The 72,089-nt window shown below is 35.5% G+C and overlaps 1 protein-coding gene across 1 annotated transcript; it reads right to left on the reverse strand.

Moving 5' to 3' along the window:
• Positions 1-34,855: 34,855 nt before the first annotated feature.
• On the reverse strand, positions 34,856-37,978 carry KCNA5 (potassium voltage-gated channel subfamily A member 5). The gene has a single exon (XM_003771209.2). The coding sequence runs from the start codon at positions 37,521-37,523 to the stop codon at positions 35,694-35,696; it is 1,830 nt and encodes a 609-aa protein (XP_003771257.1). The 5' UTR covers positions 37,524-37,978; the 3' UTR covers positions 34,856-35,693.
• Between the last annotated feature and the right edge of the window lie 34,111 nt (positions 37,979-72,089).

Below are 72,089 nucleotides of genomic sequence, written 5' to 3' on the forward strand. Positions count from 1 at the left end.
TTGAAGAATATTATTTTAATTTTTTTCTTTTTTTCCTTTTCTTCTGTTTCTTCTTTTACATCATAATTAATATGAAATGTGTTTTACTTGGTTATACATAATTAACTGTACATAATTGCTTACCATCTTAGAGAGAAAAGAAAGAAGAGAGAGAAAAATTTGGAATTCAAAATTTTGTATAAAAATGAATGTTAGAAATAGTCTTTACATGTAATTGGAAGAAATATTATCTAACAGAAGGAGGAGAAGAAGAAAAAGGAGGAGGAGAAGGAGGAAGAAGAGGGAAAAGAGACAGAGCAGGAGGAGGAGGAGGAGGAGAAGGAGGAGAAAAATTGAAGAAAAAGAAGGAAGAAGAATGAATGAAAAAAGAATGGAAGAAGAAGAAGAAGAAAATTGGACAGGCTAGCTTATGGATCAAATTTGAGCCTCATCACTAAGTAGCAGAACAATGGGGTTTTGTGTCATTTTGGTAACTCCCTAATCTAGAATTATCATTATCATTTTCTCCCCTGAGGCGTTCTCTGTTTTACTTAAATCTCTCATACTTTCTATGAGGCCTGACATAACCACTGATTGTCTAGAAGTAGATAACTATTCATTTTTAACATTTGCTGATGGTCATTAAGAAATACTATTTGAATAAAACAAAAGGGATTTAAGTTAGATTGATTTGTAAGTGACTCAGGAGCAGAGACTGTCAAAAATCTTCTATTTTTTTAAATTCCCTATATTTAAATCAGTACTGGGTCTATATATTCTCAATAAATAATTAATGCTTGATTAGGCCTCAATAAGAACCCCTTAAAGATAAAGTTTAGTGAACCATCAAATCAAAGATGAGACAAAGTTGTGGAATGAACAGCCTCCAGAAACTTTAAAAACAGAATCAGAGGCTGTTAGAACAAGAAGTTGAAGTAAATTACCAAGCCATAGTTTTAGAGTTGGAATGGATCTCTGTAGCTATCTAACCTTGAGGTATCAAACTCATGTTAACTGGTCACATGAGCAGTCACTTGCTCCCAAGTGGAACTTGAACTAGACTAAAATATAATTGGGAAAATAAATAAAAATACAATATAACAAAGACATTTTTAATTTATGGTTTTTAAGTCAATATGCAGGCCTACAGAAATTTGTTTTTATTTGAGTCAATATCACTGATCTAGTCTATTGCATCCTTTTTCTATATACCTGGCAAATACAACTTTTTCTTTAAGCAAATGTTCAGTGAGGGGCGATAAATGTATGTAAAGCCTTAAATCTCTATCTAAATGTGAATTTTTCTTTTTAACTCCCTAGGTAGTTCATTCCACTTTCTGGTAACTCTAATTGTTTTCTTTAGACAAACTAAAATTACAACTTTCACCACTGGCTATAGTTCTACTCTCTTGTACCATGTTTAAAAGGAAAAGTCTGATCCTTTTCCCACATCATAGCCCTTCAAATATTTGAACAGTTATCACAGCTCTCTAAGCATTCTCTGCCCCTTCCCATCTCCTGTTCAAGATAAACATTTCTATTTTGTTCATTCTCTCCTCAATTGAAACCAGTATCTCCTCACCTGATTGTCCAGGTCAGTTTCTTTTGTCAATTCTTTTCATAATAAATGATACCCAGAAGTGAATAAAATAGGCTAAATATATAGTGTGAGTAGGGAAGAATAAAAGTGAAATATTATCTCCTTCCCTCCTTCCTTCTGAGAGAGACAGAGACAAGCAATGGAAGTGAGAGAGAGAGAAAGAGCGAGAGCGAGAAAGAGTGAGAGAGAAGAAAAAGAAGGAAGGGAGGGAAAGAAGGAAAAGGAGGAAAGGAGAGAGACTGGGAGATCTTGGCCTTCATAAATAAATACATCAGAAAAAAAAAAAAGGAGAGTCAGAGAGGGAGAAAAGATTGATTCTTGAACAATACTATCTGGAATAAGGTAATAAGTGGAAATTTTTAAAAATATATTACTAAAAGCAGAATTGTGGGGGTTTGTTTAATTGGATATAGGAGGTAGTGTGTGTTCTGTATTTATGTATCTAGTTGAAAATTGGATTTTTACAAGCAAAACAAGCTGCATTATTCTAAATGCTCATAGAAATAAGTAATATAAAAGATATGATGACTGGAGAACCGAATTCAAAAATTACAATCTTGAATGTGAATGGATTAAACTTCAACATTAAAAAGAAAGAGTTTTGGATTAAATTAGAAAAAAGTCTAAAAATATATTAACTTCAGGAAACATGCTCAATACATAGGCACTCTTACAAATTTAGTGAATAAAATTTATCATGCTTCTATTGAATTCAAAAAAAGCAGTTACTTTAAGCATAATTTCAGAGAAGACATAACTAAAAATTAACAATATCAAAAATATGAACAGGGAAACTACATTTGCTTATCACCATCTTAAAAAATGAAATAGTATAAATATTAAATAACTATGTATTGAATGCAACTAAATACCTAAAAGAAAGGGTAATTGAAATACAAAAGAATCTATTTCATAAGGTATCATATTAAATATTAATGAATTTCTTCTTGAAGCTAATAAATTTTATAGAAAAGTAGACCAAAAAGATAATATGGTATTGAAGCCAATATAGTAGAGTAGAGAGAAGAAGCACAATCTAGTGCCCCAACACTAACTAAAAAATGCACCAAGAAAGAGTCCTGATTAGAAAACTCAAGGAAAAAAATCACAGTGAATCATTGTTCTATTCCATATTGGCACTGGGAATGGCATCTGAGAGCACACTACACACAGCATTCTAGTTAAGCAATTGAAAAGTCTGGGGCTAAATACGATGACTAAATACCCCTATAAAAAGCCCCAACTTTGACCTTATAGAGTGTATATAAAGAATGCTAATGATGATTCTGTTGCCAACTATCCAGTTTCAAGTCACATATTTAGGGTAGACTGGGGAGGAGATATACAACTGGGGATGACATTTGCTGGAGCTAGGCGGAATACTCAGGTAGGAATATGTTCAGAAGCAAGCAGCAGGAAAACAGCAGGATCTAAATTTCAGCTCTTAGTCTTTCTGAAGCTTTCTGGGGATTAACAATGGCAAAAATTTTAGCCCAAAAGGAAGCCTGCAGTTCTGGCACTGAATCTGCAAGGTTTTCCAGCTGGTTGATAGTGCCATCTACTGGAACTCTAACTAGGGGCAGGCTCACAGGTATGTTATTCAAATACAAACCCAAGTCAGGAACTTGAAGAGTTCAAACCAAGAGAGGTGTGATAAGATTTTGCTCTATATCAGACCATTTGAGAACCATTTGAAGCTTGTGGGTCCCCAGCCTGAGATGACTCTGGGATGCTGAGAAAATGCAGTACTTTGTTGCCTAAGAAAGCAGCAGAAAGACTCAAAAGGATACAAGTTCAGCTCAAACATTCCTTCCAGAAGTGTGTAGAACCTGGCCCTAACAAAATCTGAAGTCAAGAAGTAGAAATGAACAAATAAAAACAAAAAAGAATATAGATAATATGGTAAGAAGGACATTCAATATACAGTCTCAAAGAAGAGAATGACTGAAACATCTACAAGCAATGCATCACAGGAAAATATAGATTGGGCACAAGTTCAACTCAATTTCCTGGAAGAAGTAAAAATTTAACAAACAAAACTAAAAACTATTTGTAAAATCAAATGTGAATGTTCAAAGGGAAATGGGAAAAAAAGAAATAAGATCTATAGAAGAAAAAACTAGAAAGAGAATTATCAGTTTGAAACAAGATATACAGTTATATCCAAAACCCTAATCCCTAAAATTAAAATGGACTAAATTGTAGATAATGACTTTATGAGACAACAAGGAACAATAAATCTAAGTCAAAAGGCTGAAAAAAAGGAAAAGTAAGGTATCTAATTTTTTTTTAAAAAAACTGAATTGAAAAACACATCAAGAAAAAATGATTTAAGAATCATTAAATTTCTTGAAAGCAATGAACAAAAATGGACCTAGACATAGTTCAAAAAATCACAAAACTGCTCAGATCTCTTAGACCCAGAGGGTTAAGTGAAAATAAAAAAAAAACTCCATCAATTATTTCCTGAAAGAGACCCCAAAATGAAAACTCAGAGGAACATCATACCAAAATTCAGATCTTCCAGTTTAAAGAAAAAAATGCTGCAAACAGACAGAAAGAATTTAAGGGCTGAGGCATTACAGTCACAGGAGATTTAACACTCTAAAATAGAGAGTTCGGAATATATTTCAGAAGTTAAAAAGCATAGGCTTACAATCAAAAATAACTTAGTAAAATTGAGTACACAACTAAGTGGGGAGAGGGAGGGAAGAATAGACCATTACTAAAATGGAGAATTTTCAAGCATTTCTGATGAAAAGATTAGTACTCTAGGGAAAAAAAATGAAATACAAGCACAGGTGTCAAGAGAAATAGAAAAAAAAAAAAAAAAGGTGAACATGAACAAATGATCATAAGGGACTAAATAAGAATAAACTGTTTATATTATAAGACAGATGAATTCTTTCAAACTCTACAATCCTTGGAGTTATAAAGGAAACCTAATAAGACAAAGGATCTGGGAATGGTTTCCTTATGTTTTAGAAAAAGAAATATACTGTAAGGAGGAGTAAAGGAAGGTAAAGAAAGGTGGGGGGAATTATCTCATATGATTGTGATATGCAAGTAGATACTAAACAAGGAAGAAATGGAGTTAAGGGAGAAGAACTAGAGATAAAAAATAGAAAAATGAAGGAGAAAGGACAGTGAAGAAAAAATAAAATGCAGGGGAAAAGGACTAAAAATTCTAAAACAGAGCAAACCTGGAGAAGGGCAGAAGAGAGAAGCAATTTCTTTGTTTTCTTGATTATTGTTCAGTAATTTTTTTGATTTGGTCTTGTTAATAACTAATAGTTTCAGCAATAATTTTATTCCTCATTTTTAATGTAAATCTTATAAATCATTTTATAATAATTTGTTAACTATAATAAAATATTTAAAAGACCAGCTTTATAGAAACAAAAAATTATGTTTATGTTTAATTGTTTAAGGACAATTCGGATATAGCACAGCAATCTCTAAATAGTCTTTTTGGAAAAAATGTACATTCCTTGAAATTTATATTAACAAAAAGGAAAAAAAAGATCTGAAGATCTGATGAGCTGATTCCACTATTAAAAATTATTAAAAAAAACACACAAATTAGTAATTCCAAGAAAGTCAAAAAGGAAGAAACCTGCAAAGACAATCAAGATTTATATAATTTTAAATGTAACTATTTTGGAAAGAGCCATTTTCATCCTGTCTCTATAATTTATATGCTTTTTTAAATTTTTTCACATGGTTCTCTTATGATGAAATATTGGAGATCATCTATCTGTTAGAGACTGACGAACTGCTTCACTGGACCTTAAGCAAAAGAAATTGCCTTCCAGTGGACCATGACTGTCTGAATCAGACAATGCCTCACAAGCTAACGTTACAAATGAAGAAGGCTCTTTGTAGTACAACCTAGTAACCAATTCAAATAAAGAAGACTGAACCCAGAGACAGCACTTTTCCTGCCTAGAGCTTTGACTGTAATTAAATAAAGAAAGAAATGATGAATAAATAAATAAATGATTTAAAAAAAAAACTTCTAAACTATAGGCACATTCTATAAAAATTACTATAAAAATAGTAATATCACTAGCCATTCTGGTACCTCCATAAATTCAGCTTTAGGATCATAGGATCATAATTCCATTGAATATTGTAATCAATCCATTCTAGGTATTTGTCCCAGCAAGCCACAGAAAATTTAGGCCAATTCTACCAAGGCCAGAATAATTGGGTTATTTTTTTAAAGGGAAACTAGAGAAACAGTCACCCATGTAGCACAATGACAATGCTAACCTCAAGTAATGTGTAACTTGCATATAATTAACTATGTTCATTTATGTGGTAATTATTCTGTTTTCACTATTCTATTTTATGATTTTATTGTTTCTTGTTTCCTTTTGTTCTAGCATCATATATATTATAGATGTATTTGTCTTAACCATGAATAATTTTGTTACTTTTTATTCAGATTGCTATTTTTACATAGCTTATTATAATATTAGAATGTCATTCTAATATTACTACTAATGTTATTATACTAATTCTATTATACATATTTGCTTATAATCTATGGGTATATATATATATATATACATATATATATATATATATATATACACACACACACACACACACATTACTGGGATATGTGCATATGTCACATCCTTAAGGTAATTTAAATTATTTGTCGTTGTTTGTCCTTCCTTGGAAGAGCACCATGACATCAGGAAAGTGATGCCATGATGTGCAAGTGATTTCCATTTAAGTAAGGGAGGGCTGTGTAAGGTCATCTGCCTCTTACTTTTTCCTTCAGGCCATATCCAGTCAGTCATTGTCTTGAATTTAAATTACAATCATTATAGCAACCTATTAAAAGAATACTTTACACTGTGTTATATCTATTCTACACATAAGCTATTAATGGAGACTGGGTTAATCAGTCTTTTTTTTGTGAAGTGCTAATATTATTTCAATGGTGTGATTTGTAATTTCAGGTGTCAAGTAACTGCAGATGATTTTCCAAGGACTTGGAAAGTTTCTGACTTTAGAGAGGAATAGAGAAAGATCCTAGAGACCAATTGTCTCCGGTAGACAAAAATTACCTAATACTGGAGCTGAATAGATTGTGTAATAAAAGGGTTTGGGTTACTTTATTTGTATTGTTTGCTGTGATAAGGGAAACTTGCCCTCAGGAAACATTTTACTCTACTACCCTCCCAGAATTTTTTTGTTGATAATTTAAGATGGTAATAACTTATAACATATGTAAAAATTATTTCAGTGCAATGGGGGATTTCATGCAGCATGCTCTATGGCTCTGTAGAAATGGCCATTCAAATTGAATAGCGATTAATTCTGTTTTACAGAAATGACACAGCAACTCCTGAATATGTCTCTGTTGTCCCCATGACTAAGGGGTCAAAAATGCTTGCCACAGTTCCTCTTTCCTCTGAGCACCAGCTCTTCCTCAGACCCCCAGGATAGACGACTCTCCTTTCCTCCTGCCCCCAAAAGGTGATGATGATTACAACTTCAGCATGTGGTAGTAAAAACATATACCTGCTTAGGTGAGCCTGAAATTGGTTCTGAAATCCCTGGGATACCTTTTCTATTTTGAGAAGACAAAAGTTCCTGGGTTAGTTATGGTTTTGGAGGGGAAGTGCTTCCTAACTTGGAGAAGATATTATTTTCTTAAATAAATTAATTAATTGAAGGAAGGAAGGAAGGAAAGAAGGAAGGAAAGAATGCTTAACTCTCCAGAAGAGATGGATTTGGTGAGAAACTCTCTGATTATGTAGTTCTGAGGAGAATACAAAATGCATATTCCAAAACCCAATGAATTTGTTTCTTTATCCCTAGACCATATAATGGTTGTACTGGGATATTGTTTTGTTTTTTAATAATTGTTGGTTAATGGCTCTCATGAGTTTTTTTCAAGGTGGAGAAAATAAATACATATATTTGAAATTCACTGTATACATTAAATCTCTTTATTAGAAAGGATCCTGTGCAGCTTTATTTGAGGCCACTCTACAAACAAACTATATTTAAGCTTTTTTAGAGATTTTGCTTAAATTTTTATTCCAGGGAAATAACAAGTCACAGAATACAAGAAAAAAAAAAAAAAAAAAAAAAACCTGATTTCTCTTTGGGGTCAGGCTGCAAAATCAGGCTAAAACTGGTGAATGTGAGTTCAGAGCCAAGGCTCATGATAGGAAGCTACTCCAACTCCTTCCCCCAGGCCATAACTGTCACCTGTATTCAATATCTGCATAGTCAAAATGACAAATTGTTAGAGGTCAAAATTCATACAAAGCTAGAAGAACAAAAATGAGAAAAAGATGGTGTATCATTAAAATGATTCCAACTTCCTGACCTATTCATACAAGGGATAGATGAAGAAAAATGAAATATTTATAGGTGAGAGAGCATAGACATAAACCACAATGATTTCATATAGAAGCAAAACTAATGTGAATAAATTACTATAACAAGAGGAACAAAAATGCTAAAAAAAAATTTATAAAGAATATTTTGTCAGGAAACACGATTTATTTGCCACAGGGAAAGATAAGACATCCACGAGCAATGCCAATTTAGAATAAACTCAATATTAAGCACTTTTAAAATCTTGTAGAGAAGATAAAGGAAGATTTTGAGTCATATCACCCTATAAAACAGAGAGAAGCAGTGAAGAGTAAAATCAGTTAAAAGAAAGCTCGGCCAGAGTTCCAACTAAGCAAAGCCATCTTGAGTATTTTTAAGATTAAAAAAAAGGGAGAGCGAAAACTAAAACCAAAATAAATAAATAAATAAATAAGATTCTAAACATTTTTTTTCAACATAAAGGACAATAGAATGTCCATACTTGTTATTTCTCAAGTAATATTATACTCCCAGATATGCTTATAGAGGAGGGAAAAATTGAACTAAATATAACAAAGACAGGAGAAGCAATTAGATTAGACAAATTGTACACAGAGAAGCCCAGTCTTGAAACAACATAATTAGGAAGAAATTGAAGGATCTATTCATAAAGTATATAAAGAAAAAGAAAATATGAAAGATGTTGAGGGGAGGAATTAGAATCTTATTAAAACAAAAAATAACATTAAAATAAACAATTATTCATTCATACCTCTACTTTTTTTTTTTGCTGGTTATGAAAATGATCTACACACATATTGAGGATATCATTGTTTAGGATATCAATAGGAAATGAGATATCTTTTGAAAACAAATATTCCACAATAGATGACATTTTTGCCTTCACTTAATTGACTAAAAGGTGTAGAGGATACAAGTTCTTCTGTACTCATAATTCACTGATTCAAAAAAGTCTTTTAATTCAGTAGGACAAATTATCATCCTAACAGAACCAAATTTCTCCTCATCTGTATGTCAAAATTATATTTTATCTACTTTTTTTATCTTCAGTGCTTAGCATAGCACCTGGGACATAATAGGTATTTAATAAATGCTTCTTAACTTGACTCAAGAGGAGACACAAATAGAAATGTATGCCTACCAAAGACATTATACATATTAGGTACTTAATATGTTCTTGTTGAATTCCAAAGATTTGAAAGATATCTTAAAATATGATATACATATTTGCTTTCTCCACATTTTTCTGAATAACCAACAACTTTTAAGCATCCGTCCAGAGCTAGTTATTTTTATTACTCTCAATTAGGCAATCATTAAATCTTCCATTTGCATTATTTTTTGGTCCTGTTTAGTTGTTTTTCTAACTCCACCTATTTTTCCCATTCACATCAGAGCTATTCTAATCTTGTTATGTTAAGGCTTTCCACTGATTTTTCCGGACTATCAAGTCTCTTGTTTACCCTTCCTTGTTCTTCCTTTATTGGTTTTAGTTCCATTTTTAAAATGACCAATTTTCCTCAATTTCTTTATAAAATATATTTTAATGGTATTTTTTGTCATTTTCACATTTTACATCTGCATTTGACTATATACTTCTAATCCTTCTCCAAGAGAGCCATCCCTTATGAAAAAGAATAAGTGAAGGGGAAAAGGAGGGAAATCAGCTAAACAAAATTAACACATTGATAAAAGTCTTTTATTGTCTGTAATGTTCTGCCTCTTTACAAAGAAGGGAGGGACATGATTTCTCATATCACTTCCTTTAGACCAATCATTATAATTTTACAACATCAAGTTTAAACTCTAGGGTTAATTCATTATCACATTCATATCATTTCAAAATTACTAGCCACATTTAGTGTTCTATTGGTTTTACTGTGAATGTCTGGAACTTGTATGAAGTTTATTAGACTATGGGCAGTTAATTAGGCCAATAGGCACTTAAAGTAAGACCTAGCTGGCTTTCCCTGATTGTAAATTGTATCATATGTTAAGTAAAAATCATATCCTGAGCCTATGTCCTAAATCATGGGAAGCCTCCATGACTTACAAAGGGTGATTTAAACATTATTCCTTGCTGTCATTGTAGTCTTCCACCAAATATACCAACACCACCACCACCACCCCCCCCCAAAAAAAAAAAACAGGAGTTTCTGCCTCTACTTAATAATTCCATAAACTAATTAGCAATTCACACATCTTAGAGTATACTTTGAAAAATGTATTTAGGACATGCTTTTAAGTTTAATCTGCATTATTAATATTTTCTTAAGTCTAGATAAAAAATAGTAAATCAAGACTTGATTTATAATCTTTGTAATTTCCAAAGGGTAAATGCTCAAACTAAAAATTTAATAAGAGTACTTTTCAGATTGTTGAAACTGCTCCTGAATATCAATGATCATGCATTTTTCTGAAAAGGCTGAGGTAAGACCTTGGCTGTAAAGCAAGATACTGAATGAAATTAGCACTAAAGAGTCAATATAGATTTGACTGATTAGAAGGAGCAAGCAAGGAGATAAATGGGTCTTCTTTCATGTTCAGAATCAGTGTGGTTGGGGCCTGTATTCAGGGATCTGACTCAAGTGAAAGGTGATATGTAAAGTCATATGTATTCATCCAGGAAGCAGTTAGATGGCATGCTGGACCTGGAAAATCCGAGTTCCATTCTTGCTTCTAACACTCTTGAGTGTTGCTGAGCAAGTCACTCAGATTTTCTCAGCCTCAGTTTTCTTTTCATTAAAAAAAAAAAAAAAAAAAAAAGGAATAATAATATCACTTACTTTGCAAGATTGTAAAAAGGATTAAAAGAGATAATAAATGTAAGGAATTTTGAAAATCATATAATACTACATTCTAGATAATAATAGCAATAAGTAATAATAATAATAACATCCACTGCAGGATGATAGACCCTGTATTTTGCTTGTAGTCCTATAATTAACTATTATTTTCACCAAGCCACAGTACTTCAGTTTTGTAATCTGTAAAGTGATCCTTTAGGTACAAGTTCTCTTTTCTTTTCCAGGGACCCTGGAAAGTCCCATGTGAGAGTAACTAACACCCTCCTAATTCCCTTCTGTGCATCAAAGCCAAGAAGTCTTTCTGACAGCTATCAAAGACAGCCAGCCTATTACAGAAAAGACAACCACCCTCCACAGCTCCAATTTGAAAGAGGAGGCATGTTCTTGTTGGGTCTGATTGGGCCATGAGGGAGAGATGAAAAACAAATGGTGTTCTAAAAATTCCCTGTGTTTTCAAAATGACCCCTGGCATTTTTAGCAAGAAGGGAAAGGAACTTTTTTTCCCCTCTGTGTTGGCAACATGTTGGCAGATTTCCCTTGAAGCCAAGGAAAATGTTGTTGTTATGGTACTGTTGAGTGCAGGCGTGTTAGGGCAACCACAGAAATGATTGTGGGCCTCCTTGCCTGAAGGATGTCTGATATCAGGCCTAATGAGAATTCAAAAGCAAGCCAGAAAAAGAAATAAAACAGCCTTGGCAATTTGGGGGGTAATCCAAACCATGTTTGGAGTCGGGTGGGTGGCAGGAATGAAATGAAATGATTCTCAAATGAGGAATGGGAAAAGTTGTGAAGGTTTGAAGGGGAACAAAGTGAAACACTCCTCACACTTCTATAATTAGAAAAGACCCCTAACAATTTATAATTGAAAGAAATCATAAAGATCATTCAATTCACCTTTTCATTGTCACAAACGAAGAAATTGAGAATCAGAAAAGTGTCCAGGTCATTGTCCTAAGTCTTTCATTATATTTAACACCTGACTGACAATTTCACAATTTCCATTTATTTAGTATTTGTCCTTTCTAATTTATCTCCTTCTCTTGTCCTTAGAAATCTATCCTTACAGCACTTGATCTCTTTTCTCATCCTACTTCAGCCACAAACCAACATGGCCATACCACAGACCTCATTAATTTCTTGGAATTGCACCACCTCCAAAAAGTGCAACTTTGAAATTTTATTCTCCAGCCACAAGCTCCCATCTTTCTACCAGTCCTGCTTTCTCATTCACAGTAAGCAGTATTGGTATTTTTATCATTATATTTGGATCAACTGATTGTCATCTTCACAGTCCCAAAAGAATGGACTAGTTAGTTAATAATCTCAAGGAGCTTCATCCGAATATTCAAATTCTGGGGATCTCTCTTGGGTCTTCTGGCTCCCTCTTCCCCACTAATATTTATGGTTCTCCTCATTTCTTCCACAGCTTCAAAGTACTGGCAACCTTCCATGTCTATTGAAACTCTCTTAGTGGTCTTTCTGTTCCTATGTAAGCATACAATCATTTTTAGGACTGAAAAAGATTTTCAAAACTGACAAACAAATAAGTAATGAATTACATAAGACAAATGAGGGGAAAGTTACTATGAAATCTGAAAAACTTAAAGAAATAACAATTTAGGCTTTATAGAAATCTAATAATAACAATTAGTATTATAAAGTGTCTCTAGGAAGTATTTTGCTGGCCACAACTGTTATTCAGGACTTCCCTGTAGCTGTCTCCTTTTGGATGATTTTTCATCTACTTTATATAAATCTTGTACCTATGATATTGACATGGTATATACATCATTAAAATATATGCCCTTTAAGGACAGGGATTTTTTTAAGCACTTAGCATAGCACCTAACACATAGGAAATCGTGCTCTCAGATATGTTTACCCATGATTCCCCCATCCTTAAAAAATAAAAATAAAAAAAATCACCATTACCTCAAGTTTTTATTCTATGATTCAGCTTCTTTTCTCAGTCAAACTTCTAGAAAAAGTTCTATATTCAGTGCTTCAATTTCTTTTTTTTGGCCCTTTCTGGCTTGTGATCTAATGACAACAGAAACTGTTCCTGATAAAGTTACCAGTGATGTCTTAACTGTCAAATTTGGTAGTCTTTTCTGAATTCTTATCCTTCCTGATCTCTGCTGCATTTAACACTATTGATCAATCCCTCTTCTGGATCTTTTCCCCTTTCTAGGTTTTCATAAATTAGTTCTCCTAGTTCTCCTCATGCCTGTCTGATTCTTTATTTTCCTTTTTTTGGGGGGGTGAGTTGGGGAGGGGGTGTAGTTCATCACATCATGTCCCTTAACAACAGATGTTCCACAAGATCTTTTTTTTTTTTCAATAATTCCTTCTCTTCTTCCTCTATACTCTCAGTGACCTTATCAGTACCTAAAGCTACCTTCCCTGCATAGATGACTGAACTTCTGACTTCAAAATCAAGTCTCTATTGCTGTCATATCCTGGAACTTCCTTCAGGATCTGAGAACTTCTTACTTGTTCAATCATCCTACCCTCCCTGCCACTTGTTCATCATAGAATATCACTTCAAAAGGTCCATCCCCATTCTCCCATTGGTGAGTTGCTCTTCAAGTCTCCACAACGTAAAAAGATGCAGATCTTGTTTATTTTCCTTCTAGGCCTGCTCCAGACTTACTGGATTTCACAATCATACCCTCATTTTGAGTAACGTCTTCTCTCAGATTTTTGGCTCCCTTTTGTGTTGTCTTCCTGCAGTAGAATGTAAGCTCCTTGAGTCCAGAAACTATCTTTCTTTTCTTCTTGCATTTGTAACATCAGTGCTTAGCATATTGTCTGGTACATAATAATTAGCAAATGTTTGCTCCATTCTTTTCTCCTTCATATATACATATGTATATATCTTTTTACCTATTTAGCCTCTTACTCTACCAGTCTCTTCCCTTCTTTAATCTCCACCACCAGCTACCCACTGAACCTTTCGAATTGGATGCCCCAAAGACATCTCAAGTGCATCTGAAAAAGCATTCATTATCTTTCCCCTTATCCAAACCTACTTGTCACTGTTATTTAATCATTTCAGTCATGTTTGACTCTCATGACCCCATTTGGTGTTTTCTTGACAAAAACACTGGAGGGAGTTGCTGTTTTCTTCTCCAGCTCATTACAGATGAGGCAAACCAGGTTAAGTGATTTGTTTAGGATCTCACAGTTAGTAAGTGTCTAAGGCCATTTTTGAACTCACCACGATGAGTATTTCTTATTCCAGAGCTGACATTCTATTCACAAAGACACTAAACTGCCCTCTCTTCAAAACTTCCCTATTTCTGTGGGATGAACCACCATTTTTTCAGTCTCCTAGAAGGATTCTGGCCATTTGCATATATTTAATGAACTCTACATCTTCCCTTCCAGGATATGAGAGACAGTACACAACTGGGAGAAGTGGTCATCTAGAAAAAAAAAAAAAGCTAGAACATTGGGTAAAATGAAAAAGAATTGGTGACTGACAGAAGGGAATAAGGAATATTCCAGGGCTGCTACGTCAACCAGGAAGGATGTTTTCTCTCAGGAACCATATATGATTGCCTACCATGGAGAAACTGGAAATTAAAGATGTTTCATTTCAGCCAAACATATTAGAATGAGCTGTAGCAAGACTGTCTCCCCAGGATCAGCAGAGTATTGTTAATGTCTGCTTGAAGGATGGTATAGTTAAAACTGACTTCTTTTGAGACATTTTTTGAAGATGAATGCATTCAGCTGCCTTTTCACTTTTCCACTAAACTAAGAAAGCCCATGGCATATACCTAGGCTAAATTAGATGTCCGAGCATTCTGTAGAAGTAGGGCCTGAGGAGGAAACAAGAAGCTTGGGAGGATTTGCTCATCCTATAACTAACCTAGGGGGAACAATAAGAGGCCAGAAATAGAATTTATCAAAGAGAAAGATAAGAGGCTTGAGAGGGGAAAACAGAATGGGAGCCAATATGAGGGCAATGTTAAATAAAGACGGATCTAGGATATTCAAGTCAATTCCCTCTAGGACCATCTGGAGCAGGTTAGGGTATCAAAGTGGCCTGAGCCCCAGAAATGTATGTTTCTTCATATGACCTTTGGGGCTCAAGATGCTATTAAAACATACTGGGAGGCAGCTGAATGGTGCAGTGGTTAGAGCACCAGTCCTCAAGTCAGGAGGACCTGAGTTCAAATCTGGTCTCAGACAGTTAACACTTCCTAGCTGTATGATCCTGAGTAAGTCACTTAACCCCAATTAGCTCAGAAAAAATATATATATTCTTTTTGTCCTCATTTTTATTGTTTGGGAGAAAAAAGACAATTTGGAAAGAATTTTTTCTGCATTCTGACCTCTAAGATCAAGGGTTTAAAATTGTTTATGATGGATGATGTTAATTGATCACCTGTGCCATTCTAATCTTTATATAGTCATTTTTTCTGGGTGTGAGGTATTCTTAGATAAGAGTAGTAACTCACCATTAACAAGATTTTTCTGATTCTGCTTTCCTGGGTTTTTTCAAGCAATCTAAGTCAAACCTATAATCTTCCCATTCCTACACACAATCCTTCACACTCCCCTCATTTTTTCCTTGGAAATCAGAACTTTTTCTCTCATTTTCCAGAACTATATCCCTCTCCAGTTCTCCAGTCACTAGTCATAGGTCACTGACAGTGGTTTAGCAATTGCATCCACTATTTCTCATGCCTCATATACATCCTCTGTAGCATGCAGTTAAGCTGCCATGCTGATATATATATTTTCTTAATATACAAATTCCCCAGTCAAATTTCATCATCATCAAACTCTTGTAACTGTGCCTCAGACAAGACCCTTTTCCAGCTCTAAAAATTCTGTGATCCTATGAATGTTTCCACATCAAGCTCTCTCTTTTTTCCATAAGTCTGAAAGGTCATCCCGAACTCTGAACCACAAGTCAGAAAGAATTCATAGCAAATTCATCATAAAGATTTACCCTCAGTGACATCCCCTTAGGTTTTCCAAGCCTCTGATCAGAGAGGCCCATTTAAGTCAGGTCATTCTCTTCTTTGGTGTCTATCTCTACTACAAACATTTCTGGGACAAGGTCTATAGTTTCATTGCTTGGGAAATTGAAGTACTGCTCTTACTTGATTCTTGATTCATAATTCTGACTCTGGAGTGAATGCCAGAGGGTATCTAGTACAATGACTTTTCTCAATAGATAAACTGCTTTATGACATCCCTGAAAAGTGTTTGTTGAATGTAATACAGTTGAATGAATGTTGAATTTAGTAACTGGAAGACTGACAACTCCCACCTTTTACCTTCCCTAAATGTGTAAACATAGGCAAGACACACAGTCTCCTTATCTCTAAAATGGAAATAGTATCACGGGGCTGTTTAAAGAGAAGGTTTTTGCAAATCTTATGGTCATATAGGAATAGTTATTGTTTTCTACCTTCTGATAGATGGTCTAAAATCAATTCACTATTTCAGAGACTAAACTATTTTATTATAATAGAATTCAAATTATTAAGTCTTTCTCTTCATAATGAGTCAATATTTGTCTCACATTTGTCCTAGTGTAGATATTAATTTATTCATTCTTTAATTTTCTATCAAATGCCTAGTGTATATAAAATATGACATATATTGAATGGGATGTTACTTGGGCTTAAATAATAATGATTTTACATAGAGAAAGGTCTTATTTTTGATTTTAGATACACTTTTTTATTTATAAATGAATTAATGGACAAGCATTTATTATATGTCAGGCACTATGCTAAGTGCTGTAGATACAAATGCAAATGAGATAGTCCTTACTCTCAAAGAGCTTGCATTCTAATGAGAGAGAATTATATGTGGGAAGACAGGGAAAGAGATTAGTATTTTGGAAGTCAGAACTACTGAGAGGAACAACAGAATAGTTGATTGGTACCCTTTCCAAATTCCATGGTAGACTTGATTTAGTTTTAGGTTCTAGAGAAAATTATGAAAATCAATGTTAGTGGTGGAAAATGAAGAGAAAGATGTTATATATATACATATATGTGTGTGTGTGTATGTATGTATGTGTTATCAGGGTGGAAAATCCAACCTTGTACAGATTTAACTTTCCCTGAGAATAATCTCTGGATATCTATTATATTGGATGGAACAGCAGCAGAGCAAAGATAGTTGGGGCTTATGTCTGATGTAAAGTTATTTTATTTGGAGTGCTGAGGAATGGAATAAATTTGAAAAAAGTAACTAATACATCATTTTCATGGTACATGACCTAAAATGGGGGTTGCTTCTTTCTTAGACAACACAAATGGGTGTCTGCTTTCTATTTCAGGTTGATTCATAATGAATTCATACATCAGGTCCACTATGGGCCACTCTGGTTTAGCACACCCAGTGGAGTGCCCTGACTACTTCGGGAAAAACATGTTGCTCAATGCTAAAGGATTTGGCATGTGGAAGTAATAGGTGTTGATAACTATGTTTGGGGAGGAACCTGTGGAGTTTAGATGACCATTAGCAGGAGACTGAGACCAATCCTTAGCTACCAGCCAAGTGGAAATAATCCCAGGGGAAGAGTCAGGAGACCACTTGCAGAGATCAATTATTTTTTCTCTCAAGACCTCAGATTTCTTCTCTGTGACATAGAAAGAGGTAGGGATTGTCTTCCCTTTATCAAAGGAATATTGTGAAGACACTTGAAGAGGAGACATGCAAAACCACATTAATTCATCAGATTCATATTTTATGTTAGATTTAAACCAGGGAATGAGCGTAACAATTTTGACTGTTGATCACCAGTCTTGTTGGTAGAGTATAAATCCCAGAATGGGGAATTTGGTAAAAAAATATTTCTATAGTAAATCCCATTCTTCATGACCAAACCAGTTTGGCACTGTTCTTGCTACTCTATCTATAACATACTACCATACTACCTTCCTTTCCTGTCAATATCCTGTCCTCTATATGCCTCTAGTATAGCTATGAAATATGATAAGCTTCTTGAGTTCAGGACCCAAGTCATTTAAAAACATTCCTATAGTTTGTTGAATTGAACCATAAGCAATGGGAGAAGACATATTTGCATATAGGTAGAGGGAATGAATCCCAGAAATACTATAATTATAATTCATAGGTTTGCCCTTATAGAAAATTCCTGAGGAATAGAGTACATATTCATTAGACTAAATTCCTTTTATTGGGGTCAGAAGATATATCATGAAAAAGAGGGATAAAATTTGTTACCCACTCTTGATAATGTTTCCACATTTTTAGTCCTTGAAATCCATTTCTGGCACCTCATTACCATTATGTGCACTTGGACCTCCAGGTTACTTATCCAACTTTCTTAATGACTAATAACTGACTCATACTTTTTTGTAAATATCCTTCAATTTTCATATTGATGAGCCCTTTACAGTTTGACGAAATAAGTCCCCAACAGATTTTCCATTTTACTTCAGGTACTCACTGATATAATCACAATTTAGATTTCACCATTTCTTGAAATTCTACAATCACCAAGATTCTGAACCTTGAAATTCTGTACTCTATTCAAAACACCACATCATTCCACTTTTTTCTTCCTCATATACACACACCTCATCCTTATTATGATTTTTGATCCCTTTTTTTCATCTCCCATTCTAGTTAAACTTACTTGTAATTCACAATTAACCAATAATCAATTACCTCTCCAATCTTCTGAATTTCTGATCTGTAAATTCTCATGCCTGAATAATGGTCACTGTCTAGTTTCGCTTCTGAACCTACAGAGCACAGCTGGAGGAAAAAAGTAACATCATAAATCCGATTTCAACCATTATAAATATATGATATATAATCTTACCTACACTGCTACTGCTACTGCTCAGTGATGCTCTTCTATATTTATTACTTCTTTATCTTACTCTCTACATTTACTATTTAAGTTCTCTTCCCTCCTTTTGTCCTTAACTCACCCTCCACCTGCTCTCCACCCAATATTTAGAACAGATGACAGCCTATTATATCACAAATAAAATTGAGAAACTTCCTCTCATCTTCTCTATCAAAATTTAATATCTATTTGATAATTTGATATAAATACAAATCATTACATCTCTCTTCCTTCTTTCCAATCAAAGAAGAAATACTCCTATTCTTCAATAAAACTAATCAAGGATCCTTACTTCCATTTCCTCCCACCTTTTCTATGACTTTGCTCCATCAATCTCTCATGCATTTTTATCATCTCTCTCTCTCTCTCTCTCTCTCTCTCTCTCTCTCTCTCTCTCTCTCTCTCTCTCTCTCTCTCTCTCTCTCTCTCTCTCTCTCTCTCTCTCTCCGCCTGCTTTTTTCCATCTCCCTATAAACATGTCCAAGCCTTCCTACGCCTAGGGAAAAAAGCCCTTGATTTGTCTCTTCTGCCCTATCTAGCTACTGTTCTTTCTTTTGCAAGTAAACTTCAGTTTAAAACTACTACTGGCTTCAGAGACACATAAGTTTATTATATCTCCTCCAGCCCTGTACTCTTTCCTCTGAATCTATATCAATCAAATTAATCTGTAGCAGTGGATTGTGTTTTAATTGATGATGTTCAGAAGGCATTTTTAGTTAGGAAAGCATAGTGAAATGGAAAGAATATTTGACTTGTAGTCACAGAGACTAGGTTTGAATTCTGGCTCTGTTATACACTACAAGGTATGATCTAGTCAAATAACATTCTCTGTCTTTAATCACAAATTAGCTTACATCAGAATTATAAAAGAACTGCCTTCATCATCATCATCATCATCATCCCCATCATCATCATCAATGACTAGTTATCAAACCCAGCAGTCTTTATTTCATCCCTCATATTCATCCTCCTGAAATCTTGAAGGCTCTTTAAAAAACTATTTTAACTATTTATTTAACTATTTTAACTATTCCCTCTTACTGGTTCTTTCTGAGTCTCAGCTACTTTGTCTTCAAGACTATGGGACTGGACTTGATTTGTATTCAATGATTAACTCTTCTAGTTCTAAGTTCTATGATGTTAAGATCCTGTGATTCCTATTCTTCTTCATGGTTCTTTTCCTTCTCTGTGTGTGTGTGTGTGTGTGTGTGTGTGTGTGTGTGTATTCCCTACATTCCTGCTCCTGGTCTTTTCTTTCTACATTTCCTTCCTTTGCAATCTAATCTATTCCCAAAGCTCTATCATCTCTGTGCCAATGACAGCCATCATTCACCCATTCTTCCATTTATATAGTGATTATAGTTAATATTTGTTCTTTTGGTAGTGGTAAAGAACTAGAAAGTAAAAAGATGACCATTGATTGGGGAATGCCTGAGCAAATTACAGCATATAAATATAATTGGAGAGTATTATGCCATAAGAAATGACAAAAGGAACAATTTCAAAGAAACCTGGAAAGAAATATTTATATAAATGATACAGAATGAAGTGAGAAAAATCAAAAGAATAATTTATTAAAGAACAATGATATGCTAAAGATAAACAATCTTGAAAGATTTAAGAACTCTGATCCAGTGACCAATCAATTATGCATGTTACTCTTGTCAGTGAACTCAAGATGCAGAAAACACATATATTTAGACATGGCTCATGTGGGAATTTGCTTTGGTTGATTATGCATATTAGTTAGAATATGCATATATATAAATATATATATATATATTTGATTTTTCCCCTAATAATGATTGATTGTAGAGAAAGAAAATGTGGTTAAAGAAAATATGCATATATATATTCATACATGAATATTTATGTTCATACATACATATATATGTACACACATACTTATATTAAAGAAGCTGAGATGACAGATCTGTTGTGAATTTGGAATGGGCTCTCTGTAAACTTTCAGATTTATGGAAAGCAGAGATTCATATGAAAAAGGATTTCTGGAATCCTAATATTTTAGAATTGTAAAGGGTTTGTTGTGAGGCACAGTAACAAGGGTTTGATGATGATACAGTTTGAATGGAGAATTTGTATATTAATTCCCCTTAGCTGCATGCTAGAGAGAATGTATATGAGGCTTGAGAAATAGTAACTGCATTTGCCAAACCAATGTTAGTGATTTTTTTGAGGCTGTATAAAATTGGAAAAGTGCTGTAAGACTGGAAAATTGGCAAAGATATTTCTTTTTTAAAGGATGGGAGTATATTCTGAAACATATGGGCAAAGGGCTTGACTTACATTCCTGAAAAAATTTAGGAAAGAATGGAATAGACCTCCCAATTAATCAATGCTGAATTACCATTCTTATCTAGGACTATCATCTACCCAGCAAAAATATGACACATATAATTGTTCGAATGACACAAATTGATCAATTGATATTGTCTATGATTAATAATCTCAATCCCTTGAACTTGAAGGAAGAGTGCAGAAAAATACTCCCAGAACTTTTTTTTCCCTTTCCAAACAATAAAAGGGAGGACAAAAAGAATGCTCAGTATGTTTTATCAGCATCTTAACTCCAAAGGGCATATAAAAAAGTAGATTTTATGAGGTCATTTTCAGTACCTCTGGCCTGATCCAGATAAGACTAGAAAGACTTGACTTGAATAGCTTAGATAAGTCTTTATTTAACACTACCCTCATGTTGGCTCCCATTCTGTTTTTCCCTCTCAAGCCTCATATCTTTCTCTTTGACAAATTCTATTTCTGGCCTTTTATTGTGCCCTCTAGGTAAGCTGTTAGGATGAGCAAGTCTTCCCAAGCTTCTTGTTCCCACTTCTGGCTCTACTTCTGTAGAATGCTCAGGCATCTTATTTAGCCTTGGGTACATGCTATGGGCTTTCTTAGGTTAGTAGAAAAATGAAAAGGCAGCTGAATGCATTCATCTCCAAATAATGTCTCAAAAGAAGTCATCTTCAAAGGATTCTTCCCTTCCAGCAGTCATTAACAATACTCTGCTGAACCAGGAGAGACAGACTAGCTACAGCATCTTCTCTAGTTGGCTGGAATGGAACATCCCAAATTCCAGTTTCCTCATTGGCGGCAGTAATATAAAGTCTCTGGAGGAAAATATCCTTCCTAGTTGATAACCTGAAATCTTCCTTGTTCCCTTTTGTTGACCACCAGCTCTTTTCTGTTGTCCCCATCTCCCAGCTCTCTACTCTAAATATCCTGCCTCTAAATAAATAGCACTTGTTCCAGATGCCTACGGTTTCTCAGATACTGAAAGGGAAGAAATTCAATTCATCAGACATGAACAACTATTTAGAATTCCCTAGTTGTGTACATATATTGAGGATATGGGGTGTTAACATAGAGAGTGATGCTTTCTATGGCATGTTTGGATTGATAGATCAAGAAATGGGATGAATTATGGCAAATTTGGGGGTTTGCAACAGAAGTGTTGATGTGGCATTGTGGGAAGGGTCCCTGACTGCCTCTAATTTGCCACACTTTGGGCTCACTGCCTGAATCTTCTTTATCTCTTCATCTGTTTTTTTTAACATTTAATTAAATAATCTCTAAGAACCTTTTCAATTATGGCACTCTCTAATGCTAAGATGAAGATACAGAGTCCAACCTGGTATTTCCTCCCAGATGGGGATTTATCTCATTTGAGCCTTTGGGAATCCATTTGCTCCTCATACATAGTTAAGATTCCTCCTCCTCACAGTCTTTTGGCAGATAACAGTGAGGGGTACTAAAGGTTGGGCTATTCTTACTAAAAGGAAGAAGAAATTCAAAAACAGCAGCTACTTATTTTCAGGAGATACTTGGAAGGATCTTTAATCTCATCAACATGGATCCCTCCTCCATAAATGCAGATTACATCCCCTTTGCATCATCTTCTCCTGTATAATTTTTGCTTAAGTCTTTCTCTCAAGCAATATGGAACTGTGTCCAAAGAGCTATCAAACTGTGCATACCATTTGATTCAGCAGTGTCTCAACTGGGTCTGTATGCCAGTAGATAATAAAAAAGGGAAAAGGACCCAAGTGTGCAAAAATATTTGTGGCAGCCCTTTTTGTAATGGCAAGAAACTGGAAACTGAGTGGATGCCCATCAGCTGGAAAATGGCTGAATAAGTTATGGCATATGAATATTATTGAATATTACTATTCTATAAGAAACTATCAGAAGGAGGATTTCAGAGAAGCCTTACATGAACTGATGCTGAGTGAAGTGAGCAGAACCAGGAGAAAATTATACAACAAGATCATACAAAGGTCAATTCTGACTGATGTGACTCTTTTCACCAGTGAGGTAACTCAGGCCAGTTCCAATGTTATTATGATGAATAGAGCCATCTGACTCAGAGAGAGACTGTGGAGACTGAGTCTGGATTCACAACATAGTATTTTCACTTTTTTGTAGTTTGTATGCATTTTGTTTTATTTCTCATTTTTTTCCTTTTTTATCTGATTTTTCTTGTGCAGTATGATAATTGTGGAAATATGCATAGAAGAATTGAAGATATTTAATATATATTGGGTTATTTGCTGTCTAGGGAGGGGGTGTGGGAAAGGGAGGAAAAAATTTGAAACAAAATGTTTTGCAAGGGTGAATGTTGAAAATCATCTTTTTTTTTGAAAATATTTTTTGAAAAATTTTTTTATTTTTATCAAAATTTTTTTGAATTTTTTTGAAAAATTTTTTGAAATATTTTTTGAATTTTTATCAAAAAATTATTTTGAAAATAAAAAGTTTTAATAAAAAAGAAAAAAGGAGAAAATAAAGTCTTTCTCTCAATCCTCCACAAAGGATCTATCTACTCAATGTACCTTTTTACCAGCCTAAGAGATTTTTAAATCATAAGCTGGTGTTTTCTACTTATAAGTGACTTTAATGATGGATTTATGGGCAAAGTATCTTTGGTAATATACAATGGTTTAACTAAGCCCCCCACATTGACCATCTACAAAATGGAAAGAAAGCTAGATTTAGAATTAGAAACCTTGAATGCAAATTCTATTCTGTCACATTATTTTTATGACCTTGGAAAGAGTTCTAATTTTCAAACTTACAAAATTTAAAAGTTGAACTAAATATGTTTAAAAGTCACTTCCATCTCAAAAATTTTATCTTCCAAGTCTATGATTCTATGATGTTTAGTACCTGAATAAACCATCCCCTATATATGGACTGATCTGATAAGCTGGCTCTTCATATATGCACACATCACATAGTCTAGACACCAGTATTTTAAATTGGCTTAACAATCTCATTGTTCAGGGTTATGATAGATGATCTCTTTCATCAACTCAAAGAATTAAAATGACAAATAAGACAGACTGCCATTTAAAAGAGCAAATAGAAAAGCAAGTGAAGAAGAAAATAATTCTAGCTACTTTTCATCATACTATTATTGTTGCTCTTAATAATAAAAATAATAACTTAGCTCCTGGAGTATTCCCTCTCACATCTGGATCCTCAGAAAAACCTCAAATCCTCTATGGTTCTACATTCATACAAAATCACCTCTCCCAAGCCCCCACAATATTCTTACTTATCTTAATCAATAATGGAATGCAAGAAAAAGAAAATTTTCCCTCATAAAACTGAGGCACTTACTCTGATGGAATATAACCACAGTGGATATCATGGGGGCATATTGTGGAGGAACATGCAGCCCAATGTAAAAATATGGCACTTTTGATGCTGAAGGGTCACCAAGTTCCTCTTAATTTCATCACAGAGATCTTCCTAATTTTACCTTCTGCATAGGCATCATATCTCATTTCTGCTGTTTTCCACCTGTATATCTGTTGCCTCACAAATGCCCCTACTGGGCTTTGATTAGAGTCTTCAGTTGAATTATTGCATTTCCTTTTGTGGAAACAAGATGGATTCTGTCATTTCTCTTTTAACTTTGAGCCGAGAAGTTAAATTTCAGCTCTTTTAGAAAGTCAGGGGCCTCATATACCTACTCACCAGATTAGAATAAAGCAACATTCTCTCTATAAGGAGAAAATCTGTCAGGTCACAGAGTCTTAGCCTCCAGGGAATAAGCTTTTTTGAAAAACAGAAAGAGCCAGCCAGGTAAATGCCCAAAGGATTTAATCTCTTTGAACTCATTTTCTCCTGCTCAAAAGATTAATCAATATATCCCAAGACTTTATCATTTAATCAGTCAGTGAGCATTTATTAAGAACCTACTATGTGCCAAGAACTGTACTAAATGCTAAAATAATGAAATACAAAAGACAGCCTTCAAGTTTAATGAGGGGCAGATATGTACAACAAGCTATACACCATATAAATAGGACAAAATCAATAGAGAGGAAAGGCACCTGAATTAAGAGGAATTAGGAAAAACTTCCGATTAGAAAATTTTTACAAAGCAGGTTTAACCCACTGAGAGGTTCTTATGTCCTCAAATACCAACTTTGGGAAATTTCTTCTAAAAATACCCTCAGGAGTTATAAAGGACTGAGACACTGAGGAATTCCTCATTCTACAAAGATCCTCTAGATCTCCTATGCAAATGATTAAAAATGGAATGGGAAGTGAGGATTAGGACATGGCTATTACCCAGTGTCAAATATAGCCAACATTTATTGCATATTTAATATATGGAAATATAAATACACACATATTCTATTACAGGAAAATAGATGTGTGTGTATATGTGTGTATAACAGTGATTGCCCTGGCTCACATGGTCTAAAAGTCCAAGATAAGTTACATTTCATCTTTTCCCTGGAGTTTTCTGATAACCTTAAAGAGGACTGAGTATTTATTTGCCCTGCCAATGACTCAAGCCTACACAAATGAATTTCTCCCCATATAGGGGTTCCCTGTACCCAATTCCATTTAAGCACTTAAACAGTCAATTTAGCTTTTACAAAGGCATATTTATTTCAAAGGTACAGCAAAAGCAGATATACAAACATCATCTCTCCCCAACATGTGAGATATATCCCCCTACCACCTTAGTTTCTAGAGAGGGGAAAGGGATCAGTTTAACTCACTTTTCATACAGCATAATCTAACCAAGTTCCAAGTACAAAGCTATCCTTGGCTCAAGGCCTAGATTCCCTGAATTCTCAAGACTTCCCCATTGGACTGCCAGAAATATCTATCCTGGAATTCTGCCTCTAAGGCCACTTCTTCTAAAGGTCAGATATATTGGGAATTCTACTACCTGTACCTAAAACTGAAAAAAAAAACAAGCACAATGGAACAAAAACCCAAGCTAATTCTAAAGGAAAATTAGGAAGATAACACCATGGTTATACTACCCTTGAAAACATAGGAGTGGATATGGATGGAGAGATGATGAGTTCTCAATTAAAAATATTGCATTTATATGCCCCAAAGCCATAAAACCATGGACATTCTTTGATCTAACAATAACACTAGTAGGTCTGTATCCTAAAGAGATCCTAAAAAAGAAAAAGTACTTACAGGTACAAAAATATTTATAACAGCTCTTTTTCTAGTGGCAAATAATTGGAAATTGAGGAGATGCCAATCAATTGGGAAATGGCTGAACAAGTTGTAATATATAAATGTAACAAAATACTATTGTTTTATAAGAAATGATGACCAAGACGATTTCAGAAAAACCTGGAAAGGTTTACATGAACTAATGCTGAGTGAGCATTGTACACAGCAACGGCAATATTGTGTGATAACTATCTACTATAGATTTAGCTCTTCTCAATAATATAATGATCCAAGACAGTTTCAAAAGATGTGTGATGAAAATTCCTATCCACATCCAGAGAAAGGATTATGGAACCTGAATGCAGATCAAAGCATACTATTTTCACTTTTTTTGTTTTTTCTCCTTTTATTCTGATTTTTCTTTTACAACATGACTAATGCAGAAACATATTCAACATGATTATACATGTATTATATAATAGATTGTTTGATGTCTTGGGGAGGGAAGAAGGAATAAACAGAGGGAGAAAAATTTAGAACTCAAAATCTTATAAAAATGAATATTGAAAACTATCTTTACATATAATTGGGAAAAAAACTATTAAGTGGGAAAAGGCATATCCAAGATATGTGAATACAATTAAAAAGTAATCTTTACAAAAATATAGCTGGATATAAGAAAAAGAAAGAAAGAAATGTTGAGTTTAAGATGCCTATAGGACATCTAGTTTGAAATGTCTCATTGTTGTCAGGGAAATGAAGTTCAGTGAGTTACTAGGATTACTATTTATGTTAGATATAAACATAGAAATGGTAATTAAACCCACGAGAGTCCATAAAAAGCACCTAGAAAGAAATGTGAAAAGAGCCTAAGACAGAGTCTTTGGGGACCTTAAAAATTAGAAGGCATGATATGGATGATAAGCCAACAAAATATACTGAGAGTGTCCCACCAGGAAAAACCAGGGTTACAAAAACCCAGAAAGGAGACCACGCACAGGAAAATAATTTGATCAATAAAGTCCTATGCAGTGGAGAGGTTAAAAATGATGAGGACTGAGAAGAAACCATCATATGTGGCCATTAAAAGATCACCTGTTACTTTATAGAGTGTATTTTCAGTTATGATGTCAGAAATCAGATTGTAAAAGGATGAAAAATGAACAAGAAGAGAGGAAGTAGAGACAATGAGTGAAAACAACTTTTTTAAAACCAGTGTGAGAAATTGATGAGAGAAATAGAATAGCAGCTCAATGTCATGGTAGAGTCTAGTGAGGGTTCTTTTGTTAATAGATGGAAAGATTTGAAAATATTTGAAGAGTACATGTCCCACAAAAAACTAGATGATAAAGAGAGAGATTGAAAATTAAGGAAAGAGGATAACTGAGGAGGCAATCTGCTGGTGAAGATAAGAGGGAAGAGGATTAAGGGCTGATGAAGAACAGTTGTCCTTAGCAAAAAGGGCCACCTCATTATTAGAAACTAGAGAAAATGAGAAAATAATGAGAGATGACATCCGGAGATTTTAGATAAAAAGGGAGAAAGAAAGGGCTCATAGTAAATGGCCTCAATTTCCTCCATAAAATAATAGGCAAGCTCCTCAAATGAAAGAATGAGAGAAAGAAGAGCTTTGAAGGCTTGAGGAAAGAAAATGTTTGCAATAGCTTCTGTGTGGAATGAAATAAAGGATAATTTAAATAAAAAAAAAAAAAGGACTGCCTTATTGTAGTCAATTCATTGGCTGATGCGATTCTCTACATAAAGGAGACTAGGTAGCCTGCTTCCAGGGGAGTCATGATGATGGTCAGTCAGCCAATCAATAAGCATCTATTACATACTAATATGTGTCAGATACAATATAAACATTGGAATACAAAGAAAGGGGGAAAATCCATGAACTCAAGGAGTTTACAATGCAATAGATAAGGATATGTGATAGAAAGACCTTGGAGAGATTTGTAGCATGCACAGATCCTGTAACTGAGTCCTTCCAATTAACCATATGGCAAATAAGAATCTTTGGATTGGCTTTGGTTACACAGCTGGAATTGGAAGCTCATTCAAAAGGCATTGGCTGACCTCTCTTGGGTTTTTTATTTGTTTCTTCCTGCCTAGTGATATTCATGTGAGAGAAAAAAAAAAAAACAACAACAACAACAAGGCTATAAAGAGAGAAGTCATGACTTCCCCTCACCCCTCTATTTGAGGTAGAGGTGTGGTCCATGAATATAGGATTTAGTTGTTGTTTTTTAATTTGACATTTGCTTATTTGTTCATTTTAGGTGAAAGAGATTTGAAGTGACTATGATCTGATGAACAATAAGAGAGCAAGATAGTGAGATACTTGGGGTCCAAGAATCAAGTACATCCTAGGCTTTGCAGGTTGTTCATCATTAAGACCCCAAGGATTAAGGACTATAGGAGCTAACTGACCTATAGCTGAGGCAAGAGCTTATCTATTAGTGGTGCTAAATTTGTATGTGAACTTGGTGGTACTAGTGCTATGTAGAAACCTCATGGACTCCATTCTTGCTATAGCAATGGAGTAAATATCCCTTTGTAAAAGCTGGTTGGTGTTAATTAAATCACTGAAACATGGAAGCTGGCCACCCATGACTATGGGGGAACCACACTGAAATTCAGATTCTAGTTAGTGTATAATACTAAAAATGACATGTCCCAATTTCTCAGAGCTATCCTAAGGACAATGTTAAAACCAAACATAGTCTAGTCTACTTTATGTTCTTGAGATTGGGCATAAGTTTGGGCTGGGGTATTCCTCTGTGGACTAATACAAGCGGTAGTGTTTTGGTCTCTAGGTCAAAAAAAGGAATGAAGAATTAAAGGGAAGGGGCCCATAGGACAGAGAGAACAAACAACCATTCACCATATAAATTATTTTCCTTCTAGTCTCACATGCAAAGCCAACTCAGGGAGAAAATCTTATGCAGATATGTTTTTACCCAATGACTCCAAGAAGGACCCAATGGGGTACCACAGTGCCAAACTACAGTGGGCCTTACATAGTTCTGTACTCACAATAAGAATCAATGCACCAGGACTAAGCAAGGAGTGATCATGGCAATATGGGCCCTTTCCTACAAAGATTAACACCCCCAACCCAAATAGCTTTGGGAATTCCCCAGAAAAAAATGGTCTGGTAACTCTGCATATGTATAAGGAATTCAAGACACTGAATTGACTGAGAGACCTCCAAACTTGGGACATTGCAGACCGAATACTGAAAGGAGAGAGGAATCCTAGCTGGTAGAGAGACTCTTGAAAGAAAAGTGGGATTTGAGATTGACAAGGTAAGAGAAAAAGTATAGACTTTTGAATCATTATTATGTGTCCTTCGAGCTATAGACATATGAGGAAAACTACATGCTCCACATCCACCCAAGATGTTTCTTGCTTACTGTGCCAGTCCCACTAGAGACTGAAAAGAGCAGATTTCTTTGATAAGGTTGTTCTATCTCCTGAGCCAGATAGCCCATTTGCTCCTGTATATTCTATTGCCTATCCTAAGTCTATATACCTAGCTTAATTTCTATTTTGATACTTGCTTAAATAAATGTTTTCTGGCTCTTTCTGATTATTTTTTGTATAATAAGTGCTTGGTGGGATGGAACTGGACTGGTTAAGAGTAAACTGTAACTCTCCCCTGTGGGATGTTTTTGGTTTGTTTTGTTTTGTTTCCTAAACTCCCCAAAGTGCAACAGCCCTCTAGAATGCAAATATTACATGTATAAAAGAGAGATGATTCTAAAACAATATCTGTCTCAAAGATAAAAGAATAAAAAAATTAAGTAAACCTCCAGCTAGAGCCCTCTTCCTGCTCTATCCAAAGTGATAATCACAGCTTCCCTTAGAGATATGGCTGCTGAAGATCTTAGCTGTCTAAATTTATTTCTATAATGTGTGCTACCCTGAGTCCCTGTGTCTCAGATTTAAATTCTTCTTATCGTTAAGTTGCATCTAATTCTTTGTGACCCCCATATGTTGTTTTCTTGACAGAGACGCTGAGTGGTTTGCTATTTCCTGTTCCAGGAATTGTGAATTGACCAGGGTCACACAGTTAATAAGTGTCTGTGGCTAAATTTGAACTAGGGATTTTCTGACTCCAAGCCTGGTACTGTGCCATCTAGCTGCCTTTTACATGATTATAGTGAGAACATTGTATGCAATAATAACAACAGTATGTGATAAAGAACTATGATAGACAGCTTTTCTCAGCTATGCAGTGATCCAGGACAATTCCAATAAACTTGGAATGGAAAATGCTATCTGCTTCCAGACAGAGAACTATGGAGACTAAATGTGGATCTAAACATAATATTTTCACTTTTTTGTTTGTTTGTTTTTTTCTTTCTCATAGTTTTTCTTCTTTGGGTCTGATATTTCTTTATGACAAATATGGAAATATGTTTAAAATGATTGTATATATTTAACCTGTATGTGATTGCTTGCTGTCTTGAGGAGAGGAAACATGGGGGAGAGATGGAGAAAAAATTTGGAACACAAAATCTTACAAAAATGAATGTTGAATATACTACTGATATTATAATATCAGTAATTTATAAAATACTACTGAGAAAAAAATTATCATTTTCATAAAAGTATCATGGCAAAGAGAACAAAGCTCCAGAATTGGAGTCAAAAGGATTAGGTTCCACTTTTCACTCTGAGTTTATTATATGTGTTTCCTAAATCAAATGATTTTATTTCTCTGTGTTTGAGCTTCCTTATTAGAGAAATGAGGGTAGATAAGATGATTGCTTATGTCTTTCAGCTTCCATTCCTACAACTAAAGTATTTGGATACAAAAACTTGTGGGGCTGATCCTTGAAACATAAATCTTTTTTGCCTCTGATTTTGCATAGGATTTTATACTTATTCCATTCTAGTCTGTACTCTGGTTACTTCTTCTGAGACAATGCAGTGGCTAAGGGTGCTGGGCTTAGAGTCAGAAGAGACCTCAGTTCAAATCTCAATTCAAACACTTGCTAGTTGCATGAGATTGGGCAAGTCAATCTCCCTCAGACTCAGTTTCCTTATTTGGAAAATGAGAATTATCACAGCACCTACCTCCTAGGGTTATTGCAAGGTTAAAATAAGATAACATATGTATAGTACTTTGAAAACCATAAAGTACTATATAAATAAGATATTATAGTTCCTTTTTGTTTTGACCAGACTTCTGATTTCATGGTATACAGAATGCCCAATAATGAAATTCCCTGTACCTATGCAACTAACTCCAGGCAAACCATTGTGGTTTCTTTGTCAAGAAAACCCCAAATTGGGTTATAAATAGTAGGAAGCTATTAAAGCAACGCAGCAACAACAATAACAGCACAGTACCTGGCACATAGTAAGCACTATATAAATGTTAGCTATTATTATTGTAACCTCTATAGATTTTCCTGTCCTGCAAATGGTTTCCACTTTTGTAGTCAGAATCAAGCAACTCAACAATTATGTACTGACTTCTTTGCTGTCATTTCACATCTTATACTTCCCACTAATTTAAGGAACCATACTATCTTCTTTGTATCCTTCACAACATCTAATACAGGATTGGGTTTACAGTAGGTATTTAATAAATTTCTACTAATAGGCTGATAAAAGAAGTGAGCAAGATAGGATACAAACAAACACAATTTTTAGATTCTCCATCACTTACTGGCAAAGCCATTTTCAGAACCCTGTGGGGCAAAGCATAACTGCTGTGTCATTATTTTAGTCTTCTGATCCTAACACCAAGGGAAATGCCTTGCTACACCCTGAACACCCCAAGTGGAGAGATCTTTAGCATATATTTAGTTGCAAATTCCAACTATATTATAATTTCCTAAAAGATAGCGATTATGTGCTCCTCCCCACTCCCACACATAATGAGCTCATAGATTTGACATGTGTTCAATTAATATTTATTAACTTATATCCCAGTGATGGATAAAATGACTTCTTCAGACATTAAAACTGATAGCCAGTTGGACTTGATTGACCAATAGGGAATTTTTTAAAATCAACATGGTACCTTTTAATTTTGCTTTTCCATAATATGAGAAATATCAAGGAAAACAGTTCTTAAACCCTCATGATTTCCAAAGCACCTGCTCCTGACTTCCAAGGCAATCATAGTTGCACTAAAGGGAGTTACCCTTGGTCATCAGTGTTCTCCAGGGTTCCCACTGGCCTCTCCAGGGATATTGGATAAAAAAGTCATTCATAGGCTTCAGTTTAATTCTGGTTCTATTCTCATTGCTGATTTAGATCTTTGGTCCCCTCTCAGATTACTATCATCTTTACCACCCACTCCTACTCATCCCACAAAAAATGAATATCTTTTGCCTCTTCTCCTCCATCTTCAAAATATGATTATTATGAATGAAATTACATTTCATTTATAGTTTTCAGAGATGTAGTCTGTTCTTATTGGCAAAATATATGCTATAAACAAGATGATGCTTCCTCAATCACCAGCAAAGATCCATATGCTATCCTTTTTATTCCTCTTAATCACCTGTTTCTTAAGAAATAAATATCAAAAATCAATGGTAAGCATTGGTAGTGATGGTGCTTCCCTGTAGTCCCTGCTACAGGGGAAGACTGAGACTGATAGATTGCTTGAGTTCTGGAGTTCTGAGCTGTGGTAGGGTTAAAACTGATTGGATATCAATACCAATTGGACATTTGACACCAATATGATGAGCCCTAGTGAGTGGGGAGTGACCAGACTGTCTAAGGATGGAAAAATGAGCTCAGATCAGAAAAAAACAAGCAAATCAATATTTGGATCAAAAAGGGAGTAGCTGCTGCATTTCAAGCCCAAGCAATAAAGTGATACCCAGTCCCAATAAAAACAAAGAAAGAAAAACAAATCAAATAAATAGATGAATGGGTAGACAAATGAATGAATGATAAATGAATAGTCAAGTATATAAATAAATGAGCAAATGAATAGATAGATGAATAAGTAGACAAAGAGGCAGAAATAGATGGATAGACAGATAAATAGATATGTTTTTAAATAATAAAATCAATAGCCATGGGTTCTGTCAATAAAAAGTTATTATAATAATTTTTTTTTAAATCAATAACAACTACTTTCCTTTTGGAGTTTCTGGGAAAAGGAAAAGAGAACTGAAAATAATGTAGCTACACTCAGTTTCAACTGTTACAGATTTGCCAAATTATATAAAAACAGAAGCTAAGGGACTAAATGGACTTTGGAGTGATATCACTTGGCATTGGTTTTTGGCCCTGGTGCTTTTTTCTTTCTCTTAACCTGTCTTTTAAATAAATGTGCTGAGTTGAGCTTACATTTGGTTTCTTACTCCTCAATTTATGCGTTTAACGCTTTCTGGCTGGGGGTGGGATGGGGTGGAAGTGGAGGGGAACATCTGTCTGCATTATCATAACCACCTCTTTTATATATTTATTTGTGTAACTGTCTCCTTTAAATGCAAATCCCCAAACCTCATTTAAGCTTAAACCTGCTATGTGAAGACTTGAATAAAAGGTAGGTGCAGGTTCTGTGATTTCATTAGCATAATGAAATTCCAGGTAAGGAAACTTGATATTTTTCTGCAATTTATAGTCCTAGAAAGTTGCCTAGAGCACTGAGAGATGAAATAATTTCCCCAGGGTCATTCCACCACTATGTAGAAGAGGTAAATCTTAAATCCTAAAAAGCTAGCTTTGAAGCCAGCCATGTCACATTGTTCAAGACTTGATTCCACCACAGATTTTTCTCCAGTCATCTTGATCTGTATCTGGCTACTGAACCCAGATGGCTCTGGAAGGGAAAATGAGGCAGATGACCTCAAACAGCCCTCCCTCACTCAAATCCAATTCACTGGCATGTCATGGTATCTCCTCCCTGATGTCATGGTTCTCTTCAAGAAAGAAAACCAAACAACAACCACTATATAAAACTGATTATTAGCTTAGCCATTATCATAGGGAAAGAGAGAGAGGGAGGGTTAAGTATCATCATCGGCTGACCCTTGATGAGGATTTAAAAAGCCATTCTGTGGATTATTTAACTGGGGGAAAAGCAATATCATTAATTCAGAACTCCCGGGCAGACAGCTAACCCCAGAGAGAGATTTCTGTATGTGTATACTTACTTTGGTATTTAACCATTACCTCCCAGCCAGAAGGAAACAAAGAGATTCCAAACTGAGGGATTAAAATCACTAAATACAAAGCAACAAACTGCAGAAATTGACATTTAATGTGAATGAGCAAATCCTCATCTTCCCTGCAGCCACTGTGTGTGGAAAAAGCAAGGAACAGCTTTCTCCCATACCATGGGGATCATTCCATGACTCCATCAAGCACAGGTCTCTCAATGACTCCATGGCAGAATAAAGCTCCTGTTGAACAGTCTTCATTGTCTGAGAAAAAATCAGAATTGGTTTTCAGAGCTGTTCAGTGCTGTGTTAAGTAGAGTTAAACCCTGGGGAAAGAGAGCCTTCAGAACTCCCAGGAGATTATGGGGTTCTGTTCCCCTGTTTTATTTCACATGATTCACATTGCCTGGTAGATGCTGAATTCAAGAAGCACAGGTCCCTTGGCAAAAAGCTTGTTAAAGTAATATTTTTAATAAACACATTCTGAGCAAATCGAAAAATAACGTACTTCAGAGATTAGCTTTCTAAACTATCCTCGCAAGGTCTTTGCTCTAAATCCAAAAACAGGAAGACAAAGAGATTGTTTTTTTTTATCACAAAAATTGATTTACTGTAGAAAAACAAACACTCCCCTCAGTAAGATAATGTTTTATTTCTGAGGATAAAAACAAAGGAATTATAAGAAATTTTCCTCCAACCTCATTAAAAAGTGTAGAAAGAAAAAAATCACACCAATTATTTAAGGCTCACGAAAAAAAATCATACTTGCCTTTCTTTCCAGAAAGTGTCTCTGTTCTAGAACTTAAATCACTGAGTTCACATCACATCCAGAGATACACAGGCTTGTGGACATGAGAAGTAGGACAGGCTTATGCTGAGAAACAAGTGTCTGTATAAGGAAGGTGCTGGTGAAATAGTGGTTCCCCAAAAAAGCAGCACAAAGTTTTTCCATCCATAAGCACAACACATATTTACATAAAAAAAAGAGAAAATAGGTCAGAAATATCTGAATTACAATATAAAAGTTCCTTTTACCTGCCAAAAAAATAACTTTTCCCCCATAAGCAAATATATTCAAGTAAATATACTCAAACTTGCAACAAATATATCTGGGGTTCACAAAATCCCTAGCTTTTGTTGTTGGTTGTTTTTTTCCCCCCATAGGTTCTTTGTCTGAGTTTTCCCACTAATGGCTAAAAATGATCAGGACTGCAAATACATACATCTTACTGCACTCACCATTTCAACAGTTTCCTGCGTCATGGAATGTGGTACTTTTTAAAAATAAGTGACCCTTGTGGTGTCATGGAAAAAAAAAAAGAAAAAAGGAAAGAGGGGGAGAAGAAACCAGGGAGAAAATCAAGTTGGAGAATAGTTTTTGAATACTTAGTAGTACAAAATAGATTTCCACTCTCAAGTTTCCTCCAGCTATCCCCCTCCTCCTTACATCCCACACCTGGATGTCTTGGTCTCTTTTACAGATCTGTTTCCTGACTTGTATCCAGACAAAGAGCATAGAGAGATTTCCTTATATCTACATTGCTTTTGACTTTAAGATTACATTTTTCCACATGGCAGCTTCCTCTGTGGACTCCTTCCATGTTTTCTGGCATTTTAGCAAAAGACCCTTTGCTCCCACTAGACTTGCGCTGATTGACACTGTCGTGGATTGTGCCCTGGCCTGTGGTACCAGCTGGTTCTTCCTTGAGAACTGACCTTTCTTCATTGTCTGTCTCCCGATGATAGAAGTAATTGAAGTTGGAGACAATGACGGGCACAGGCAGAGCTATGGTGAGGACACCTGCAATGGCACACAAAGATCCAACGATCTTGCCCCCTACCGTCACTGGTCTCATGTCCCCATAGCCCACTGTAGTCATGGTGACCACTGCCCACCAGAAGGCATCTGGGATGCTGGAGAAGTGGGTCTCATGGTTGTCTGCTTCTGCAAAGTAGACAGCACTGGAGAAGAGGATGACTCCAATAAAGAGGAAGAAGATGAGGAGTCCCAACTCCCGCATGGAGGCCTGTAAGGTCTTGCCCAGGATTTGGAGGCCCTTGGAATGGCGGGAGAGTTTGAAGATACGGAAAACTCTGACGAGGCGGATGACCCGGAGGATGGCCAAGGACATGGCCTGCTGTCCATTCGAACTGCCCCCTCCTCCTGCTCCCCCTGGCTGTTGCTCTGCCAGCTCAGTGCCTAGGGTGATGAAGTAAGGAAAGATCGCCACCACATCGATAATGTTCATGATATTGCGGGAGAATTCCGCTTTGCTGGGGCAAGCAAAGAAACGCACCAGAAGCTCAAAGGTGAACCACACGACACACGTGGTCTCCACGATGAAGAATGGATCTGCCAGGGTTCTGGGCACCATAGCGGCCATAGTAGGCCCCTGAGGCAGAAGATGCAGATCCCGCCCTCCCCCTTGACTGGCATTAGCGCCCTGAGGGTGAACTGGAGGCTGTTTGGGCAGCTGGGGATGGCGAAACAGCTCCCGTTCATCCCGGAACTCGGGCAGCGTCTCAAGACAGAAGGTGATGATGGAGATGAGAATGACCAAAACTGAGACGATGGCGATGCCCCGAGCTGACCCAGAACTCTCTGGGTACTCAAAGATGAGCCAGACCTGCCTCTGGAACTCATTCCGTGGCAGGGGCTTCTCCTCTTCTTTGATGAAGCCCTCATCCTCCCTGAATCTTTCCATGGCCTCATCCCCTAATTGGTAGAAGCGAATCTCATCAGCAAATACATCCAAAGAGACATTGACTGGCCTCCGCAACCTGCCCCCGGATTGGTAGTAGTACAGGATGCCGTCGAAGCTGGGTCTGTTGCGATCAAAGAAGTACTCATTGCGCAGGGGGTCAAAGTAATGCAGACGCTTGGCAGGATCCCCCAAGAGAGTGTCGGGAAACTGAGCCAGAGTGCCCAGCTGAGTCTCAAATCGCAGGCCCGAGATGTTGATGAGGACTCGCTGATGATGCAGGGCAGATGGCCCTAAACCTTCCCCCTCCGACATGCCAAGGTTGGAGTTTGTTTCTCCTTCATCTTCCTCCTGTCCGGGAGGCTGCTGTCGCACTGCCTCGGGAAGCTCAGGTAAGGGACGTCCACCCCGGCCCTCGCTTCTCCCAGCGCGATTACGTCCGGACCTTCTCGGCGTCCCCTCCTTGGCTGCGTCGTTGAGCTGCCCCGTCGGGGGACGCAAGACCTCTTCTTCCAGCTTGGGGCCCGGGCTTCCCCCAGACTGCTCTCCTTTCCCGATGGCCGCGGTGCCTCCGTTCTTCAGCGTGACCAAGGTGATCTCCATGGGCTAAGGGTAGGGGCATGCTGCGCCCCCGCCTCTAGGCTTCTCCGAGACACTGTCTCCCGGTGCCCTCTCCAAGCCTTCTGCTAAACTCCAGCCTGGCCGCCTGAATCTCTGCGAATGCTCCCCGCTGGGGTTGCCGGAGCGACTCCCAGTCAGTCCTGACGTCAAGAAGCTGCCCTGGCTCTTTTCTCCCTGCAAGCTAGTTGGTTACCAAGCAGCATAAATGCTCCTTTGCAAGCAGATGCAATCTTACACTGCGCTCTCCATCAGCAAGGCACTCAGCCACTACCCCCTGTAGTTCCCTCCACCTCTTCTTTCATTCTCTTCCTCCCCTTTCTCTCCTTCGCGGCTCCGCGCCTCACACCCCCTATAGCTCTAGCTAGTCCTGCCAGACTAGCGGCATAACATCACCCCACCTACCCATTTCCCCTCCTTTCCCAAAACATTGGGGGCGTCACCCTGTGCAGAGGCGCAGCTGGAGTTATTGGTTTGGGAGAGCAGGAAGAGACTAGGGAGAGGTGGAGAGGAGGAGCGCAGGTTGTATGTGAGAGAGCCAAGACTCCTCTGGGCAAAAAGATGAGAATAGCTTTGTGTTTTTCTGCTCACCTGAGACTCTGCAATAAACTGGATAGACTTGGGCGGGGAAGACAAGGTGAGAATACTGAGCTGTTCCGAATTGAAAACGATGAATATCTCTCCTCTCTCTCTCTCTCTCTCTCTCTCTCTCTCTCTCTCTCTCTCTATATATATATATATATATATATATATATATATATATACATATATATATATATATGTGTGTGTGTGTGTGTGTGTGTGTGTGTGTATCTGTCTCTACTCTGTTTCTTTCTCTGTGTCTCTCTGTCTCTATCTCTCTCTCTCTGTATATCTGTCCATCTCTTTTTGTCTATCTTGTTTCTCTCTGTCTCTCTATCTCTGTGTCTCTGTTTTTGTCTCTGTCTCTGCCTGTCTTTGTGTCTGTGTCTCTGTCTCTATTTCTCTGTGTGTCTCTCTGTATTTATCTCTCTGTGTATCTGTTGATCTCTGTCTGTGCCTTTATCTTTCTCTGTCTCTGTCTCTGTGTCTGTATTTCTGTATCCTTCTCTTTCTGTCTCTCTTGTCTCTTTCTTGTCTCTCTCTCTGTACCTCTGTCTCTGCCTCTCTGTCTCTGTCTCTCTATGTCTATATCTCTGTCTTTCTCTGTGTCTCTCTGTCTCTATCTCTGTGTGTGTGTCTGTCCATTTCTTTCTGTCTCTCTTGTCTTTCTGTTTCTCTGTTTCTCTTCTCCCTCTCCCTCTCTCGTTTTCTTTCTCTTTCAGTAGGGAAAGGGTTGGCAGAGACTTCAATTAGGGTTAATATGGTTGAAATGAACAACAGTTTTTAAAACTTGCAACAAACCAATGAAGAGACCTTTTAATTTCAATTCAGAAATTGTGTGCTATCTAATCAGATTTCAACCCTAATGAAAATCCACATTCCTAATACATTTCTTTCCTGAAGCAGCAACAGATGCACTTCCCTCAGACATATCTGAGCAGCCCCAGGCAGGCAGAATCAAGGGATCTCTCTGAATAACCTCCCAACTCTCTGTTCTCAAGACCAAATCTCACTAGAATAGTAAGGAGGGGGACAGGATTAGAGAACCCAAGAAGGACTGAAAATGCCCAATAAAAGATAGTTATTTCTCTTTGAATATTTGACAGGTTCAAAGTACTTAGGATCACGCTAAGGATCTACATTTGGGAACTAGAAATTTATTTATAAGAGATGAATCAGGGAAACCCTTTAACCTACTTCCCTAGAGATGTTTTAAGAATGAAAGATATAATTCTGCCTCTTCCCTCCATAACTACCACGCTTCCCAGCCCCAGTTCCCCATTTGTTCAGTGTAAGTTGGGTGTCACACTACTGCCAGACCAGAGATGAAAGATATCTAGGGTTACCTGCTAGGATAGGGAATCAAACTTTTTCAATCCAACCTGATCCATTACAGGCTTCAACAGGTAGCAGTAGAAAAAGAAAATTACAGGAGAATGTGTATGATTGAGAAAGCCAGATGCAAGAATACAATCTGATTTATTTTAGGGTTGTTTTTTTTTTTGAGGCAATTGGGATTAAGTGACTTGCCCAGGGTCACATAGCTGGGAAGTGTTAAGTGTCAGAGGTCAATTTGAACTCAGATCCTCCTGATTTCAGGGCTGGTGCTCTATCCACTGCACCACCTAGCTGCCCCTATTTTAGTTTTTAAATAAATAAAATCATGCAGGAACATATGAAACGGATGAACAACAACGACAAAAAAAGGATAAAGTTGTTATGTGACTTTCACATATATCTGTGGAGATATATAGATACATGTGTATTTTATTGATTAACTTTCCCTTTACATCACAATCCTTTCTCTACCACCTCTAGATTGAACCCTCACTTAGTAGAAAGAATTTTGCGCTTTGGGAGGGTAAATAATTAAGCAAAAGGATCCATATAATAACTCCTTCTGACAAAATATCCAACATTTTGTCCTAACTCCTCCTGCTGCTCCCCATTTCTCTTCCATGTCACATGCATGTGACATCAATTGTCCTATCAGGGAATCATGACTTTTCCAATTGCTCAACATTTTACATCCTTTTAGTGATTTCTCATTTATATTTTATAGTCCCTCTGTAGAGTTATTTTCTTAGTTTTGCTTATTTTATCCTGTACCAGTTTATACAAATATATCCAGATTTCCCTGAAATCCTCATATTCATCATTTTTTACAACAGAATAATATTCCATTCTAATTCTATGCCATAAAAAGCTATTCCACAGTCAATATGTATACCTTTTTTTTTCCCTCAGTTTTTTAACCACCCAAAAAGTGCTGCTGCAATGAACATTTGGTATATATTAGACTTTTAAATTTGTTTCTAAATCCCTTAAAATGAATCCAGTTGTGAGATTATAGGGTTAAAGAGAATAGAAATTTAGAAACTTTTCTTGAAATTCAGAAACCTTAGATTTTGAATAGGCAATTTGTATATAAAGATATATAGATATCTGTTTCTATACACACATATATATTTATATTGTTACATATACATATACATGTATAGTTATATATACATACATTTGTAAATATATTAACATTTTGGAGCAATTTTCTGTATTGATATTCAAATATTAGATTTTTTATATTATTGTGCCTTTCACAATTTATTATTTTTAGATTATTTCTTCAAATCCTAATTTCAAGTTCAAATTTTTTTTGAAGAACTATTTTATATTTATTTATTGTTTTGATCATGTTATTTTTCCTTTTGCCTCTGCATTTTTAAAAATTTCAGTTCTCTTTTCTGGTGTGCCAGAAAGTGTCTCTTTTGTTCTTTTTTTTTGTTGTTGTTCTAATTTGCCTATTCTTTTATTTTGCTGCTTTTTTAATAACTCTAATTTTGGGATTTTAGAACTATCAACATGATTTTCATTTGATTATTTAATTTCTCTTCTAGTTCCTGGCTCATTTTTCTCAGCTTGTAAAAATGGGCATAAAATAGTTGTGAAAATAAAATGAGATAATATTATAAAACTCTTAGTACACTGCCTGGCACAATGCTTGTTTCTTTCTTTTCTTCCTTCCTGAGTCATTCTGGAGGTTTTTAGAATCATTTTTTTGTCATTTCAGGAGACCCTTAAAAAATTGTCATAGTGTCCTCACCTTTTGGAGGAGAATTTTGCCAGTTTCCTTTCTTGAGTTATGTGAATAGATGGTTCTTGTCTTTAAATATCCATTTCTACTTTATCAGCTATTATCTGTTTTATCAATTACTGTTCTGATTTTTATGGTGTTTTTTCTGTACATATGCTTTTTTTACAGCTGATTTTTTTTCCCTTTTGGAAAGCTTCTTAGAATCACCATGTTCCTCTTTGTGTCTGTTCTATATTCTCTATAAAGATGTATTGGGTGTACAAGAAGGACTAGCACCTCTGGTGACTAGAACCACTAGTGGGAAGGTTTGCTGACCCTTTTCAGGACTGGTTATTCACCTTTGGTGTCTACCTTCACCCAAATGTCATCTATAGCCCAAAAAAGAAGTAGCACGTGCAGCATCCTGACCCCATAAACTGTCTCATCAGAGATTGGTTTAGAGTAACCAGTGGATCTCAAACCCATAGGTACCACCCATTTGCATGTCTACACCAAGCATGTAAAGAATTCCACGGATGGAATGGCAAATGAAAACAATTTGTTCCTATTCTAGTCTATTTTCATTTTTATTCTACCTCCCTCCATTTAACAATTGCCAAATGTCTATGTGTAAAATATAATCTTTCCTCTAGTTACATTTAGCCAAAGCCATTTCAGACACAGATCTCATACTGAATAGAATTGAATGTGCTTACAAATTCAGCTCAGCTACACTAAAATTATGGGAATTGAGAAAGAATAATAGATTTTTAAAAGCAGCAGAGACAGACATTATGGAACCCTGAGACAATGAAGACTCCAAGGTCATACACTGCATCTAGGATCATTGCCAGTCATCTTGGCTTTTGTCTCACTATTGGATTTTAATGACTGTGGAAGAAAAAGGGAAGCTGCAATTTTGTACAACTGTATCTCCCTTAAATTCAATTCACCTACAAGGCAAGACATCAACCATGATCTTAGACTGTACCTGTCATCCTCAGCTTTGAGAAAGACTGCTTTCATAGTATATCACCATGCAGTGGAAATAGGAAGAAGACTCAGATTGAGGCTTAGTTCAGGTCTATTTACATGGCTACTGAAGAAAGAAGAGACTTGGGGAAGCAAGAATAACCACAAAAAAACAGGTCTCCTGATCTCATATTGAATAGAATTGAATGTGCTTGCAAATTCAGCTCAGCTATACTAAAATTATGGGAAAGTGGAAAAAAAGAATAGACATTTAAAGGCAGCAAAAGCAGGCATTATGGAACCCTTAGACAAGGAAGACTTCAAGGATATTCATCTCATCCTGCATCAAAAAAGAAGTCAAAAAAAGAGGCATTCTATACAAAATTTAATTTTTAAATATTATCTTTTAAAAAAAATAGAGAATCTATCAATAGCTCCATAAGAATTGGGATTTCTAGTCACCTATCAATTCAGTTATCATTACCAAGAAATATATCATTTAAGATGAATTAATATTAAGATTATATATTATTTCAATTACAATATTATGGTTAATATGGTACTTATCTTGAAAAAAAAGGTGAAGTTTTCTCTCTTCTAAGCCCTTTATCCCATATGTAACCAGCTTAATTTTCTTTTCAAAAAATTTATAAAAATATTTTAATGTTTTTCTTGTGCAATAGGATAAATGTGGAAATATGTTTAGAGGAATTGCACATGTTTAATCTATATAGAATTACTTGCTGCCTAAAGAAGGGGAGAGGGGGAGAGGAGGGAGAAAAATGTGGAACACAAGGTTTTGCAAAGGTGAATGCTGAAAATTATCTTTGTATGTATTTTAAAAATAAAAAAGCTATTATTAGAAAAAATATTAATATATACATATATATATATTAATGAAGAAAGTTTTCTTTCTCCTTCCCTTCTAATTTTCCCCTTAATCCAGCATTCCAGGAAGTAAATCTAGAAATGATCTTTCTCATTATGGTTTGATGAAAACAGAAAAAGCAGCAGGGTAAAGGCAAAAAACAATATTCTCCCTAGTGCACAAAGAAGGCAAAAAAAAAGAGAGGAAAAGACAAAAACAAAGAAAAGAACGAAGAAAGAAAGAATAAAGGGGTAAGGATAGAAAGGGAATGAAAGAGTTGATTCTTCAGAGAGACCTCAGGGCAGATCCCTTTATTTCTTGTTTAGAAGGATTAACTTTCCTGGATTAAAGGTCTGTTAAGGCCATTCACAAATCAAGCTTCACATCTGGAGCTGGGCTTTTCCTTTCTCTTCCTCCCCAGACCCAATTCAGAAGTATTCATTAATGAAATCAGTATATTTATAGTTGCCATTCTTTAGGATAGAAATGCTAAACTAGATTCAGTGAGCTCTAGAGGGCAAGTACTGATTTTAAGGGAAATTGTGCGTTTTCATCTCCCTATTCTTTTTTAGACAGTGATCATTTCAGATTGAAACTGAAACATAGTAACAAGGAGACCTAGTTTTGTTTTTTTTTTTTTTTTTGGTGTGTGTGTGTGTGTGTGATTTCTCTTGCTTACCCATGTCTCTTTTTTCTTCAGTCTCCTGATATCTATGTAAATTGAACTTTTTTTTTTTTTATACTCGAGAAGGCCTTCATAAATTGTTGTGGTTAAAAAATGGTTCCAAATTTATTTACTTGGTGGAAAACTTTTTTGAGGTTTATTAGGCTGGTCCTAGACAAATTACAGTTCAGGGGATCCTGGACCATATCTACTATTCTAGCCTATAGGATCTGTCGTACTTATGCTGCATTGGTATTGCCTTCAAAAGCCCAGTGTCAACTTGAAACCAAAATTCCAGTGTGACTATCTTCTTATAGTAATCTCTCTCTGTTTCTGTGTTTCTGTGTCTCTGTGTCTGTGTCTGTTTATCTATCTGTCTGTCTGTCTGTCTCTCTCTCTCTCTCTCTCTTGATCTTTCTCAGGCTTTGGCTTTGTGCATGTGTGTGTGTGTGTGTGTGTGTGTGTGTGTGTATTTGTCTGTCTGTCTCTGTGTGTCTGTTTATATATTTACCCCACAATGATTCTAGAAAAACAGAAATGCTATTCAATATTCCAGGTAGTTTAATTATGATCATACCTAGAGGAAGAAGGAAAAAAGAAATGACTTCTACATGACCAACCCATCTAAGACATCTGTGAATATTTCAAGATAAATATGAGCTACATTTATAGACTCTGACCTATAGATTTCTAAGAATAGGCTATACTAAGTCTACTGAACTTTTTTGTTATCTTGATTACTATAGGGCATGAATCTGGATAGGTCAGCATTCTCAAAACATACGCTAGTGCCTAAAAATATTTAGGTTATTGATATTAAACCAATGACATTTCTTTATTTCTGATAATAATAACAATAACAATGTGTATATGTATATATATATTAACTAACTCAGAGGGTTGCTGTACACTAAGTGCTCTAAAGCTGTTCAGTGTTATATAAATGTGTATTATTATTATTAGGAAAGGGGGAACAAAGGAAGCAACACATGTCATATGATCATAGATTTAAACCTGGAAAGGGAAGAGACATTAGAGGCCATCCAATCCAACCCACTAATTTTATTTTATTTTATAAAAAAATTTAGATTATACATGTACATTAATTTTTTACTTAATTCCATATAGTCATGTTGAGAAGAAAAATCAGAACAAAAGAGAAAAACTATGAGAAAGAAATAAAAACAAGGGGAAAAAGGTGAAAACTGTATGCTTCAAACCACATTCAGTCTCCATAATTCTCTCTCTGGATGTGGATGGCATTTTCCATGCAAAATTTATTGGAATTGCCTTGAATCACTTCATTGCTGAGAACTATCATTCATAGTTGATCATCATGCAATCTTCCTGTAACTGTGTACAATGTTCTAAAAGAACATTGTACACAGCAATCAGTTCATGTAAGTCTTTCTAAGTTTTTTTTTTTGAAATCAGCCTCATCATCATTTTTATGGAGCAATAATATCCCATTATTTTCATATACCATAACTTAGACATTCCCCAACAGATGAAAATTCACTCATTTTACAGTTTTTTTGCCACCACAAATAGAACTGCTAGAAACATTTTTGCACATGGGGTCCTTTCCCCTCTCTTTGCCAACCTACTCATTTTAAGGATGAAGGAAATAAGGCTCAGAGAGAAAGTAAATGACAAGTAACAGGATTGTAATTCCTTTGAAGACAAATCCAATACTCTTTCCAGTGTGCCAAATTTGCCTGGATACAACTCATCCTCCTTAGCCCTAACCTGTTGCTGTCTTAGTCTCCAAGTAAGGGGAGTTCATAATATTTTCTTCTCCAATGAATAAGTCATTTTTCAGTCTTCTCTGACTCTTTGTAACCCCATAGAGGATTTTCTCAGCAAAGATACTGGAGTAGTTTGCCATTTCCTTCTCCAGCTCATTTTAGAGATCAGGAAACTGAAGCAAATAGGATTAAATGATATGCCCAGGGTCACACAGCTAATTCTGAGAACAAATTTGAACCTAGATCTTCTTGACTCCAAGTCCTATATTCCATCAACTGCACCACCCAGCTGCCTTTGATGTAGAAGGTATGCAGAAGTTCCTTTAAATCACACTCTCATAGAGATCCACTATTAAATTTTCACTGTGAACATTTACCCCATAAAACATTTCAGAATAAGGCTTGATTTATTGTTTAACTAATTGTGTAGATTAAAGAAACTAATGTAGAAGATGTTAATAAAAATTAAACTTGAAATGTGTCCTGTGTACTTTTTTCTTTCTTTTGTTCAGGAAACATGAGCAGGATGATCCTATTGTTAAACATTTACCAGCATACCCCTGCTCTGATGGCTAACCACCTTAACAATTCTCCTGAACCCTCAGAGGCTGGTGCTTTAAAACCTTGTGTTTCATTAATCACTGACATTTCTCTTGAAGAAAAAGACAGCATGATTTCTTGCACACGGCAATCATTTCTTTCTTTCAATAAAGACAGTAATCTGGGGAATGGCAATTATGTCTGCAGAATTACCAACCTTGTAGCAAGCATCATCTACAGTCTGAAATTACATAGTATTCATTTGTAGCTATTTTAATGTCTGTCCTCCTCTCCCTTCCCCCACCTCAACTCAACAGATTTTGATTAATCCTAGATAATAACTTCCTTATTTTTAGCAGGCTGTTGCTGCTACAATATTTGAGGATCACAATAACGACTTCCACAGGTTCAGCTGGAACTCAGCCACCACCCATTTAATTTCCCTAGCCAGCCTCAAAGCTTTTGTCTCCAACAACAAAGAGGGATTGGCGGGGACTGGCAGATGCTCCCCTGCTGATTTGGTGAATTGGTTGGCTATCCTCAGTGGAACTGTATTATTCCTACTATACCAGGGGATTATCAAACACCAATTTGCTGAGGGTGTATGTACTTGCATACCTAACTTGAGCTCCTAACCACATAGTAGTACTATGATGTTCAGGAATGAATGAAAGGATGGAGAAAGTATTATGAAGGATGTTAGAAGCTAATCATTATAATTCATTTTCAGACAAAAAGATTTAAATTGTGTCTTACTGAAGAGGCAACATTATTTAATGGCAGTAGAGCTGACCTCAATCTCAGGAAGACCAGAGTTCAAATCCTTTTTCTAGTAGGTGGTACTGGTTCTCAGTAGCCAGTCGACTTTCTGGATCTATAAATTACAAAGCAATCGCAGATCTACCTTGGGAAAGGAAATTTTCTTAACCAAAGTCCTACAATTTATATCAGTGGTGTTAAACTAAATAGAAATGAATCCCCGGAGACAATAGATTGGAAACCAATATTATCTACATTGCACTGCATTTTCATTTATTTTGTTAAACATTTCCCCAAAATATCTTAATCTGGTTTAGCCCACTCATGAGTTTTTCAGATAGCAGACAGAAAGAGAGTTTGAAATCTCTGTCCTATACCAAAGAAAGTACAAATCTAGATCAAAAGAATAAAATAAAAATTATATATGACTTAAAGGTTTGTGGAGAACTTTCTCTGAATATTTCCTGTGGTAGGGATAAATTCAGCTTTTCATGTTTGTGGTTAATGTACAAATTCTTAACAAAATTGCAAAGGAGACTGCTATCGTACTTGTACTGATTTTAGGTTTCTCTCTGACTGCTCAAATCTCATTCCTCCAACTTTGGGAGCTTTGTTTCAATTAGCTATTTAAAAGGCAGATACCTGATTGAATTAATTTTTATTAAAGTGTGAATTCATTCATTCAACAGAAATCTCTAAGCACACCTAGTATCAATGAGTCTCCTAGACAGGGGTGATACAAAAGCAAAAAGAAAAAAGAAAAGAAAAGAAAAATATATGGAAATAGTCTCTTCTTTTAGGGGGCTGGAGGTAGGCCAAAATGCACACAGATCAGCAGATATATAATATGAATGTCTTGACCACAATTGTTGTAGATATCACTAATGAGATCAAGTCACTCTGTAGATGGATGCCTGCAGTTCAGGTAAAAATTTCTTAGCATCTTGAACTTGTGAGGAAAGGTGATTATGAGAGGAAAAAGAGGAAGAATGGGAGGCATAGAAGCAGACAAAGAAGAGCTTCCATTATGAAGAATTAATGCTACAGAACTCCCAATATATAGATGACATATGCAAGGCCCATATTCAGGGTAGGATCTATATATTAAATATAAGCCATGAACTGGAGACCAAGTCTGATGATTTCCATTCCCATCTATTTCTCTAGCTGTCCTGAGTGGGGAAGATATTCCCTTAGAGCCTGACACATCCCTTAGGGTATGGGGAATGTCTCCCTTATGAATTTAAAAGTTTATCTTATTTCTCAAGAGAGTTATTATGATGAAGCTCTCAGCCCAATGAATTCAGCTTACAAGTTATTGTTTGAATTCAACATTGTTTGGAAAAGGCTGAGGAAAAGAGAGATTTGAAACTGTTAGATCTGTCAAAGTGACAATATACCTGGGAGTTCTGAGCCAAAGGGAGAAATTAAAGGAGTTAATTGATTCCATTTTACAGCTTCACAGAACTATTTATATCTATGTATATCTACATACACACACACACACACACACACACACACACACACAAAATTTACTAGAATTTCTCTGGTATCTAAAATAAGTCAGTCACAATTCAGAAAACTAAAAGGGCTGGAATTGAGATAGGTATCCACCATTACCCATAACATGTTTTGAAAGCACATCACTCCCCAGAGGGAAGAAGCTGAAGGAGTAGTTGAAGAAAAAGTTACATACTAGAGGAGAAGTAGTCCTACAAGAAAAAAGACTTAGGGGCAGGGGAGGGTTTAGGAGGCAGAAAGAGAGTAAAAAGACAAAGAGCTTTGCTTACCTGCTCACTAGCCTATAAATAAGCATCAATGTCACTGAAGTTTGTCTGAAGCCTTTTAAAATTTTTTTCTCTTCTCTACTGTAGAGATTTTGAACGATAATCTATGTCCTCCATTTATTTTTTTTAACAATCTTCCTGAATCACTACAAAAATATTGGAGATACTCATTCTGAAAAGTACATTAATTTATTTTCTTTTTATTCATTTTCCCCTTGACATATTTGAATTTTAGGCTGAATTTAGCTTGACTTGTACCAATTTTGTTGAAGAAACTTTTTTTTATCATTTTGGTACACAGTTCTAAAAACACTTTTGTTCCTTTTCCACTTTTTTATAGCTCAATTTTTAAATACAAAAAATCTGCTTCTATTTTTAAATTTTCTTTTGTTTTGGTTTCCATTCCCCTCCCCCCAGAGTTCCCCATGGATATTTATTTCCCTGTGTCATATCAACCTCCTGAATACACCTTATAAATATAAAAGTATGATTTTCAGTGCTATTAACATTATGATAATTATGTGTTAACTGAAACTATATGTCTATGCCAGTAATTCTGATCTGAATGCTATGGTTTATTTACCTCTATATCAGTTGCTACTAATTGCAGTTTCTTGGTCACATGCTAAGTATGCATTGCTTCACTATAATTTAATCCATCAATCAATAAACACTTAATAAGCACCTACTATATGCCCAGCACTGTGCTAAACTCTAGGAATTAAAAAAAAAAAGACAAATGATAATCCCTAATTTCAAGGAACTCACAATCTGATTGAAGAGAGAACATGCAAACAAATATATACAAACGACCTACAATAGAAGATAAACAGAAAATAATAAAGGGAAGGCGCCAGAGTTAAGAGGAATTGGAAAAGGCTTCCTGAAAAGAGATGGAAATTTAGTTGGGACTTACAGGAAGCCAGGGAAATCAGTAGGCAGAGTTGAGAAGGGAAAGAATTCAGGCATGGAAGAAATCCAGAAAAAAATTCTCCCAAAATATTGTATATGTGATTAAAGTTTAGAGTTAGAAATAGTTATTACTAGTTATTAGTTAATACTAGTTCTTTTAGATTTTAATTTTAGGTTTTAAATTTCTTATCAATCAATGGCAAATATATATACTATGGCATATGATATGCATTGTCATACTTAGGGTTCAGGAATTCATAGGAATCTCTAATAATAGGTATGAAGTCTTAGCTTAAATATTGTAATGCTAAGAATGTTCAAAGAAATGGTATAAAAGTTTGGGGAATGCTTGCTACCAGAGTTAAGACGAGACAAACCATTAAGGAAATTCTCTGTACAATCATATTAGAAGATAAAATCTGAAGATTGACTTGTAAATCCTCCTTTGAGATAAAAGAGTTTTTTCAGGGAGTTTGCAAGCTTAATGAACAAAAGGAGGAAATTAAGCAAGGGAATGGAAAGACATGTTTATAACATATCAAAATATGCATATGTATATTAGATTGAGTCTACATTATTAAGAGAGATAGATATCTCATCTTCTAGTGAGACAAAGAAATATTTCTACTTCAAGAAAGACAATCTTACCTGTAAGATATTTAGAAATCTGTTCCCTTTATCAGGAATGGATCCTCTTCCAGAAGGACAAACAACAAAGACAGACCTACCTGTGAATGTGTTGCAGATTACACTTCTTGTATTGATGAGGGAAGCACAACTTGTTTGAAGGATAAAGGATGGAGATCATGTATTAAAAGAGAAGCTGCCCTTGGAGTTGAATTGAAGTTGATTCCTTACTCCTGAAGTTGGAGACTAAAGCATAGCCTGAAAAGGGATATGATAAATGCAACTGGAAATCTTCTTGGATACAGAATCATGTTTTCCTGGGAAAGTCCTGTGGGGAGCTTGGATCACTCCTGTGAAAGATTCAGTATAGGTCTGAAATATAATTAAGACTAAAGGTGAGAATCGTGTTGCTAGTTCATCTTAGTGGAAAAACAAGCATTCAAGGTGGTATAGAGCTGGAAGGTGAGGGAACCTAACATTACACAGCAAAATTTGGTGTATATTATTGCCAATTTGTTAAGAAGTAGGCTTTGAAGAAGAAAAAAAAAAAGAACTAGGCTTTGATTGCTAAGCCACTTTACATCCTTGATTAGACATAAATGTTTGAAAAGAAATAGAAACAGGAAGGCAAGAAAGACTAAGTACTTTTTAAAAGCCATTGGGAGATCACTGGGATCATTGGGAGATCAATAAATATGAATGAATTTACAAAGATTTGGGTAATTACCTCACCCAGATATTGGTGCTGCCCTATTGAATCCAGACAAATCTTTTGTCTTGCACACAAATGCCAGCATGGGACATGTGGAGTTGTCTTGTTCTAAGACAGTAATGGTCACCAGAAATCTGTCTGCCAGCAGGTGAACCTCTCTGTACCACACACAAAAAGGAGTTCTTGGCTTTTTGGACAAAGTTTTAGGATTGTGTGATAAATTGAAGTTACAAGTTTATATTATTAATTTATTTATAGTATTTGTTTTTATTACATGCATATATATTATGTTTTTTAAAATATTTAATATTTATATAATTAATATTCTGTCTGACAAGTGCTAAATTAGATTATGTAATCCAAGAGCAGGTAGCAGTATTATTCACTATTAATTCAGCATTCATTACTTGGATAGGGACTACTAATGTCTCTGGGGTACAGTTGTACTGTCCCAAAGGTTATATGACACTAAAACTATGGTGACATCTTAAGGAGTGAAGAATGTGGGATGTCCAAAGAGCCAGTCTTGAGGTGAATGACAGTACTGTAGAGAGTTGGGGACTTTCACCCGACAGCACCATTAACATGTATTAACCATGCTCTGCTATCCTTAGGTGACTAGGCAAATGCATCAAGGGCAATCAGAGACCAATCAGGTCTCAGGGACAATATTTCCTTTTAAAGAAAATCACTCCTTTGAAGGAGGGAAGAGGGAGAGGTGTGGGAAAAAAAACATATTAGTTCTTTCACAATTGCTTAACAGGGAAGTTAATAAAGAAACCATCATCTGGTACCGGTTGCACTAAGTGATCTCTGAAATTCCATTCTGAGGTTTTATGATAAGGGAGAATATTTTGTACCAAAGAGAAGCAGCATGTTATAGTATAAAAAATACTGGATTTAGAGTCAAATGATTTACTTTTAAGTTCTCTCTACCACTTAGATTGATTACAAAACCTTCATGACTTCATTGATTTTTTTATCTTCTATAAAATCTCTATAACAATTTTCATATGACCTACCTCGTTTGATTATAGTGAAGAAAGAGGTCATAAACTATAAAGTACCATATTAATGAGCTGTTATTATTATTTTATATTATATAGCCCTAGGAAAATAATTTCTTTTTTGTTTTTGTTTTTTTCACTAGTAAAAGATGATTGCTACAAATACTTGGGTTAATATTGGCTCCTAACTTGAGAATGACTAATTCTTTCCCAATCTTAGCCTAAAAAGCAGATGGACAGGTCCCAAATTCTATGTGTCTCCAAGGAGTTTGATAGCTTTTTCTTAGGTACTCTTAAAATAAGCGAATCTTCCAAAGCACTGAAATAAGAGAGTACAGAGATCAGGGACTGTGTTCATATCCTGTGTAATCTGAATGGTTTGTGGACAGGATACAGTCCTGCCTGACCTTGAGTTAATTACCAAGAGTAGAAGATGAATAAATAGACCCTAAATAGCTTTTCCTAATCTCTAATAGCTCTTTCATTTTCCTAGATATTGTGGTAATGTTAAAGCAGGAATTCACCTTGAAAAAACTGAAGGACAATGAGACTAATCATATTTTAACTGATCCAACAGATCTAAGAATCACAAAAATATTCACAAATACCTTCTTATAAATTTTAAAAACAAATCTTGGGATTTTGAGTAGGTTAACGAATATGGGTATTATTATTTTCATTCATAAATGAGTAATTGAAGTTTAGCGAGATTAACTGTCTTGTCACTGGACAAAACCAATAGAAGAATTCTTGTCTCTAAATCTAATATTCTAAAACATTCACAGAAATGTGTGCAGAAATGCTTCTCCCCTATCCACCTATCCACATGCACACACAGATACAGATACACTACTTCACATAGAAACACACACAAACCCTTGGATATCCTTGGTTTGAAAGAATTTCTGTTGCAGTTGATCCCAATTCAATGCAAGACAATGCAATTATTTTGAACAAGTATTTATTAAGCACATATTATATTCAGATCTCTATGTTTGGTCTTGAAGAAAATACAGTGTTTTCAATAGAATGCACTTTCTGCCCTCACAGAACTTACATTTTATTAAGAGTATATGGCATGCACAAAAACAGTTATAATACATAATGTTACTTAAAAGCTTCATTAGAAAGGTGACCCCAAAATGTTAAATAATGAAAAGTCCCAACCTAATCTCTTTTCCTAGATTAGATATCTAGTCCAAGTTGATATTTTCTAGGGGTCAAACATTCCAATAGAAAATAAATTATGTGAGAAGTTGGGTTGTTATTTTTTGTTGACTTACAAAGAATTTGTTGAATGAATTAATTAATAAAAAAATTCATTGGATACACAATAATATTTGAAGTACTTTACTCTGGAAATGATTAAAGGCCAAAAGGTTAATTCTTTCCTTCTATCTCTTGCTTTGGAATAATTTTGTTGACCCCCTAGATTAGAGGTTCTGATGTTATAAGTAAATCCTGACCTACAATTTTATAAAGACAACAATCCTGCTTAAACCCATCCCTTAATTTTAGAAAATATCTTACTACTCAAGAAAACTACTTCTGTAGTTTCTTTATATCTTTATATCTAGTGATTCTTAGTTAGAGATTCCATGCTCTATCCCTTGCCAAAGACCATTTCCCTTTTTGGGATAGCAATGATCAGGCTTCAAGCGCTTTCTTTCAGAGAGGTTTTTCCTTCTTGCTCTTCAGGTGGGTCTTTCAGTTGAGGTGCAGATGATGAAGCTGGGATCAAAGAGGAAGCCTGCAACACTGATGCCATCAAGGAAAGAGTGCTCCAAGAAGAGGTCATAGGGAGAATGAATCTGATCTAGCATTGGGCATAAGGGCAAAAAGAAAAATTAAAGACAAGTTAGAATTGTCTCAATAATAATAGAGGGTTAGGAAAAGAGATTTATGACCTATTATCAATGGAGAAAAGCCTATATGTTAGGAAGGAGAGTGTCACTAAAGCCCAAACATACAGGCTCTTTTCCTCTCTGTTTCATTGTCTTCAGACTGATTTACTATGCATGCTTTGGATTATATTTTCAAGCACAACCAAAGGTGACACAATATAGATTGACTCTGGGGACTGCTATTCCTTTGACATAATAAGAAGAATGGTAGGCTTCTTTCTACTTTCATCATAAAAAAAAAAAGAGGATTGTGTTCCTAACGTAAAATTCCCCTGAAAAGCAATTGATTATTTGGCAGGTTGGATCAGTAGACATAGAATTATACAACAACAGACTGTTACAACCAAAAGGAATATCACAGATCACTTAATTCAACACCCTCATAGCACAGATAGGGCATTGAGACCCAGAAAGACTTTTCCAATGTGGCATCTTTCAAAAGTGTTCATCTTTTGACTGAAGATATTCAGATGTGCATAAAAATAAAATATATTGCATATAAATAAGATAGAAAAAACTGATTCTTTTCATATCCCCTTATCTGTAAATTTGGAGGGGGTGCAGAAAATTCTAGGAACAATTCATAGAATTTGGAGTATGCTGGAATCAGCTCTAAGTAGCTTTAGAGCCCATTGCTAAATTTTCAGTGTGAGAATTTACACTCAAAACCGAGCAAACACTACAGATCAGGGATTAATTTATTATTTTTTTGCTTGTTTAGGTTTTTTTGTTGTTCAATAGCGTCCAACACTTTGTGACTTCATTTGGCGTTTTCTTGGCAAAGAGTGGTTTGCCATTTCCTTCTCCAGCTCATTTTACAGATAAGGAAACTGAGGCAAACAGGATTAGGTGTCTTGCCTAGGACCATATAGCCAGTAAGTATCTGAAGCTAGATTTGAACTCATTAAACTACTGCACCATCTAGCTTCCCATTGTCTAAACCTAAGAAAATATTAATAATGCAGATCTAACTTAAAAGTGTATATGCCTATGTTTCTTTTTCTGGAGAGCCCAGTTTTTAAACATTTACCAGTACACTCCTTTATTGCTCTATAAATATTTCTTGAACTAAACAGGAGTGCATTGGGAGGCTCAGAGGATGAAGCAATCACCAGATTGGAGTCATGGTGATTGTAGGATTATAGGATAACAAAAATAATAACTGGTATTTATATTGTGTTTTAAGCTTTACAAAGTATTTTGCATTCATTATCTCATTTGAGCCTCACAACACCCCTATATAGTTATAGATTCCATGCTATATAGAAATATAACACAAGAGGAGACCTTTAGAAGTAGCTAGATTAGGCTAACTACCTCACTTTACAGAGGTTGAGACTCAATAAGAGTCCACAGTATAATGTAGCTGCCAAACAAGTGAATGTGAATCTTCAGATGTACTAGTAGTGCAAGGATAGTTTCTCAAGGAAGAGCCATGATAGTACATCTAAATTCCATCTTGGACAGAATACATCTGGAATATTATTTTTATTTTTTTTTTAATTTATTTATTTTATTCAGAACTTAAGAAACAAAACAATCATTTCCATAACAATAGAATAGAAAAAAATGTACAAGAAATTCCAAATTATTACATACAACTTACTATTCCTTTTAAATACATTATAAAGTTATCTTGTAATTCCCCCCCCCCTTTTTTTTCTTGTATTTAGTTCTAGTTTATGTTGTTAAGAAAGATAAGTTAGAGTCAATGGGGATAATGCAAGGATTTTAAACTATGTTCCATGAGAAAGTGAAGGAACTAGATATTTCTTCTGGAGAAGTGAGGACTTAGAAACATGATACTCCCAGTACTTAGTACAATACTTTGCAAATTTATTACAAATCCAACTTTATGGACTTAAAATAAATGTGTTAATGTGATTAATGAATTTTTGTTGAATGAGTGATAGTTGTTTTCAAATATTTGAAAATTTGTTCTGCTTACCCCCAGAAAACAAACTTCCTCTTTTCACTTCTCAAATTATTGCCACTTTCATTCCTACTTCTCAGTATAACTCACTCTCTGGACTGCTCCACCTCCTCACCAATCACTTTGCCCACAGGTCCTTCTGGCCTCTTCCTCCCCATATTGCACCCAAAGCCAACCAGCTTCCCTGTTTGAATGTAAGTTCAACAATAGGTACCATTTGGTTCCCTTTTATTTGTAACCCTAGCTCTTTATTAAGTGCTTAATAAATTTTATCTATCTATCTATCTATCTGACTGTCTTATGTCTATCTTTTTCTCTATCTGGCTTCCAACTTTATAGCTTAACAGAAACTCTGAAAGTTCCAATCATCTAAAGATCTTTTCTTAATTTTCAATCTTCATATTTCAGTGGAATTTGACAGTATTGAGTACCATCTCTTCCAGGATACTCTCTCTTCCCTTCCTTTTTGTGGCACTTTCTTTTGCCAGATCATCAAACTGTACCTGCATTTAAAGGCTCTGTTCTGGGCTTTCTTCTCTTTCTTCTCTATATTCTCCTTCAAAGATTTTCTCAGTTCCCATGAAAATTATCCTCCCTTTTTATATCCAGATATATGTAGATTTTTATGCCTGAGCTTCATTTCTCTTCTGAGTTCTATCCTGCATCATCAACTTGCTTTTTGGATATTTCGAATTGAATTTCCTAGAGATAGCTCAAATTCAACATGTTCAAAACAGAATTCATTACCTTTCTCCCCAAAGCCAACTTTTCTTCCAAATATTTATATTTTACCATCCTTCTAGTCACTCAGGTTCACAACCTTCATCTCATATTAGATTTCTCACTTTCTCTCCCCTATATTTCTAATCAATAACTCATATCTTGTCCTTTCAACTGCTTAAATCTCTTCTATCCATCTACTTATCTGTACTCAAACAGCCTCCAGCATCCTCTTTAGCTTTCTTCATCTATTGTCTATACTATTTCAGCAGGCTTCTAATTGATCTCCTTGACTCAAGTCTTACCTTATTTCCAACCACTCAGCTGTCATTGTGACTTTCTTAAAGTGTGTCATTCTACATCACTTTTCTCTTCAATAAACTCTAATGGCTTCATTTTCAACCTAGAGAACTAATGTTTATGGAACCAGCGTTTTAGAAGTTTTGACAACTTGATCTCAATTTACATTTTCTAGCCTTATAATACATTGCATCCCTTCATACACTCTGTGTATTGGCCTTCTTGCTGAAACTATTATATCACACTCAAATCTTCCCAACTGTGTTTTCATTGACTGTCCACTATGCCTGAGAATACATTCTGCTCCCACCTCCATCTCTTAGAAACCTTAGTTTCCTTCAAATACCGTGGTGTTCTTCTTCTTTTGTATAATGTATGATGGGTCTCTGTGGGAGCAGGTTTCTTGGGGAGGTTTCTGGAGGCAGCCTTAGTTTCAGTTCAGAGTAATAATCACCCCAAATGCAGCCAGCTGATAAAATTTCAAATCTTTTATTGTCTCTTCCAAAATAGCCTGGTTAGTTTTCTTAGAGCCCTATCTCACTCCTTGGTTCCAAGAACTCTTGCAGCTTGTCTTTTAGCTCTTCTAGCTTCTGCCTCTAGCTCAACTCCAACTCATGGCTTCTCAATCTCCAACTGACGCTCGCTCCCCTCTCAATCTTTTCAACTGAATTCTCCTGACTGAGCTCAGCTGTTTTTATGCTCTTTTAGAGGTGTAAACTCAAAGGTTGACTCCTCCTCTGAGAGTGGGATTATAAGAGGTATGAATTTGGATATCTCATACTGAACCCTGAAATCTCCAAACATGTGAACTAATGTGTGAGTTAATGTGTGAACTCTCAAAGGTGTTAACTTAAGCATTGTTTCTATCAATTCTAGTGACTTATCACCTTGTAAGGATTCGTTCTAATGTGTGAACCAATAAGCATTGTTTCTATCAATTCCATTGAGTTATCACTAAGAGTCTAACAAAATACCATTTTCTATACTAAGTTTTTGATGATTTCTCTAACTTCTGGGGAAAATGCCTTCCCTCTGAAATTAAATTATATCTATTTTATGCATCTTCCTGTAGATGTACATCTTTATATATTTTATACATTTTCCTGTAGATGCAAAAGTTGTTTACCCTCTCTAAGACCAGAGACTGAACTTCTATTTTAATATCCTAGTGCCTAACATATTGTCTGGCATATAGGAAATGTTTAGTTGATTAATTCATTAAAGATGCAGAGGGGAAGCTCTGGCTCAACGTAACAAAAAGAAAATCCAAATAATGAGAGATGCTTCCAAAGGTAGTGAGTCCTTATGTCTGAGTCGTTTGGAGAAAAAAAAAAGATATTGCCAATGAAATTCATATCTTAGTTATGATTGCTCCAGATTACCTCACTATTTTTTCTAATTCAATGATTCTTTAAATCTAAAGGTTATATTGCTAGTTTTTGGCAGAGCTAGGACAGTGTTAGTCAATAAGTAAAGCATTTACAATGTGCTAAGCATTCTATTATATCAGAATGCAAATATAAGTAAAAAGAAAGCCTATTCCTGCCTTTGAAGGGCTTACAATTAGCACTGATTAGGATTGGTAAGGACAATATATAAAAGGGAGCTGAAAATTGGTGACTAGGTAGGAGAAGTGGATCTCCTTATGGGCATATGATGATAAAAGCTAGAATTTCAGATGTAGCACCCAAAGAAAAGTGAAGGATGGCTGGCTTAAGCATTTCCTAAAAATGGAGATTTAAGGAGGAACTCACCAGTGGGAAGAGTGGATAACAGGGACCGAGGCATCTTCCAAGATAAGAAGGTAATTTGGAAATAGTGGTGAAATCCAGAAACAGAAGTGGAACTCAGAGGAAATATGAAATGGTATTTTAATATTCTTGGCAAGGAGAATTGATTGATCCTCATCTAATATCAAGGTCTTTTCTTCTACTTCTAAACCCAGCTTGCTTTAGAAAAGACTTCTGTGAACCTTATTGAGGATCAGTGAGTTGTAGAATGATCAAATTATGGACAAATATAAGATTTTCAGCTGGAAGTAAATGTGGAGTCCATCTCTTCCATTTTATACATAAGGAAAATCCTAAAGAAGTAATATACCCAAACTCAAATAATATTAAGAACTGAATTTGAATTCTAACAAAGGTTGGTTGTTTGTTTCACACATCTAGTACTCTTTTCACACTAAGATGTTGTTGTCAATCATGTTTCATTTAGTTTTTCTCTTTTATTGTCCCAGAAGTCTATCCTGGATTATAAAATAGGATCCCACATTGAACTGGATTCTCAGGTTTGAACTTCCACAGAATCCATAGGAAGGGATGGGTCACAGAAATAATGAGGCAAAGAGTAGAAAGAACAATCTCATGGTTAAAAAGTAGTTCTGGGAAGATTGTTTGGTCATAGAATCATAGATTTGGATCTGTAAGGGACCCAGAGGTCATCTAGGCCAAACCTCTGGATGGAAAGCTCTGGATTAAGAGATTCATAAGACTAGTTGTATGGGATTGACCCAAGTTTGCATCCAAACTCTGCCAGCTAATATCTATGTGATGGTGGGCAAGTCATCAAACTTCTGGGTTTTTTTCAGCTTCCCCATCTGTTAAGAATAGAAATGTCTATATTTATTGCAGAGATTTTGAGAAAAGATAGAAATCAAAAAAAATTTTAGATGTGTGACCTTATTTCTACTTCTTACCACATAATATCACTTTTAATTAAGCCTGGAATGTGTTCAATAAACCCAACCAGGGCAAATACCACTTCATTCTGAGTGAAAGGAATAGGAGTAATATTTTTGTCTAAAAATAATTACTTCCATTTTTATAGTACTCTGAGGTTTTAAAAGTGCTTTTTTTTTTTTTTTCCTCATCACAACTCAAGTGGGGCAAGCAATGCAGGTGTCAGTATTCTCAACAGTAAGCAGCTGTTGTTTAGTCAGCTCTTCGTGACCCCATGGATCATATTGTCCAAGGGGTTTTTGTGACAAAAATGCCCAAATTCTCTAGTGGATTAAGGTAAATGGAGGTCAAAATGACTTGCCTAAGTGGACACAGCTAGCAAGTATCTGGGCTCAGATTTGTTCCGTTTTCCTAACTCCAGGCCCAGTGATCTATCCACTGAGTCACCTCAATGCCTCCAGCTATTGTGTCAAAACCAGGACTAGAGCCCAGAGTTTGTGACTACAAGTGTATAGTTCTTTCTACTATACTACAATCTATTTCTGTGTCCCTAGATGGGCGAGCTGATTTAAGACTGATCCTTATATAAACATAGCCTAGAAATATATAAAAAGAGATTTTCCTGATAAATAAATGAACAGCTAGATGGGACAGTGGACAGAGCAACTTACTCAGAGTTAGGAAAATCTGAATTCAAAACCTCTCCCTGTTATTTAATAGCTGAGTGACCTTGAGCAAACCTTATAATTTTGGCACGCTCATCTGTAAAATGAAGATAATAAGATCACATATTTCCCACTTTTATTGTGAGAACCAAAAGAATTAACATTTGTAAAATACATTAATTATTCTTTTTATAACTATTGTTATTGTGTGGACAAGATCTCATTTCAATAGAGAATACTTTGCCTCAAAGGAATGGGGCAATACCAACAGGAATAAATTGGCCTATTATCAGTTTTGAAGAAGTCTTAGAATAACAGGTATTATATGCTGAAGGTATTATGTGTGTGACCACACATAGTGAAAATAGTCATTTTGCCACATCAGCCCAAGGAATAAAAATTGGTCCCCCACACCTCTTACCTTGTCAAATGATCCAAGGATTTTGGAAAAGAACCATCAGTGTTATTTTCGCCATCTGCTGGACAAAAAAAAATGGCAAGTTAAGTCAAAATCATCATTTTTCATTTCTATAGGAGTTTGTAAGGTTTGGGGGTTTTGTATTTGGAAGATCATTTTGAATTCCCATAATCATTATTTATTCTCTACTACCACATTGCCTTAATATCCATTACGAAGACAAAACGAGAGAGAGATTAAGATAGGTTTCAGGGTAGGATCACAGAAGAGGCTTGCTAGTAGGTAACAAGTTTGTCCCCTTGCCACCATGCAGACAAGGACTTTCGGGCTTCAGCTAATCTTCTGCATTTGGAGATTCTTTTTCTTCCTTCAGTCAGAGATAGAAAATCAGGTATTACCAACCTTTCTGTGACAATATTTTATACAAAACATATACTTTGCAAATATTTTGCATGTCTCTAATTGTTTTGTTATTTCCCTCATTAGAATGTAAGCTCTTTAAGGGCAGGGATTATTTCTGATTTTTATATCCCCTCAGTAATTAGTATAATGCTAGTAAATGCATGATCATGTGTATTGAACAGGACAGTCATGAAATACTCTCATTAGCCTATTTATCCCCAGGTTTAACAATTCTTATCCCTTATTTATATGTTCCATCTTTCCATTCCCTCAATCCCAAGCTCACTCTGATAGTAGGCCACCTAGTTGTCAGAGGCAGAGAAAGTTAGGGTATACTAACTGAAGTCATAAAGAATTTGAATGAAAGAAAACAATTATTTAAAAAGCTGAGTCAGGAATAATCTTAATAGGACTCCCTAAAGTAGTTTCCAATTTAATATCTAAGTCAATGCCACAGGCCTGGTGAATATTTCCAAAGAACTAAACTTTGGGACAGTGTATTCTTACCTGAAAGAATAAATATGGTAGGGGCCAAACCCAAGTGTATGGAATAGGAAACAAAATCAAGACCCTCAGAATAGAGAGGGGACGTATAGCTTGTCCAATATCTGAATGGAGAATTTCCATTATAGTATCCTAAACAAATAATCATGAACCCATTGCCTGAAGATTTTTATAAAGTGAAAATCTACTATCTACTAAGACATTCATTCTATTTTCTAGTTATAATTGTTTTAATTGTTATAAAGGGATTTTTTTTCTTTATATCAAACCAGAAAATTATCTTCAGCAACTGTCATCTATTGCTTCTAATTCTCCCCAGAGCCAAGAAGGACAAGAGTAACCTCTGTCCACAAGAGAGTCCTTCAAAATTATTGAAGACAATAATAATGTCATTAATGGATCAACATTCACTTGGAGAAAATTTCCTAGTGGAATGCCCCCAAAATTTGTCATTGGTCCTGTTTAATATTTTGATCAGTGATTCAGATAAAGGCATCAGATGGCAAATTTCAAGATGACAAAAAGGTAGGAGGGATATAGCAAAGGGGTTGAATGACAGTCAGAATCCAAAATAAATCATGACAGGCTGCAATGGTGTGTTGAAAATAATAAAATGTAATTCAGTAAAGATTAGCATTACATCCCACATATGATTTTTTTTTAAAATTGACTTCATTATTACAATGGAAAAGAAAGATGGCCAGACTATATTTTGTGTGAAAAAGATTTACGGTTTTTAGTGGACTGCAAATCCAATATATACAAACTCAATAATAAGAAATGTCAATCAAAAGTTAACAATCTCAAATCATGTAAGTACACATAGTATCCAGAAAGAGGGATGTAATATTAGTGAAGTACAAAGAAGCTAGATTTGGAGTCTAGATTCGAATTACAATTTTATTACTTAATATCTGGTGATCTGGAGGATTATTTATCCTCTCTAGATGTCATTTCTTTCTATAAAATGAGGCAGTTGTAGATGACCTCTGAATTCCCTTCTAGCTCTTAATCTATACTCTCACTTGGACAGATCACACATGGAATATCATCTTAGTTCTAGGGAACACATTCTAGGAAGAATATTGATATACTTAATTACATATTGCTTTATATTGTTCTCTAATTGTTTCATAAGTATTGTTATCATCAACAATTTATGGAAAAAGTCTAACATGTCAGGTACTCAGCTAAGCCCTTTGGAGGAAAGGATATGAATATGAATAATATATCCCCAAATCTCAAGGAATTCACAAAAAAAATATCAATGAACTCACAGAAAATATTAAAAGAAAAAAGTAGCTACTTTCATTACTTGTTGAATCATTGATTTTGTCAGTGAGGTTATTCCTTTTGTCAGTGCATATCACAATATCTTCTTTGTTTTAGTCAATAGTTTTCATGAATCAATGATACTGAAAAAAAAAGTTCATCCTATAATGGTCAACTCTTTGGTGATGTTCCTCTTCAAATTTAGCTAAGCCAATCCATTAGCTAAGCTAATGAGAAATACATATTCTAATCCATGGTCCCCTGGTTCTGAGTTCTACCAGAGTGTATATGCTACTGGCTCCTTTAGAATTAACACAATAAATATTAAATGAATGATATAATGTAAGGATATTGGGATAGGAGAGATTGGGGTAGGATGAGCCAATAATGCTTCACAGATAAATGAGACTTAAGTTGCACTTTGCAAGACATGTAGAACTTAAATAGAGAGGAATGGGAAATCTATTATAGACAGGAAAAACTATGTGGGCAAGGGCAGAGAAACAGGGACATATGTGTCATGTTAAAGATCAGTCTGACTGCTTTGTAAAGTTAATGTAGGGAAAGAGGTGAGAAATAAGACTGAAGAGGTAGATTGGAGTCAGACCATCTGGAGAGTTTTAAATGTCAGTTATTTTAGCATTTCTATGTATGAAAAGTTTAGTCTTTTTAATTGAGAGTCAAGAAGCCCTAAGCTCCCAGAAGGCAGGAAAAGAAAGCCTGAGTGTAGGGATCTTCAAGGATCTACCTAACATACCTTACTTCAGAAAACAAACAGCTTGAAAATCATCAAATTTGGACATTAAGCTTCTGGCAACATTATTTCTGAGACAATTGCCAAGCATGAATTCAAGACCCGCCACTATGAGAAGACAGTAGGAAAAAAAAATACAATTCTAGGGGAATGGGCTAATATACATGGAACCAGGGGACCAATCTTCAGGTCTCAAAAAATCAAAGAGCAAGTATGAAAACATCTCTTTGCATCTCCCATCCATTCTTCCCTTTCACAAGAACATATTTCCTGGTTTAGAACATCTTCTGCTGACCCTAAGAACTGTATTTACTTTGAAAAAGTCAATTAAAAGTTACTGTGGCAATATATGTGTGTGCATAGGGAGAGAATGTCTAAATAAACAGAAGAGTCTCTTTACGGAAATATCGTTTCCTACCTTCTTTTTCTAATGTCCAGATATCAAGTCTAAGACTTTCTCTTAGGTAGTAGCCATCTGGAATACCTAGAGAAGAAAGTTAAATTTGGGGTCTAGGTCAAAATATTTGAATACTTATTATCACATAATAAGTATTTATTATATGACTAATTTGTTTTCTGCCATTTCCATATATCTCCCTTCTCCCCAATCCCACTTTTGGGTAGATCCTAGAAACATGAGATCACAAGAACATACCCTTCTCAAGTATGACCAACCTCCCATACTGACATAGAAACATTCCCTCATTCACTGATGCCCTTGGATTATCTTCCTTCTCACAATTTTTTCAGTACATAGTTCCTGATTACATGATACTCAGATCTGTACAACTCGACTTACTTTTGTAGTTTCTCCTGGCCTCCTCTTCAAGATGAATAATTGCTGTTCTGGTTCCTTGGAAGCAGCTTCGGGGAGAAGAGTTCATCTTTGCTTCAGATCTTCCTCAATCCAAAGTGCACCGATGATTCCATGGATACTCTGCTATGCCTTACCCACTCCCAGCCCTATTCTCTCTCATCCCTCTTTGTTTTGATGCTGTGCATTCTCCAGGTCCCTGGCTGCCCAAAGACCAGAACTCCAGGGAATTGGACACATACTAAGCTAGGTGTACTACCAGCATAAAGAGGAGGGGAGAGAAAGAGGGGGTGAAGAGAAAGGAGGAGGAGAAAGAAGAGAAGAGGGAGGAAATAGAAAGGAGGGTAGAAAAAGAAAAAAGGGGAGGAGGAGAGAAAAAGACAGGATGGAGGGAAGAAGGGAGGGAGAGGGGGGAGAGAGAAAGATAGAAACACAGAGACAGACATGGAAAGAGAGACAGAAAGAAAGAGACAGAGACAGATACAGAGAGACAGAGACAGAGAGAGACAGAGACAGAGAAAGAGAGATAGACAGACAGAGAGAGAGAGAGAGAAATCATAGGAGAGATGGGAAAAGGTTCTGGGACAACCATCTAATTTAGGGTAGAAAACTAGATGAAAACCAACTCTCATTCCAATCAATCATAGAAGAGATAGGTCATCTCTAAGGTTTCTAAACACTGTCTCTCTGTATTCCTATAACAGTGATGAGTTGAACTGGAATGCTCTTTCTAGTTGTGTAATTCTCTTCTTTTACTTCTCTAAGGGGATAAATCCACCCCAAACCCTTTCAAGGTTAAATTACATTCAAAATTAAATTGTCCTTTCTTTCTCTGGGAAATGCCTACCTCCTCAAGAAAAAAGGAGTTGTGGAAGGTTCTAAAGCTCTCACACCTTGTCTAGCCCTTAGCCCCACCAAGTAAACATAAAATAAAGAATACTGCTCCTAAACAGTCTCTTTTCCTCCTTCTTTCTCCCTCCTCCCTCCTCCCTCTCACCTGTTTGGCTACTCTCCATAAGGGATAGGAGTGAAAGAAGTGAGGGAAGCATATGAGACTTCAATTGTCTCAATAAATCTCAGTCACTGCGCTAAGATGTATGTTACTTTCTGTCCATAAAATGTGGAATAAGGAACTAGGATTAGGGAACAGAATTTTGGGTTGAAGGTGAATCAACTGGGTGGTCCAATCCCACTGTCTTCAATCTTTGAGACTCAATTGTTTCCCCAAGAGCTTTTAAAATTCAAAATGTGTCTTAGCACAGTCATTTATCAGCACATGAAAATTACATAGAAACTTCTGCTAATGAATTATGATTCATGTTTAGGACTGGAAGAAAGAAGAGGTTTGTGGAATATGAGAGGTAGAGTGAGAGGAGGCAATTCATTTATTTTCACCTGAGGAAGGTAGTTAGTATATTGTTACACTAGCTTTCATATCTGAACCTCAGTTTCCACCACTACTTCCAACTAGATCAAGTTTTCTGCTGATGTCCCAAATCTATCTGAACTATTAAGCCCAGTGTCTGCCTATGGATATTAAATTAAGATACTAAATTTAAAGGCATGTTAAATATTTTAGGTGCTTAAGAATTGACGTTGAACTTGTAGATGCTCTCAAGAGTTTCACAGATCAGAAACTCCTAGAGAATGTTCCCTAAATCTTATTGGACCAAGGCCAAATTCTTCTACCTCTTTTTACAAATCTTCCATAATCTGACCCTTAGCACACCACCTCCATTTTATCTCACAGAGTTCCCCCAGAACTAAGCTCATGCTGGTTTTGTTTTTTTTTGTTTGTTTGTTTGTTTTTTTGTTTTTGTTTTTGTTTTTGTTTTTTTTTTTGCCTAGTCTCCTTACTGTATCTAGCACATGTTATCTTTATTTGGAGCCTTGTGTCTCTTCCTCTGCTTGGAATGATTTCTCTTGCCTTCTTTACCTCTTGCCTCCTCAACTTTTTCAACCCTTATCCACACTTAAAAAAAAACAGTTTAAGCTCTTAATAGCATAGGACCATAGCTCAAAGGCCATCTAGTCTATCCTCTTCCTTTTACAGATGAGGGAACACACACATCCACATAGACACATAGTAAGTCTCAAAGGAGGATTTGAGACCAGATTCTCTGACTTGGGGGCTTACACCACACTGCCTCCTATTCACAAAGTGTTTACCACTGAATCCAGCTTCCACCAAACTTTGTCAAATGCTATTTCATTCATACTCGATGCATATAATTAACCATAAGATTATAAAAGGATAGATGTAGAACCTTAGAGACCATTTGGTCCAGCCTCCTAAGTTTGCAGGGGGGTACTGAGAATCAGAGAAATTAAGCAATTTGCCCAGCTATCAGGTAGTTTTGTAGTACCAGGCCTTGAGTTAGGAAGACCTAAATTCAAATCTGGCCTCAGACACTAACTAGCTGTATGACTCTGGGCAAGTTACCTAAAATAATTTGCCTTAGTTTCCTCATCTGTAAAATGAGCTAAAGAAGAAAATGAAAAACTATCCCAGTATCTATGCCAGGAAAATTCCAAATGAAGTCACAAAGAGTCAAATGGGATTAAAATGATGGAACAGCCACAACCGACATTACAATTGGCAAAGCCAGGAATTTCTACCTTTAGATAATACATTCTTTTTATTGTTCCAGGCTTTTTTTTTCTTTTCTCTTTTCCCTTCCTTCTTTTCTCTTCTCAAATGTGTTTTTTTTCCCTCAAAAAAATTACAGACTTCCAAGTTAAAAATTTTGGTCTTGGTGGTATTTAAAGTCTTTTCCAAATGTAAGATTCTGGTTTTATAAAACATTACTACCTTTGGTGTGGTATGAATATATAATATGATGAAAATGGCTACAGATCTGGAGTAAAAATGATCTAATCATCATATTCATTCAATAACCCTGGATTAGTCATCATGTTTTCTATTTGGGGGTTTGGGGAGTTAAATTAGATGATTTCTCTCCAAAGCTAGCAATAATCCATTAATTGGTAGCATTTAACACCATTGGTTACCTTCTCATCTCAACACAAATGATACCTATATCTATATATACAGTCCTATTTCCTCTCTTGAGAGAACTCCATATCACAAACTACTTATTGAATATTGTTAATTGAATGTTAATTAATTTAATTAATTGTTAATCAAATGATTGTTAATTAATTTAATTAATTGTTAATTAAATGAAGGAGTCCTACTAAATTCCTTCTATGACACAGACATGGTACTGATACCTAAACCAGGTAGGTTGAAAACAGAGAAAGAAAATTATAGACCAATCTCCCTAATGAATATTGATGCTAAAATCTTAAATAAGATATTAGCAAAAAGACTACAGAAAATCATCCCCAGGATAATACACTATGATCAAGTAGGATTTGTACCAGGAATGCAGGGCTGGTTCAATATTAGGAAAACTATCGATATAATTGGCAACCAAATGAACAAAAACCATATGATCATCTCAATAGATGCAGAAAAAGCATTTGACAAAATCCAACATCCATTCCTATTAAAAACACCTGAGAGTATAGGAATAAATGGACTTTTCCTTAAAATAATCAGCAGCATCTATTTAAAACCATCAGTAAGCATCATATGTAATGGAGACAAACTGCAACCATTCCAATAAGATCTGAGGAAACAAGGTTGCCCACTATCACCTTACTATTTAATATTGTATTAGAAACACTACCTTTGGCAATAAGAGCTGAGAAAGAGATTAAAGGAATAAGAATAGGCAATGAGGAAACCAAATATCACTCTTTGCCAATGACATGATGGTATACTTAGAGAAACCCAGAGATTCTACTAAAAAGTTATTAGAAATAATCCACAACTTTAGCAAAGTTGCTGGTTATAAAATAAACCCACATAAGTCATCAGAGCTGAGAAAGAGATTAAAGGAATAAGAATAGGCAATGAGGAAACCAAATTATCACTCTTTGCCGATGACATGATGGTATACTTAGAGAACCCCAGAGATTCTACTAAAAAAGTTATTAGAAATAATCCACAACTTTAACAAAAGTTGTATTATAAAAAACCCACATAAGTCATCAACATTCTTATATATCACTAACAAAATCCAAAATCAGAGTTACAAAGAGAAATTCCATTTAGTAACTACTGATAATATAAAATATTTAGGAATCTATCTGCCAAGGAAAATCAGAAACTTTATGAGCAAAATTATAGACCACTTTCACACAAATTAAGCCTGATCTAACCAATTGGAAAATATTAAATGCTCTTGGATAGGGTGAGCAAAATAATAAAGATGACAATATTACCTAAACTAACCTATTTATTTAGCGCATACCAAATCAGACTCCCAAAAAAATATTTTAATGACCTAGAAAAAATAACAAAAAATTCATATGGAAAACAAAAGGTCAAGAATTTCAAGGGAATTAATGAAAAAAAAATCAAATGAAGGTGGCTTAGCTGTACCAGATCTAAAATTATATTATAGAGCAGCAGTTACCAAAACATTTAGTATTGGCTAAAGAATTGATTAGTTGATCAGTGGAATAGGTTAGGTTCAAGGGACAAAACAGTCAACAACTATAGCAACCTAATCTTTGAAAACCAAAGACTTCAGCTTTTGGGATAAGAACACTTTTGACAAAATTCTGGGAAAATTGGAAACTAATATGGCAGAAACTAGGCATTGATCCACACTTAACACCGTACCAAGATAAGGTCAAAATGGGTTCAGGACCTAGGCATAAAGAATGAAATTATTAATAAATTAGAGGAACACAGGGATAGTTTATCTTTCAGACCTGTGGAAGGAATTTGTGACCAAATAAGAACTAGAGATCATTATATCACAAAATAGAAAATTTCAACTATACCAAACTGAAAAGTTTTGTACAAACAAAACTAATGCAGACAAAGATTAGAAGGAAGCAATAAACTGGAAAATATTTTTACAGTCAAAGGTTCTGATAAAGCCTCATTTCCAAAATATATAGAGAATTAACTCTAATTTATAAAAATCGCCATTCCAATTGAAAAATGGTCAAAGGAATGAACAGAAATTCTCAGATGAAGAAATTGAAACTATTTCTAGTCATATGGATGCCCGTCATTATTAATCAGAGAAAAATTAAGACAACTCTAAGATACCACACACCTGTCAGATTGGCTAAGATGACAGGAAAAATAATGATGATTGTTGGAGGATGCGGAAAACTGGACATTGATGCATTGTTGGTGGAGTTGTGAGAATCCAACCATTTGGAGAGTATTTGGAAATATGCTCAAAAAGTTATCAAACTGTATACCCTTTGATCCAGTATTACTACTGGGTTATCCAAAGAGATCATAAAGAAGGGAAAGGGACCTGTTGTGCACGAATGTTTGTTGGCAGCCCTCTTTGTAGTGCTAGAAACTGGAAACTTGGTGGTTTCATCAATTGGAATGGCTGAATAAATTGTGGTTATGAATATTATGGAATATTATTTTCTAAGAAATGACCAACAGGATGATTTCAGAAAGGCCTGGAGACTTACCGAACTGATGCTGAGTGAAATGAGCAGGACCAGGAGATCATTATATACTTAACAACAATACTATATGATGACCAGTTCTGATGGCTGGCCATCCTCAGCAACAAGATCAACCAAATCATTTCCAATGGAGCAGTAATGAACTAACAACTAGCCCAGAAAAGAACTCTGGAGATGACTAAAACCATTACATTAATTCCAACCCTATATTTGCCCACCTGCATTTTTGATTTCCTTCACAAGCTAATTGTACAATATTTCAGAGTCTTATTCTTTTTGTACAGCAAAATAACAGTTTGGTCATGTAAAAAATGAATATTGTTTTTTTTTTATTTAATAGCCTTTTATTTACAGGATATATACATGGGTAACTTTACAGCATTAACAATTGCCAAACCTCTGTTCAATTTTTCACTCTACCCCCAACCTCCCTAAATGCGGGATGACCTAGATGTTAATATATTAAAATATAACTTGATACACAATAAGTATAGATGACAAACATTATTTTTGCTGTACAAAAGAATCAACCTGAATTATTACAAAGCTGAAGGAAATCAAAATCAGGTGTGCAAATATAGGTTGAATTCAATGTAATGGTTTTGTCATCTCCCAGGTTCTTTTCTGGTATAGCTAGTTCAGTTCATTATGCTCCATTAGAAATGATTTGGTTGATCTTGTTGTGAGGAGGCCTGATCCATAGACTGGTTCATCTAGTATTTTGTTGGAAGTATAATGATCTCCTGGTCCTGCTCATTTCCTCAGCATCAGTTCGGTAAGTCTCCAGGCCTTCTGAAATTCCTGTTGGTCATTTCACAGAACAGTAATATTCCATAATTTTATATACCACAATTTATTCAGCCATTCTCCAACTGATGGACATCCATTCAGTTTCCAGTTTCCTAGCCACTAAAAAAGGCTGCCAAACATTCTGCAATAACAGGTCCCTTTCCCTTCTTTATAATCTCTTTGGGATATAATCCCAGTAGTAACACTGTTGGATCAAAGGGTATCACAGTTTGATAACTTTTTGAGCATAGTTCCAAACTACTCTCCAAAATGGTTGGATTGTTCCAACTCCACCAACAATGAATCAATGTCCCAGTTTTCCCACATCCCCTCCAACAATCATCATTATTTTTCCTGTCATCTTAGCCAATCTGACAGGTGTGTAGTGGTATCTTAGAGTTGTCTTAATTTGCATTTCTCTGATTAATAATGACTTGGAGCATCTTTTCATATGACTAGAAATAGTTTCAATTTCTTCATCTGAGAATAAAAAATGAATATTGTTAATTGGATATCCCATAGGCAGCTCAAATTCAACATGTCCAAGAAAGAACTTATTATCTTCTCCATCAATCCTCCTCTTTTCCAGATTTTCCTATTAGTGGTGAAAGCACCACTATCCTCCCAGATATCCAGGCTCCTACCATTAGCATAATCCTCAATTTCTTCCTCCAGCTCATCCCACATATCCAATTAATTGCCAAATTGCATTATTTCTACCTTTACATCATCTCTCCTAAATGTCTCCGTTCCATTCACATAGCCTGGATCATCATAGCTCTCCATTCACACAGTCTAAAATACTGAAATAGCTTCATAATTGATCTCCCTAGCGTCCCTCTTCAATCTAACCTTTACCCAATTGATTTTCCGAAAATACAAATATGACCATGTCACTGTCATAAACAAAAAAATTCTGGTAGCTCTCTATTAACTTCAGAATCAAATATAAATTCTTTCTTCTCTCATTTAAAGCTATTCACAAGATGACTGTAACAAGCCTTTCTATCTTCATTGAAAATTACTCTTCTTAAGTTATATGAATTGATTTTAAGTGAAATGAGCAGAACCAGAAGATCATTATACATGGCAATTACCCAATTATACAATTATATGATGATCAATTCTGATGGACAATGAGATGACTCAAACCAGTTCCAATTGTTCAGTGATGAAGAGAGCCATCTACACGCAGAGAGAGGACTGTGGGAACTGAGTGTGGTTCACAACATATCATTTTCACTCATTTTGTTGTTATTTGCTTACATTTTATTTTGCTTCTCTCTCTTTTTTTTTTTTACTGGTTTAATTTGATTTTTCTTGTGTGGCACAATAATTGTATAAATATGTAAACATATTGGATTTAACATATATTTCTACCATGTTTAACATGTATTGGACTACTTGCCATCTAGGGGAGGACTTGAGGAAAGAGGGGGAAATTTGGAACACAAGGTTTCGCAAGGGCTAATGTTGAAGAATTGCCCACGCATATGTTTTGAAAAATAAAAAGTTTTAATAAAGAAAAATAAATAAATAAAAGAAAAAGAAAATTACTCTTTTTCATGTTTACTTTGATACAGCAAAGTTGATCTGCTTTTTTCATCATATATAAATCTCTATCTCCTAC

This window comes from Sarcophilus harrisii, chromosome 5 (genome assembly GCF_902635505.1).
Source record: "Sarcophilus harrisii chromosome 5, mSarHar1.11, whole genome shotgun sequence".
Lineage (NCBI taxonomy): Eukaryota > Metazoa > Chordata > Mammalia > Dasyuromorphia > Dasyuridae > Sarcophilus > Sarcophilus harrisii.

Excerpts from the sequence above, each read along its gene's own strand:
- KCNA5 (XM_003771209.2), bottom strand. The coding sequence starts at position 37,523 with ATGGAGATCACCTTGGTCACGCTGAAGAACGGAGGCACCGCGGCCATC.